The sequence below is a fragment of the Coenobita brevimanus genome, chromosome 102 (genome assembly GCF_032717465.1).
Source record: "Coenobita brevimanus isolate Jiangsu-jjx chromosome 102, ASM3271746v2, whole genome shotgun sequence".
Classification (NCBI taxonomy): domain Eukaryota; kingdom Metazoa; phylum Arthropoda; class Malacostraca; order Decapoda; family Coenobitidae; genus Coenobita; species Coenobita brevimanus.
This window is the reverse complement of record NC_137055.1, coordinates 13,182,048-13,254,136: the sequence shown is the minus strand read 5'-3', so window position 1 is coordinate 13,254,136 and position 72,089 is coordinate 13,182,048. Positions and strand designations below refer to the sequence as shown.

Here is a 72,089-nt window from a genome sequence, read left to right as displayed (position 1 = left end):
TGAAGACAAATAATTCCATACTCATAACCAAGTAGTGCCAGGCACAACAAACCTCGCCCGACATCAGTTATTTTGTTTTCAACCGTTTTCAAGTTACAACCCTCTGACAAGCCGTGAACTTTCGTTTGACCTTTCAAGGCCGCTCAAGGTTGAAAGTCATGGTGCCAAATGAAAGCCCATGTGGGAATTCCTATCTGTTGATAATAGTAAATATCCATCTTCAACAAGTTTCGAGTTGTAGCCCCCTGAATAACCGTGACCTTGAGTTTGACCTTTCATTGTCACCTAAGGTCAAAGGCCATGGTACCAATTAAAAGTCCATATGGGATGCTATAGGCTGACAATAGTAAATATCTATCTGCAACCAGTTTCGAGTTATAGCCCGCTGAATATCCGTGACCTTGAGTTTGATCGTTCAAGGTCACTCAAGGTCAAAGTTCTTGGTGCCAAATTAAAGCCCAAATGGGAGTTCTCGTATGCAGATAATAGTAAATATGTCTTCAACCGGTATCAAGTCATAGCCCTCTGAATATTCGTGACCCTAATTTTGACCTTTCAGTGTCACTACATTAAGTCCAAAATTAAATCACTTCTTTTTAGGACCAGTGCCCACATATGCTGAAATTTTTAAGTAGTTTCATTCAGCAGTTTTTCCATAAGTCTTAACACACAAACAAAGAAACAAAGAAACTCAATAAAAAATAATACCTCAAAGGACTCCGACCGGGCAGGCTAACAAGTTTAGAAGCAATACTTGTAAGCTGTGCTGATGCCAGGTATCTGCATTTACCTACTTACTAGGATGGGTCCTGATTGTCTTCAAAGATTTATAACATCGTCTGGTAGTAGCAAGAATGATACTTTGTAAATACTGTGGTGTTAAAAGAGTTAAACGGAGACAGTTTCTTAAATGTCAGGCCTCGGAATGATTCCTGGTGAAGACAGTCATTTAGCGTCAGAGTAAAACAGATTATCCCCCTCGGTTAAAGACGTTAACAGAGACTCCTCGTACTCCCTTTCGTAGGCCGAAGAACGTAGACTGAAGGTTCAGGAATAAAGACAAGCTTCTGGTATTAAAGAAGTTTGTGGAGATCGTTTCAAATTCATTTACTACCGGTACAACCGGTTTACCCATTACCTAAAGAAATGTTTTGACAATAGCGAAAATACATTAAAAAAAATAAAATAACGGAAGTTCTACTTTTGAAAGGATAAAATGTAGAATATTACTGCTACATAACTCACTACGACAGTTTTCTTTGATATCCAAGGGATTGTTCACAAGGAATTCGTCCCACCTTGTCAATCTGTCAGCGGAAAGTATTATTGTGCAGTTTTGCAGCGTCTGAGGGAGAACTTCCGCCGCAAACGTCCAGAACAGTGGAAGAACAAGGACTGGGTCCTGCATCATGACAACGCCTCCGCCCACGCATCAGTTGTTGTCCGGCAGTTCCTGGCTTCCACTAACATGGTAGTCATTCCTCACCCACTGTAATCGCCTGACCTTGCCCCCTGCTACTTTTTCCTGTATCCCAAGGTGAAATTATGACTGAAAAGGCGTTGATTTGACTCGACTGAGGAGATCCAGACAGAATCGCAGGAGGTGCTCAAGACCATCACGCCTGAAGCCTTCCAGGGATGCATAAACTTGTGGAAAAACGCTGGGACCACTGTATACATGCCCAAGGGGACTACTTCGAAGGCGACAGTGAGAACTAGGAGGTAAGGTAACTTATTTTCCTACAATATTCAAATTACCCGAACTTTTTGGTAGCACCTCGTATTTGTTCTGAGATAGAATAATAATTATTTATGTACTGGTGCAAAACATTTAAAGCCAATTATCTTCCATGCGCAGATATTGATTTCTAAGGAACCGACTCCTCACTTACAGTACCTCTCCCTTACCATGGAGTGTCTAAGCCCCAATAATCAATATCCTTTGCCACAGCGCCAGAAAAGTAGAATTGTAAAAGCATATGGACACAGCATTACCTACACTGAAACAGGGTTGTTCTCACCCTCGGGAACATGAAAGGGAGCAAAAACTGCTACAACTTGGCCAACTGTTAGAGCAGGTCCGTGATTCAAGGAAATGACCTTCTCACATTACCTGCCTAAAACAGCTGAGTTCCAACTTCTCAATAGTCAAAGGAAGAGGACAGGCAAAAAAACATCGCAAATAAACCTACTTGTAGCGAGCAAGCAAATTCTCTTACAGCAACCTTGCTCTTGCTCTGATTGATCTGAAGACTATCAGACCCCCCAATGCATAACGATCAGCCTGATTGTGACGGCCAGCCTGGCCCTAATAATCATTCTCAATGCAAATACAGCACTCACCATCATGAAACAGGAGATCAGTTGTGGTGAGAGGGTGGCGTGAAATTCTGTAGCATGTGGCAAAATGAAAAGATGAATTAACACACACACACAATCATATATATATATATATATATATATATATATATATATATATATATATATATATATATATATATATAAAACCTCTACAGCTCTTGAACTTCCTCCTATACAGAATTAAATCGTCTTAAGTTAGCAAGAGCACAGTGATAATTACGTCATCAGTATGAAGTTTATCAGAGTGAGAAAATAATATACCTGTATTAAGTAATATAATAAAAAGAAATGTGGATACAGTAAAACAATAGGTTAAATGAGAATACATAAAATTATACAAAAGAATTCGAAACAATAGGCTGCAGGAATTACAGCCAAAAATGTGAGCAATATTTCTGGGAGAGTTTAATGACAGTAAGGGGAACAGGAAATCTCAGTGCAATTAGGCAGGATTTCAAGCAATTGAAAATTATGAAATGGACGATATATAAACATAACCCAAACAAACATAACGTAAAACTTAAAAAAAAAAAAAGAGCCAGGAGGCAGCAAAGGAACAGAAGAAAACAACAGTGAGCTATTTTAAGCGAGGTAAAACAAATAGAAAACAAGGAAAAGGAAAAATAGAACACTTGGGTGATGATGGAGACTACAGTATAATGGACAGAGGTAAATGAGGGGAAAAGAAGGTTCAGTGTAAATGTCCATTGACTGCACTTGGGTCATGGATGCAGAAATGTAATGGCTACCAAGTCACAATTTTTCCTTGCAGCAATCTGTTTCACAACCAGGTCCCTAAGTGTACTGCAGGGTGAACAGCGATAGAGAGAAAACATACTTCATACAAGACGGTGACCGGTTCAGGAATCGACCTTTACTCATTCCAGTTGTGCGCTGACTGTAGTAACCAGTACACCACCGGCCTCCCTGGGGAAAGATATGAGAAACAAAAAATAAATAAATATATAAAGTGCACCCAGAGAGGCCTGGCGCCCACCAATTGGTCTAAGTTCCATATATTTGACTTGGCCTTGTGACCTTAACTTTCGACAGATTACTCTCAAATTTTAGTCAGCTCATTCTTGCCTAACCTTTAACAGTTCCACCAAGTTGGACTTAAATCAGAACAAAACCGTTTCTTTTTCTTTTTTTCTTTTTTTTTGCCCAGTGACCTTGACCATTGACTTTTCCCCCTGATTTTGGTGCTTGATCGATTATTCTCAAGTTCATTTATCTTTATCTTTGTTTTAACCTGAGACTTTCCACAAAGTTTACTCTATGTCTGATAAAAACTAAGTTGACCTTGCCATTTGACCTTGATCTTTGACCAGTTGTCATAAAAATGAATAAATAATAATTAAATAGATACATTATTTACACATAAAGAATAAAATAAACACAAACAAAACAGATCACCAGCCAACGTAGTAAATAGTGCACTAGTTAATGAAAGCTGTTTGGTTTGCCACTCAGTGTAGAATCACGTGAAGGCAACATTATAATCATACGACTGGATGACGGGCGCCAACACTTACCACGAAAGAATAAATGAAAGAAATGAAAAGAAAGAAAGAAAGAAAGAAATAAAGAGAAGTGAAGAGAATATTCCAGGCTTCTCAGAATTCAAGTACAACTCTGGAATGAAATGCCAGCTAAAAGATCTCCATGGAAGCTGAGAATATGTAAATTTACAGGAAGAACTGTGAATAATTCCATGGAAGTCATGTGCACAGTAAAGAAAACAACGATCCAAGAACATGTAGGAGGAAATTAAAGTAACCCTAATTAAAGGAGAAATAGAAAATAAAACACGTCAAGGTAGAGATGACTGAAAGAAAATATCAGAATAGGAAATATGACCAAATCAAAGTAGAGATAATTGAAGGATTATCAGGATAGAAAGTAAGAGCCAATCAAGGTACAAATAACTGAAAGAGAACATCAAAACAGAAACTAAGATCCAGTCACTGAAGACAATCAAAAGAGAGTATTAAATAACAGAAACTAGAAATGTAATTAATAATCCTGAAATAATATTAAGTGCACAGTAATAAGCCATGAAAAGTCATGTAAACATAATATAAGAACGCTATTATGAAATAAGTTTATAGACAATTTTCCTCCTTTGTGTGCAAACAAAAATGCAAATGCTAAACACCAGGAATCCACTTTTTGAGGAAATATTTTTGGTGGTGGGGGTTCTGTGCGTTCCAGCCATTCACCCGTTACAAAGCGGACAAAATTCTACCTTGTTTTAGGACGGATTCTTCTTTTATGGTTATTATATATCCAGCAGCACAGGGAGGACACTCACCATCCACTTACTCAATGTTGTGCTGCCAGTGGGTGACTGCAGTGAATGACAAGACAAATGGTTTCCTGATATCCAAGAAATTATTTACTGTGTTGGGCGGTAACCATATAACCTAATGGTGCCTGGTGGTGTTACGGCTTAAGGTACTCCACCTGAACTGAGCCAGAAATTATTTATGTTCGAGGGTTGGTTGTTGTTTAGTGCTGACATAATGCTCCTTAAGGGCGAGTGAGGCTGATCACACTCGCCTTTAATGTCGAGACTCATTAACCTAGCTTCGGGCTCCTACGCTCCTGATGGATGGACGAAGTACAGTTGGGGACCTGATTGTACGGTCGAGTTCTATGAAAGGATTGGGCCTTAACAAACACTCAGTGACTGTTTAAATAATCGTCGTGGAGTCTACAACGATATCCATACAGGTGTTGTTACAGCAAATCCATGCAAATCAATACAGGCGTTATGATGCTACTGAAAATTTGGTTTTGAAAATAGAACCATTATCATCATCATCATCATCCAAAACCGTTTTCATCCACCTATCAATTGGGTGAATTAGGATCCAGGATAAGGAGAGGCAGGATCTAGAAACGAGAACAGAGAAGGTACAAAAGTAGGAGAACTGTCAACTGCATGCCTAACAAAATGGGCCACTCAGTCATTCACACATCGTTAAAGCACCAGGAATCCTGGCGTCATCTCACAGACCAAATATAGAAAGTATTATAAGCCTTCTGAATCATCATTAATGGTGGATGAAGCCAAGAAGGAAATTAATATGACTAACAGATACTAATATGTAAGCGAAGTTTGACGACCTATAAAGAATTACGTAATGATTATTATATATTACAAGGAAAACCATTTTCATGTGATTAGCTGCTTGGATTAATGATGCCTAGTAGTAGTAGTAGTAGTAGTAGTAGTAGTAGTAGTAGCAGTAGTAGTAGTAGCAGTAGTAGTAGTAGTAGTAGTAGTAGTAGTAGTAGTAGTAGTAGTAGTAGTAGTAGTAGTAGTGGGCTTATCTGAGTGTGAACCCTGTTGTCTGCAGGCTTCAGTTCTTTTCCTGCAATTACCATCCTCATTACTGGGGATAGGGTAATAACTGGGAGACATTAGAATAACAGGCAGTTGAGTTTCCTGGTTATATCAGTGCCACCACATGAAGGCGTCCCTGTCCATCACCTAGCGATGCCCATGACTCGTATTTGACCTACACTAAAATATATATAGAAAAACAAAAAATAATAGGACAAAGGAAAACCAGACTGAACCACAACTAAATGAAAAACAGGAAATCGAGAGCGAAATGTCCTGATGGAGGGATCAAATATGCGCCAATAAATCAAACTATGACAGCTATGATATGGAGCCCAAAACACTGTGTAATAACCACCTGAACAATGATAAATGGAAAATCATTAATATTTTTCCATGACCTGTTATTAAACCCAGAAATAGGAGTGACGGCTCAAAAACAGAATCTAGTACTGTAATTGGCGTGATGGAACAGAAACAGCCGTGTGTGTGTGTGTGTGTGTGTGTGTGTGTGTGTGTGTGTGTGTGTGTGTGTGTTCCTTCGTCCCACACACCTTCACTTGTCACCACTTTGGCACTAATACCCACCATTCATACCGAAATCATGCAAGTGCTGTCTCATTCAGGAGCGGTGTACTGGTCTGTTTTAAGGTAATTCAACCCACCATTCTGACCGTTGTCCCTGACTGGGTTCGAACTCGCGTCACTTCAAACAACAAACGACCTATCTACCCACTGAACATAAATTATAGCATGTATCACTACCATAGCGCGTGAGAGAGAGAGAGAGAGAGAGAGAGAGAGAGAGAGAGAGAGAGAGAGAGAGAGAGAGAGAGAGAGAGAGAGAGAGAGAGAGAGAGAGTAAAAAAAAAAAAAAATCCATAAAATAAAAGAGATGTGCCGTAATGGACAGCATACTGTACAAGGTTAAAAGGAAACGCAATGCAATAAAAACAAATTATCCAAGAATGAAAACGGAAAGAAAAGTGAAAATAATAGTGGGAAAACTAGCATAACCTTTCAAATGCATATGTACGGGGTCGCTTTTATGTAACGCTCCCCTTCCACTTAGCCTTGGATATTTCCCGTGTGTTGCGGGCACGGCTCAGTCAGTGTAATCTATGTGTATCCTGCATCATTTACTAATTTCCTCCTCCAGTTGGTATACCCACGCCACATAAGCAGACTGAGCCGTCCCCGCAACACAGAAGATGTCACCAGGTCAGCTTCAAGTGCAGCGCTACTTACGGACCACCCTGTACGTGCCAAGGACATCAGTAACACTTCGAATTATAGTAATCGTGTCTGTTTTCTTCTTGCTACCTCCAGGCAATTTTACTGAGCTTAGGAGTGGTTTACGTCCGAGGAATACGTGGGGCTCATTGCTCACATAACGCCACTCAGGGGCGAATGAGGCTGGTCATAGTCGCCTTAAGTGTCGGGACTGAATGGCCTAGCCCCGTGCTCCTACGCTCTTGATGAGGCAAGAAAGAATTGGATGATGGATGAATGCGTGGCCGATGATGGATGGACAGAGGAGTGGTGTGTCGCCGTCAAATATTAACATTAAATGGAATGGAAACGGTAAAAAGAATACAGTGTGGCATATTAACCAGGCTTGGAGTAATTGTAATTGTAATTTAATTGAAATATAATTAATTACACATTTTTAAGATAATGGTAATTGTAATTGTAATTCGTTATTTCTAATGATGTGTAATTATAATTGTAATTGTAATTGTGTTTTTAAGTAATATAGTAATTGTATTTGTAATTGTAATTGAGCATTTAGGAGAAGAACAATTATAATTACATCACACAAATACTTTGATAAACGTATTTAGTATGATATACTGAACAGAGAGAGAGAGAGAGAGAGAAGGGTGGATTTGCTCTGAAGTAAACATGTTAAACGAGACAGTAGTACTGTCTCGTGTAACATGTTTACTTGTGTAACAAGTAATTGAAATATAATTGAACACAAACTAGGTTGTAATTGTAATTGCAATTGTAATTTGGAAGTATTAAAACTGAGTAATTGTAATTGTAATTGTATTTGTCATTTTTTTCCTTCCCTGTAATTGTATTTGTAACTGTAATGTAATAATGGACAAGTAAGTCTAATTGTAATTGTAATTGACTGAAAGCATATGTAATTACTCCAAGCCTGATATTAACCCCTTCAGCCATGTATTATTATTATTATTTTTTTTTACTCTCGCTATCTCCTGATGATTTTATTCAATTTAGGAAGGATCTGTAGTATCCATATTGTTAAATAACGCTGTCTCCAACCCACCAGTTCGAAAAGTTTCTCGTAAGTGTGATAAAATGGTCTGAGGAAAGCGAGATTAAAATGAAGAACACGTCCTCGGATCGGAGGGGTTAAGAACAACTACTGAGCCAGAAAATACATACTGGTGGCTTGGCGGGAAAATATATCAAATTTGTGCTCGTCTTTCAGAGGGCCATAATACAAGTAGCACTGGTACCTTCTTATCACCTATTTCTTCTCTATTTATTTTGCACGTTATCCTTCAATATCCTCTTTTATGTCACTGATGCAAGCTGTGTCGACATTAAAATGATATTAATAGCATAGTGGAGAAGGACAAGGCGCATTATGCGAAATAAATCATTTTGCAGGAGGTGTTACGAAGCCTTCTATGACACTTAGGGAGCGAGCCAGAGACTTAATCAATTCAACACGAAGACGTATTTGTTCAAGCGAGTGAGGAAAGCAAGCAGGCATGATCGCTATGCTCTTGTTACACTAACGTGGCCAAAAGTTACCATCTCCTCATCTCCAATACTGATTTCTCACAAGAGTGTGTGTTATTTCGGAAAGTATTAACGCCAAAGCGGATTTTTGCACATCAGTGAAAAGCTTATGGAAAAATAGTAAGTGATATTTAAGTGACTTCACAAAATTCGCGGCTATATCTCTGAAGAAAATGCAAAGTTCAACATCAACGCATTTATCTCGAAAACTGTTGAGCTACTGCGGATCTACGCACATCACTGGACAGCTTATGAAAGTAGTAGGTGCAATTTAAGTGCCCTTTTACTAATTTCGCCACCATAATGTCGCAAAAACAAAAGAAAGGCCAAATTCAACAACAAAACTGAGTTATTCCAGAAACCCTTCAAGTTACCAAACCGACGCACATTGAGGATAAGCAGTTAGTTTTACTGAAGTTGCTTTTCTCAAAATTCGCCACTCAAAATTCCTTGAAGAAACAAACAAGGACTGGCCAGTTCGTAATAAAACTGGGTTACCTAGGAAATTATCAAAGCTATAGGAGCTTGAGGCGAAATGTTGGAACAGCTAAGGAAAAGTAGTGGTTGTTTCTAGAGTGGCTTCTCACAAAATTTGCCACCATATTGTTAGGAATAAAAAAAAATGCAAATACCAATACGATCACCAAAGCCAGTTATCCCGGGAATCATCAAAGCTACAGCCGTTCTGCGCATGTTACTGAAAATTACAATTACAACATGGCTCAATCGGTAGAGAGGTGGCCTGCAGTCCTAACGGACCCAGGTTCGAATCCCGGCTGGGGCAGGGAACAGTTTAAGGATTTGAATTTCACTAAATCAGGCTTTACTGATCCACCAGAAGACCCGCCGACATGTCGTAAAAATACCCCCGCTAATACCAATACACCAGTCCTGTATGAGACAGCCCTAGCATGTATTCAATATGGACGGTGGGTGTTAGCGCCGAAGTGGTGACATGTAGAAGTGTATGGTATGTTGGAGGACTGCTGGGCCTTGATTGCAGGCTGTGAAGCCTATGCCCAGAGTCGGACACATTAAAAAAAAAAAAAAAAAAAAAAAAGCTTACATGGTATAACACGTTCCATTCTGTCAAGCGAAGAGGCCAAGAATTTCATTTGTACAGATTTCCTTTGTTTCTGCCATCAGATGATTCTACTCAGTGTAGGAGAGAACCATGGTAACAACGAGATTTGCACCTTGAGTCGGATGACGTATTATCTTGTTTGTTTTAGCTCTTCACAAACGAGTCTAATCAGCTTATTAATAAAGTTTTCGAACTTTGCGGATTAGATACAATTTAATTAATCCCTGGAGCACGAAAGGACTATCTTAAGCTGAAGAAACTTCCCTGTAAATAGCAAGAATACAGTAGAAAGGAAGTAGAGGTCAGAGGGGTGAATCTACTGTATATATATACAAAACAGCCGTGTTGTTTGTTTGTTTGGCCGTCAATCGCGCCCAAACCAATGGCCAGAGACCCCAGACCCGTATATATTCTGAATCAGGGTAACTCAAGGATGGTTTTAAGCAGGTCAAAATTCAGATCTGGGTCATCTGAGGTCACCGATAGAGTGTTCGCCTTTTTTTTGGCCCTTGCAACGCCGGCTGCCCCTGCAGCCCAATTTTTGGCATGGAGACTCACATGACATCCAGCTCTGACGCAGGCAATATGAGGTTGACCTCCGAGGTATTTTGAGGTCACTGGTCGAAGGTCATTTGAGGTCACTGGTAATGCATTCTCGAACGACTGGACCCTGCTGGGCAATTTTTGGCATGGAGCCTCTTCAGACAATAGATGGATGTCTCACGTCTGGGGTGAGTGAGTATAGGGCTCGTTGGGTTGGGTACTTTGAGCAGCTGTATATATATAAATCTTCTAGTGAACAGCTTCCATTAGCTGGTGTACAACCACTGTCTGCTTTCCCACCAAATTATGATATATTGTCTTCTCAAGTGGAAATCAAGAAGTATGTGGATAGACTGAAACTTGGCAGAGCTGCGGGTGTTTGTGGCATCCCAATAGAAATTAACAAAGCTGGGGGTGAAACCTTGATCAGGACATTACATGCAGTCATAGAAACCATTTGGCAGACTGGTATCATTCCTCCTTCCTGGACAAGGGGTTTTGTAACCCCAATCAGAAGGAGGAGGAAACTAGCCTGACTGTAATAACTACCATGGTTTTACAATGTTCAGTGTGCCATGCAAAGCTCCTGCCCATATTCTCCCGAGACATATCCGGAAATAAGTGCTTAAAATTCAGGGACCTGAGAAATCCAGACTCACACCCAGCAAGGTTACAGCTGACCGTATCCTAGCTCTTCGAGTTTTCATGAAATGCCACCTTGAGTATTGATAAGGTCTGTTTGCAGCTTATGAGAATTTCAAGAAGGCGTTTGACTGAGTAAATTAGGAAGTAGTACGGGAACTCCTGTGACTCCGTGGGGTCCCTGTTGAGATAATCCAACTGAATGCTGGCCTGTATTCAAACAATGAGAGTACTGTTAAATGCGGAGGAGTAATATCTGACTTCTTGCCAGCAAGTGCTGGTGTAGGACAGGGATGTGTCCTTACTTCCAAGCTTTTCAACACGTGCATGGACTGGGCCCGGCTGTCAGCTGAAGTGGCTGTGGAGTATCAGTTGGTAATTTTAGGGTTAGTGACCTTGACTCTGTTGATGATGCAATTATCCTAGCAGAGTTACTGGAGATATTATTAGCGCTCTGAGATATTCTTTGGCGACAACCAAGGCCCAGGCATTTGGTGGCTTGGATGAAACGGTTCAGTCTGTCCAAGCATGTGGTGAGAATGTGGAAGTCTTGGAAAGATTCACTTATCTTGGTACTGGAGGGTAATAACAGCGGTAGATCAGATGATGATATTTCTTGTTGCAAGTGTCTAGCCTACGAGGTACTGAATTCACTCAACTCGGATATTTGGCGTTCTCTCTATTTGTGTATGACTTAATTTCGCATATTCAAGGCATTGTTCCTCCCTGTCTTACTCTACGGTTGTGAGACATGGACACTAAAGAGTGAATTGAGTTGGCAAACTGACTCCTTTGATACCAAGGCCTTCGCAGGATCATGGAGTATCGCTGGTGTACAACTGGATGCCTAACGAGTGACTTCTCCATGAGGCTGAATCGAGGCCTATTATCCAAATAATACATCAGCAACAACTTCAGTTATATGGACACGTGGTCCGTTGTCCTAAGGTTGATCCTACTTACAGGAAAATCTCTGAGAGAGTTAACCCGGGATGAAGGAGACCAAGGGGAAGGCCACAATACTCATGGCTGGCGCAGGTCCATCGCTCCTGTCGAGGGATAGTTAGAGGGGGAAGAGTAGCTGCCTGAAGGGATACAAGAAGGGATTTACTTAGGTGGAGTAGGAGGGTGAGTGAGGCTGTGCGCCCCGCAGCGTTTGCCCCCCACATGATGAAGATAATGATGAAGGTAGTTTGCGTCATGGTTAAAGGACAAAGTTAAATATTCGGCTCGCAGACCAATTGTTAATTGTGGGTTTTACACACTCTTAGTGCTCCTTGCTTAAGTATGAATCCAATAGTTAATAAAAAATGATACATATCAAGGTAGAGCTCCTCTCCAAGCTTTATCAGGCATCGTTAACGGATCCGTTCAAGTTAAAATAATATTTTTCAGTGCAAACCATTTCCACAAAAATAGAAAATATTTGCAGATTCATTTGCATCATACGTACAAGTTGCTTTAAAAATAGAATTCACTTAAATCATGAAATATATTTTAAAGACTTCATGTCTCTCTCTCTCTCTCTCTCTCACACACACACACACACACACACACAGACACACACACACACACACACAGACACACACACACACACACACACACACACACACACACGCACGCACACAAGTATGCAGGACGTTATGGCCAATGTCTTCCTTTTAACGTTCCCCTTTCATATCAGTGTTGAATGTACTGTATATACTGTAATGAGAGAGAGAGAGAGAGAGAGAGAGAGAGAGAGAGAGATTGTTTTAGTGTGCGTGTGTCTGTCCGCGGGGGTGCGTGTGCTTACTAGATCCGGCTAAAAAGAACGTTAGGTCTTTCAATGGCAGGAAGGTTAGTATCTTTCTCCACAGCCAGACAGCTTGTACCGCTTGAGTGTGAGTGAGTCGTGCTTGTATCACGTAGGCAGGCCAGGCGGCGTATTTACAAAGGAATTCATCGACTTTCTACGATATTCAAATGTCATTAGCAGCTAACTGATGATATGAATAACTTCGTTTCGAGTATGTTTTGCTTTGAAATTTCTTGGTTTTGGTTGTGAGGTGTTTGTAAGCTGTGTGTGTGAAGGCAGTAGCCAGGAAGAAACACTCATGCCCAAATGAAGTTCTAGGATTTCTAATTTCATAGAGGCAAACATAGAGTTAAGGGAATAAAGGGACGTTGTGGCATTCATGTGAATTTGATTGTAAGTGTTAAGAGACGGTTTAGCGCATGTGGACAAGATGGAGAATGGGACTGACTATGACAGTGTACACGAGTGAGGTAGAAGGGGAAAGAGGAGTAGTGGGAGAGGAGGATGGAACGACCATGGATGAGATGGGGGGAAAGGAGTAGAAAGAGATGGGATTATTAGAGTGAAGTGCGAAGAGCGAGGGAGGGTAGTCGCATGGGAGTGAACAGGGCGAAGTGGAGGCAATTTGTCTGTGCCCATCCCTTACGGGATTAAAGTGTCTAGCATTAGAGGTATAAGCCTTATCATTCATTTGAGTTTGATTGTGAAGTGACTGGTAGCTGTGTAAATATAGACAAAAGCATAAACAAGTAATATTATGGACAACTTATGACCGAATGTGTTTATAAAGGTCAACCCAGGAGCTGTGTGAGGGATGCACGTCAAGCAGAGAGGAGCTGGCTACTCGAACCCAACCCTGGAGCACCTGGAGTGGTTAAGACGCCCTTGTGCCTCCACCAGAGAGCACTGCAGGCCTCAGTGGCACCTGGACACACTGACACACAGGCGAGGGGCCACACCTGTCAACACACAACGCCTACAGGTTCATCAGATGTGAGATACAAACCACACACCGCACCGACACAGGACTCTCATATGAGGCGTGACCTATGAATTACCTTGCTGTACATGATCGGAAACTGTAAATGGTAATGACTGGGTACCCATTAAGTATTGTCACAATTCACGACTTTTAGATTGCTTTTGATACATCATATTAAAAAAAAAAAAAGAATATTCTATTATTATTCATCGGAGAGTGATGCCTACAGTAAAGCTGTTAGGTATATTTGAAAAACGAACCCCTCCCCCCTAGAATTATTCCTTCTGTATTTAAAGAGGTACAAAACTACCTGTAATACTTTCACACACACACACACACACACACACACACACACACACACACACACACACACAAAATCTCTCTCTCTCTCTCTCTCTCTCTCTCTCTCTCTCTCCACCGTTAAGTATCAGATAAAATGTGTTCCTTCTGCCAAGCTATTATAAACGGGGACTGCGAGCCAGCAGTTCATCCCTCCGTGTAAACCATGTCATGGTCACTGCTCCTCTGAACTGTCTGCTTGCATTCCTCCACCTCTACGACGGGCGCGTAGCACCCGTCTGGCAGCAAATTCTCATCCCTTTTCTGTCCAACTCTCTAATGCAAGAGTTAACCGTTACTCGCAGTCTTTCATTTATGCAACAGGTCAGCTCTGGAACTGTCTCTCTCTGTCTGTATTTCCTGCTGCCTATGATCTCCAGTCTTTCAAACGTAGTGTGTCCAGGCATCTCAAAATGATCGGATCTTGAATTTGGCTCTCTGTTGTATTTTGTTTTTCTCTTGGAGGGAACTGTTACTGCGGGCTCATGGCCTTTGGTTCCTTCTTCCTCGCATAAAAAAAAAAAAAAGGTCCACCATCCCCGTCGCGGTAGAGCAGCGTAGCATGGCGAAGGTCAGATCTGGGCAAGAGGTGCTAAGAATGTCTTGGTATGACGTTCAGGCCGCCTTTGGTAACAGTACCTTGGATCGTAGAACGTCTTGACTTTTGTTATTGTGGGGAAAACTTGGCTTTTTTCTTCCTGAAGGACTGAGAGATGGGAGACTGGACGGTCAGAGAAGGCATTCATTGAACCGTCTGGTGGTTTCATACTGTGCTACTAAGGCAATCAAGAAAAGAAGGTATATCGCTGTGTGTTTTGGTCAATAAACACCTATGCACTAATACTGAAAAATATATTGGTGAAAATAAGAAATAACAGTCCTCAGCTATAGAATTATCCAGAAATAAAAGAGGCAGTTAATCTAGGCATACGGTCACTCAACATCCTATGAAGGTGAGGCAAGAGAACGCATTAATGAAATAAAGAGGACAGGCTGATCCGAATTAAATAATACATGTGTCTAGATGTGAAAAAGTGAAAGAAGAATCATTCGGAAACAAGGTGATTAGACAAAATTGTCAATACCAAGAATGAATGTATCCAGAAATTAAGATTACAGAAAAGTGCAGTCTTTAAGAAATGACGGAAATCTGAACAAAATTTTCGCTCTGACAAACAGGAAAAGAGCAGTAACAAACGGAAGAAATCAAGTGACCAATATAGAAAAGGCATAGTCTATGCAATAATAAGATCAGGTTCAAGATATGGTTAATGACAGAGACATACTGGATACAAGATTCACAGTATTACATAAAAAAATGTAAAGAAAGTCATGTAGAAGAGGGAAATAGGTGACAAACACCTACTCACCATTGATGTTACTAAGAACGCGGTGACTTTGCATTTATGAAATCAGGAAGAAAGTTTACAAAATACTCAAGAGTCAAAGCAGTACCCAGGTAATGAAAAATGCATGTTCATTCATGAAAACAGCAGCTTCAAAGACTAAAAAACACCGTTCAGTGACTCTCTTCTCTGTTGTGGCACGAACTTAATAAAAAATGAACACTTAATTGAGGAAAGAATTATCGTTTTGTTCACCTGATGAGCTTGACAGTGTTAGGGATAATAAATAACCTTAGTAATGCCATAAGAAATGTTACACGAAAATTTCATCTTAAATCTAGAGGAGTGTAGCTAATAACAACTAAATAATTAAACACACACACACACACACACACACACAGAAAGAGAGAGAGAGAGAGAGAGAGAGAGAGAGAGAGAGAGAGAGAGAGAGAGAGAGAGAGAGAGAGAGAAACGCGTATGAGCACAAAAATATTAAAAATCTGTCAACATTCGAAATGTGTACATCAGAGCAAGTAAGGAAATTCCGTTTCCAGTTGGAGTAATTTAGTGACCCATAAAAATCGCCTGAATACATATTTATTGTCAGGTGCAGCTGGAAAAGTCTGCAATCCCTGCAACTGCAGATGTGTCTTAGATAAGAGAATCAGGTTCTAGTTATGCTAAAAAAAAAAAAGAAAAGAAGAAAGAAACGTTATTTTGCCAAAATAATACTTTACTCTTATGCCATTACATACTGTACATTTCATTTCGTGTACTTAATCTATGAGACGAACAGATGAAATGATTAACGTTAGACATTAACAAGTATTAATAATAAAAAATATTAACAAATGTGATAAGAGGGAGCCCCATCATCCACTCACAGATGCTGCCTTCTGGTTACTATGCACTGAGTGACAAGCCAAATAGTTTCCTGTTAACCAGGAAACCATTTACTGCTTTGTGCTGTAAACATAAAACTAAATGACGCCTGGTGATGTAGTGGGTTAAGGTGTCATAGCCGAATGGAGCCTGTAAGGATGTCCATCAGAGAAGTGGTTAGGGTTTATTGCTCACATAATGCCATTCAGGGACGAGTGAGGCTGATCTCCATCGCCTTAACTGTCGGGACTGAACGGCCTAGCCCAGGGCCCAAGCGCTTCTGTTGGGGTAAAAGAAGAGTGGGTGATGAATGAATGGTTAATATACATTTTAAAAAATTAAAACAGAGGTTATACCACCTCTCTTGCCAATCTCACAGGTAGGCGGAATATCAATAAGCAGATCGACGCTCTTGCATAAAATTAGCTTTAAAATATGCGATTGATAGCAACGTATTATTGCTCGTGTACGCTTCTTAACATACTTTACCCTAGATTTTCGTCCTTTCCACGTAGCTGGGTAGCAGAAAAACACTGCTAAGGGTTTACACCTTTTCCAATTATCACCTCCTTGTTACTAGCACCATATTCTAGAGTTAATCTGTTGTTACAACTTAGCATTCGAGACGGAGACAAGGTATTATAAGGGCAAGTTAGGGTAAAGGGAGTACTGACCTTGCTTTTCCTATAAATATTTATGAGAATATGATTGCAGAGTTTATGTCTTCAGTTTTAAAGATGAATCAATGAGATAATTTTAGTAGGAGGAGGCGAATTACTATATATTTTGTGATAAAATGGGATGAATTCCTAAAAAAATCACTTTGTTATAGCAAGAATAACAGAGAAGTGTCTGATCGTAGTGAAAGAATTAAGGTATGACTTTTCGTCACTCAAATTTATCTCTTTTTCTCACAATTTCTGTACAAAGTTTCGGTGTTCCTGGTGCAAGGGAAATGAGTGAGGAAGGAGTACCGAGTTATGAGGAAGAATGTGGGGCCGGTGGAATGCGCTTAATGAAACGCTTTTAGCAGCCTGGATATCTCTTTCTCATATACTGGCCACATATGAAGTACGAGAGAGAGAGAGAGAGAGAGAGAGAGAGAGAGAGAGAGAGAGAGAGAGAGAGAGAGAGAGAGAGAGAGAGAGAGTCCAGAATACACTGAATAGCATATGTCTTATTTTTTAATCTGTCGCCGGTCAGACGCGTTAATCCAGGTAGGCGTGGCCATGAATGAATCGCCTCCATGTCATTCTGTCCTCCGCCATCAACCTGCCCTCTCTGCAGCTCATAATCCCCTCACTCACATACCTCTCCATCACATTCTCTCTCTCTCTCTCTCTCTCTCTCTCTCTTTACAGCATCGTGAATTGTTCAGTGGAAGAACTCTCCCCATATCATAAACTGTGCTGATGGCTGGGATACAACACTTTCCGTCTAACTTGGACTCACTTCATAATACAATGGTTTCGGTCTGACTTGCACCTTTTTATTATGCAACAGTTTCGCCTGACTTGGACCCTTATCATTACACAACAGTTTAAATAATACTTGTAGTCTCTTGATTTTACAAAAGTTTCAGCCTTACTTGTAGCCTGCTTATTATTCAACAGCTTCAGCCTTACTTGTAGTCTCATTATTATACAACAGTTTCAGCGTTACTTGTAGTCTCATTATTATACAACAGTTTCAGCCTTACTTGTAGTCTCATTATTATACAACAGTTTCAGCCTTACTTGTAGTCTCATTATTATACAACAGCTTCAGCCTTACTTGTAGTCTCATTATTATACAACAGTTTCAGCCTTACTTGTAGTCTCATTATTATACAACAGTTTCAGCCTTACTTGTAGTCTCATTATTATACAACAGCTTCAGCTTTACTTGTAGTCTCATTATTATACAACAGTTTCAGCCTTACTTGTAGTCTCATTATTATACAACAGTTTCAGCCTTACTTGTAGTCTCATTATTATACAACAGTTTCAGCCTTACTTGTAGTCTCATTATTATACAACAGTTTCAGCCTTACTTGTAGCCTGCTTATTATTCAACAGCTTCAGCCTTACTTGTAGTCTCTTTATTATACAACAGTTTCAGCCTTACTTGTAGTCTCTTTATTATACAACAGCTTCAGCCTTACTTGTAGTCTCTTTATTATACAACAGTTTCAGCCTTATTTTTAATCTCTATTTTAAAGCAGTTTTGGCCTGACTAGGACTCTGTTCAAACTAAACCAGTTCCTGCCCTGCTTGGAGCCTCTTTAGGTCCACTTTGGACTAAAACTACTGTATCCTTGCAATAAACAATGTAAGTAAGTAAGGAGAAAGGAAATACCAACAACGAGCAGCCCTGTGAGATGGGGACGTGTTTTCGGGGTTTTACTGGGCTTGCTGTTGATAGGTCTCCCATTTTCTAAGTTCCATTTTCCTGCGCTATGGATCCTACCTCACCCCATCCGCAGGTGAGGGGGAAAAATGGGGGGATGATGATGATGATAATGATGATGATGATGATGATATAAATTTTTCACAATTACTAAACCCTCTCTTGCAGTCACTAAATAAATAGATACATAAGTAGTCTCTCAGATGGTCACAGAAATTTTAAATATAATTATAATGCTAGCTCTTTCCAAACGAATTTATTCAGTATGACAATTACCTTTCGTGTAGCATGAGATACAGTCTCCACCAACACTTAAATAACATCAGAACTCTTAGCTAGTACAGTATAGTCTTACGCCAAACAGACGGCTTCATTCAGCCCAAGAGTTGCCTATAGTAGTACAATATAATGGTTGATTATTTTAGGGGAAGACGTCCTTTGTAGTTTATTCTTGCTCCCTTCAGACGATTTCTTCAGCTGCGAAAGACCTCTGACCAGAAGGGGTTTACTGTACTGAAGGCTTAACCTCACTCTTGCATTTCTTGAAAATCTCACCTGAGCAAAGTATTATCGCTAACAATGCTGGAGTTAAATACAGTGTGCACCGTAGGCTTCACTGAAGTAATATCATCAACAGCAACAACAACAAAATCATCACTCAGTCCCATTTAGCCCCATATAAACAGGGACGTAGGGACCGGGGACTGTTACTTAGTCCCTACGTCTAAGGGAACGGTGACCAACCTCACTTGCCCCTGAGTAGCTTAACGCTAACAAGATATCCCAACCACCCCTCAGGTAGACCCCATGCTGGCTCAATCTCGCCGGAGCACCTTGACCCACTAAACCACCAGGAGTCATTTGGTTATGAGGTTACCAGTCAGCGGAGAAAATTTCCTAGTATACAGGAAACCATTTTGCCTGTCATTCAGTGTATTCAGTGTAGAGTCACCAGGAGAGAGAGAGAGAGAGAGAGAGAGAGAGAGAGAGAGAGAGAGAGAGAGAGAATTATTATGTTCAACTGAGTCTTTTCAGTCCAATGGGTGTAGGTAGTAATATCACTGTTTTATAATAGCCTACTTGGTCCCGCCGATCTTGGTTATTATATACCAGACGTATAAAGATCTTCCTCGCCCTAAAAGTACTGTCATGTCTTAGAGAAATGATAAAGGTCACGGCTTCCCCCCCCCCCTCTCTCTCTCTCTCTCTTCAGGCATGTCAGGGTGAGGTACATCTCTCTCCAGTCATATCCGTGAACTGCATATCCCGTCAGGCCAGAGTGGAGTTGAACTCACTGCACTCATGTCAGAATGAGTTTGCCTCTTTCTCCAGTCGTGTCCGAGTAAGATGCAGCTCTCTCTCTAGTCACGTCAGAAAGAGCAAAGTCTTGAGTGAGCTTCATATCCAGTTATGCCAACTACATCCCAAGTCATATCAGAATGTGGTGCCCCTCCTTCCAGTCATGTCAAAATGAGATGTCAACAGCCATGTCAGAGTAAGGCGTTTCTGGTCATGTCAAATGTGGTGCCTCCATTTACGTCAGAGTTAAGTGCATCGTCAGTCGTGTCAGAGTGAGGTGCATGTCTTTCCAGTGATATCAGAGTGGGTTTCGTCTCTTACGAATATTGTCAGAGTGAAGTGCATCGTCAGTCATGTCAGAGTGAGCAGCATGTTTCTGCAGTCATGTCAGAGTGAGTCACCCTAGCCACCAGCTCGGCCACCTGGTACAGCTTTAACCGTGTCCAAGCAATTACATGCGGGACAAAAAGTTACATTCTGGCTAAATTTTTGCAACATGAGCATAATATCATTTTCACAAGTTGACCTAAAGGCTAAAGGGAGACGCGGAGGCAGTAAGTAAACGCACACATGACTCAGGCGCTGACACCTTCACTACGATAGGTTGTACTTTAAACTGAATAAAACGATGTGGCGGAAGCAAGAATATAATGGAGGATCCAAGGAATGGTTGGGGTTTATTGCTCAAGTAATGCCACTCAGGGATGAGTGAGGCTGGTCATTCTCATCTTAAATGCCAGGACCAACTTCCCTAGCCCCGAGCTCCTACGCTTCTCATGGGGCAACATAGGATTGGATGATGGATGGATGGATTTCGGCGAGAATTATATATCAAAATCAATCATGGCCAATTTTGACAGCAGAATCGAATGCGGAGAGTGTCGCATAATCAGGAAATCAGTTGATCGTGTTGTCACATGTTTCGCGTCATCACATCACGCTGTGTACACTCTGCCACCCACACCACATACAGTAAGCTAATGTCCACTGAACTGTTTACTTCACCACAAGTACTCATGTTTCATCAAGGAAGCCAATACGCTGTGTTTATATCATGAAAAGTTCATATCAACTCAGTATCAGTCAAAATACTTCGGGAGCAACATTGCTTAATCTTGACTTATCTTGACGAAGGTTCAACTTCGACATGGCTTTCGGTGCTCGCGTAAATGGGTATCAGCACGATAGTCAATATGCGACACCAAGAGTAGTCAAAACATCTATACTTTTATCATCGCAAAACCCGCCTTATGAGTAATCGTACTAAATGCGTTAAAGGAGATTGCATTATCTCCCTCATTCCCATTTGTCTTCACTAATCTGCGTAAAATCGTCCGGCAGTAACAAGACTGCAAGAAAATTACAGTAATGAACAACTTAACTGAGTCTGCAGTATTATTTACACATATACGTTGCCCCTAAGTTTAATCAAACCATTATAACGTGGCAGAAGTGAAAAAGGGCTTCGTGTTGAGTTGGTCACTGGAGATTAATTAACCTCTTCACCGCCACATATGGTTGCAGGAGAGGGACACCGACCCTTGGTGGCACTGATATAACCGAGGGGAATTTACTGCTCTGATATACAAACATCCCTCATCTCCCCTCACTGTCACCGAAAAGAAGGAGGCTGGGCTGCCGGAGAAAGGCAGCTCTTGCCTCCAGCCCACTGGGTTCACGTTACAATTGAACCTGGGCTACTACTACTACTACAACTACTGCTGCTACTACTACTACTACTATTACTACTACTACTACTACTACTACTACCACCACCACTACTACTACTGCAGCCATCTATCTCTCGAACTCTAAATAAAGTCTGGCTGCAGCAAAAATAAGTATAAAGTAACCTGCTCGTCCTCACGGGATATTAGAGACTAACTCCTTCAGTTACATGGGAGTAAAACAAAATAAAATCATATATGGATTGGAAGAATTAGGTCATTGTAGTCGATGGGCTAATGGACAATGTAATTAACCCATTTACTATCATGCATGGTTCCTGGAAAAGGATGCCTTCACGTGATGGCACCGATGTACCTATTTGGCTCTACTGCCTGATTATGCAAATATTCCTCCCTCCCTATTCCCACAAAAGGAGGATGGCGGACTGCAGGAGGACGACAGCTTCAGCCTGCAGCTCACTGGGTTCACATTTCAGATGAACCTGTGGCTACAACTACCTCTAATACTACTACCGTATATCTTTCCTATGCTGCATAGAATCGTCTGGTGTTAGCAAGAGTACATTAAGTGATATGACTGTACTGAATGGACAAATGGAGACTGCACTCAAGTCCTACATTACGAGGGGCTATCCTAAGCGAAGTAAAGTCATCTGACGGCAAAAAATGTCTACCTAACTATCATATATTTATCTATCTTACTCCCGCAAGGGGTGGCCACAAACAAATCTCCTCCATGTCGCCCTGTCCTCTGCAATTTGACTGCCCTCCCTGCAACTCACATCTCCCTCTTTCATATATCTCTGCGCACCATCCCTTCACCTCATCTTTGGTCTCCCCCTTCAGTTCTCCCCCCTTCTCTCATTTATCTTTCTACTCTGTCCCTCTTTCTTATCCTTGGCCTCCCCCTCCTTCCCGTCCCCTCCACTTAACTCACATGTACTCTTCTAGTCAGCCTCTTATTCTCCATCCTCTCCACATGTCCAAAACACAAAAAGGGCAATAAAATGAAACCTTAATGATATGACTTCACAACATTAATTGAACCAGTGGTAATTATATCTACCCTTTCTCAACCATGCGTCCTTCCTAAGCTGGATGAAGCTGCCAGAGAATAACATGACTGAAAAAATACAAGCGTCATTGATGAAGAGCTAATGGGATTTATTGCTAAATCTAAAATTATGCAGGGCGGGAAAACCCACAATATTTTCTGTTGCCTTTTAAACACACACACACACACACACACACACACACACACACACACACACACACACATCTTTCTACCTCGCCGTGATTAACGTTATATAAAGTGAAATGCAGTCTAATCATTTCTTGGTGTCGCAGGTGTTTTTAAGCCAACATCATACATTAAGGGCTTATTTACACCTTCGATCACTGAGTTGTTATTGTACGACCAAAAGATTCATGGTATTTAAGTATTTTACAGTGGCACTGACGAGTTCTTGAAGTAGTCTCAGGCCCATTCTCGTTGGTTAAGGCAGCTCCCCAGCACCTCTTCCTTACCCGGTTACCTTTGCATATGACGCTATCTATCTATCTATCTATTGCCAGACGCCTCAATCCCGTTTGGGGTGGCCACAAACAAATCGCCTCCAAGTCGCCCTGTCCCCCTCCATTTCACTGCCCTGCTCCCAACTCACATCCCCCTCTCTCATATACCTCTCCACCCCATCCCTCCATCTCATCCTCGGCCTCCCCCTGCCTCTTCCCCCCTCCACCTCACTCACATACAGTCTCTTCGTCAGTCTTTCACCCTCCATCCTCTCCACATGGCCAAACCACCTCAGTGTGTTCCTCATAACGCTTCCTGTCACATCCACATCCACACCACAACGCTCCTTTATATCCTCATTCGTAAGCCTGTCTCTCCATGTGACTCACAGGCTCCTCTTAAATAACTCATTTCCACTGCTCTCACTCTTGACTTGTGTCCTTCCAACAATGTCCAAGCTTCACTTCCGTACGTTAGAGTTGGTATCACAATATTGTCATGTAGTAACTTTTTCACTTCCATGCTCACTTCCCTGTTTCTTATCACTACTTTCAAAGAACCAGCAACCTTTCTTCCCTGCTGTACCCTTTCACGCACTTCACCCTCCAAACATCCATCCTTACTCATCACACTACCCAAGTTCTTAAACGTACTCACATTTTCCAATTCCTCACCATCCAACCTCGCTGTACATTCACTGACTTCACTTCTCTCAAAGACCATCACTTTACTCTTCCCTACATTCACCTTTAGATTCCGTTTCTTACACACCCTCCAAAACTCATCCACCAAGCCTTGCAGCTCCCCTTCGTCTTCACTCGACAACACAGTATCATCTGCAAACAGCAGTACAGGGAGTTTCCAAACACTATCCTCTCTCACCAGGGCCACTCCAACATCCACTACCCTACCTTGTACCTCTTTTATTACCCCATCCATGCAAAGATTGAACAACCATGGAGACATGACACATCCCTGTTTCAACCCAACTTTCAAAGAGAAAAATTCACTTAGTTCACCATCCACACGCACTGCAGCCTTCGCACCATCGTACATACTCTTCACAGCATTCAACAACTTCCCATCTACTCCATATATTCTTAACACTTTCCACAATCCTTGTCTATCCACCCTGTCATATGCTTTCTCCAAATCCATGAAAGCCGCATACAACTTCTTTCCCTTCTCTAGAAACTTTTCCACTAAAGATCTAAGAATGAATATCTGATCTACACAACCTCTTCCATTCCTAAAGCCTCCCTGTTCTTCTCCAACTAATTTCTCTGTTCTTTCTCTAACTCTGTCAATAAATATCCTACCATACACTTTTCCTATTATACTAAGAAGACAAATGCCCCTATGTTTACAACACACTTCTTTTTCCCCTTTTCCTTTGTACAAGGGAATAATTATACATGACTTCCAATCCTCCGGGACTCTACCTTCCTCCCAGGCCAATCTGCACATCTTCCACATCCATTCTACTACTATCTCTCCCCCATGCTTCAGCATTTCACCACACACTCCATCAATTCCTGGGGCTTTCCCCGATTTAACTTTCTTCATTGCTTCCACAACTTCTATCCTACTGATTTCTTCCTGTCTTCTCACCTCCCCTCTTCTCCCAGCCATTCCCCAGCCACTTATACTCGCATTACTTCCATCCTGTATGTTCAACAATTCCTTAAAGTGTTCTCTCCATCTGCTCACTCTTTTCCCTTCTCCACTAGTAATCTACCATTTTTATCTTTCTCTCCCCTGCTAACTTCACTTCCACCCTGTCTTACTCTTTTCACCTCTTTCCAGAACATTTTCTTACAGTCCCTCCACTTTACACTCAAATTCCTTCCAAATTCCTTATCCACTCTCTTCATACTCTCTCTTACTAATCTTTTCACCTCTCTCTTTCTTTCCACATATAACTCTCTCTTCCGCTTCTCAACTTCTTCCACGCTCCTATTTCTCACCCATTCATTGTATGCTTTCTTCTCTTGTGCCACAGCCTGTCTCACCTCTTCAGTCCACCACGCTGTTCCTTGCACCCCCCTCCGTCTTCTCTTCCTTCCACACACCACATCACATGCTGCACATATATCTTCTGTAAATATCCTACACACACCTTCCACGTCTCCCATCTGCTCCAATTCATATTTGCCCAATCGTTCCTCCACTTCTCTCTTATACTCTAATATTTATTTAATGGCCACATTTGCCGTTTATTTAGATATTAAAGACAGAGATGAAAATAAATGAGAAAAGAATGGTGAAATATGCAAAATAAATCGCTAAAGAGAAGATGCTAATGAGCTTCCATAGTCGAGGGGAATATGGGCCACAGTACAAGACATAAAGACAAAAAGGTACAGTTCTAGGCAACATAACCCCCATGTCAAACAACACAAAGCAAACATCGACTCTGGACTTACTCTTATTCTTCCAAACCTTATAGTCAAACTTGTCAAGCCCTCATAACGAGAACGTATTTTTCTTGTATTAATTTATTAAACTTAGCAAAGACTTTTCGAATTGATGTTGTTACATGTAACATAAAATAACTACTTTTAAGGAGCTGAATAAATCCATGAAATAAAGTCGTCTGAATGTAGCACAACAACATACAAATTACTTATAGTAAGGGTTACGTACGTCACAGGATTGTTGTGTATGGACATTATGTATTTTTAATAATTATTACTGTGTACATTAAAGTATACATTATGATTCTTAGCTGCCAAGACTTTGTTAATCCACCGACAGTATAAAAGACAGTGATGGAGTAAAACTGTTCTCATCTACAATGGACGAGGCTTTTACCAACTGCACGGCAAGTGCAAAGACTGAGAATATTTAGAAGATGGGGATGGAGATGGAGATGGAAGAGATGGAGTTGAAGATGAAGATGTAGTAGATGAAGTAGTAAAGGAAGAGTGAGAAGAATTAGAAACAGAAGAAGAAAGTCTCAGATTAATGTGTATCTACCGCACGAAAGCCAATAAAGTTAAGTCAGTTTTTATTGTCACAATTCTTTCTTGTATTATGACCAACAACGATCAGTGTGATATCCAAGTCCCTATTTATACCGCTGAGTGGACAGGTACAAAGGTGAAATACACTTTGTCCAGCAGTCTTACCGGGCCGAGAACCGAAGTCTAGCTTCTAGTTGCTCTGGACGTGCTGACCATTAGAACACTGGCTATCCTGTATAACCAAATCCAGATACGAGAGAGAGAGAGAGAGAGAGAGAGAGAGAGAGAGAGAGAGAGAGAGAGAGAGAGAGAGAGAGAGGATTATGGGTTCAATTTGTTTTTTAGATCAACTGCTTTTCCCTGGAATTAATTAACTTTTCACTTACTTCTGTCTTTAGATTATCTTAATTAGGTCAGGATACCCCGCAAAGCATTAGTGTTCATTAAAGAATAGCTATTTTTACCATTAGGCTCATAATTATGTGGTTTATAATTAATTTTGGATGAAAAAATACATAATTAATCTCTTAAATACACACCGAGGGAAAAGAACTAAGATGCCACAATATTCTACCTAAAGAGAAACAAGAACCACACCAGTCATAGAAGAACTGCATATATGTTACCACCCTTCATTCTGTAAGAGTAACATTGCAGGAATAAAGCTGCAATATTGCTTGATTATTGTGGTGGTGTGGCAGGTAGTGGTGGTGATGGTAGTTGTGATAGTGGTGGCAGCGTTTACATATTGGAGTGGAGGATTATGGCTTATGGTATGGAAAATGGAGATATAATGTGGAAATGTTAGTGGTGGTGGTGGTAGTGGCAGTGGTGTTAGGGTGCTAGTCACGGTGTTGTTGTTGATGTTGGTGGTGCTGATGGTAGTTGTGTTGGAGTGGTAGTCTAGGTGTTGTTGTTAGTGGTTGTGGTTGTTGTGGCGCGGAAACTGAGGTAGTGGTGTTGGTGGTAGTGGTGTTCGGGTGGTAGTCCTGGTGTTGTTGGTAGTGGTTATTGTTGTTGTGGCGTGGAAATTAAGGTAGTGGTGTTGGTAATGGTAGACTAATAGTGGTGGTGGTTCTGGTGGTAATGGACGCAGTGGTGTTGGTTGTTGTATTGGTGGCAGTAACCAGGGTGGTGATGGTGGTGTGGGTAATGGTGCTGGTGATGGTGGTAATGGTGGTATGGGTACTGGTGCTGGTGATGGTGGTAATGGTGGTGTGGGTAATGGTGCTGGTGATGGTGGTAATGGTGGTGTGGGTAGTGGTGCTGGTGATGGTGGTATGGGTAATGGTGCTGGTGATGGTGGTAATGGTGGTGTGGGTAGTGGTGCTGGTGATGGTGGTATGGGTAATGGTGCTGGTGATGGTGGTAATGGTGGTGTGGGTAGTGGTGCTGGTGATGGTGGTGTGGGTAATGGTGCTGGTGATGGTGGTGTGGGTAATGGTGCTGGTGATGGTGGTAATGGTGGTGTGGGTAGTGGTGCTGGTGATGGTGGTAATGGTGCTGGTGATGGTGGTAATGGTGGTATGGGTAATGGTGCTGGTGATGGTGGTGATGGTGGTGTGGGTAATGGTGCTGGTGATGGTGGTAATGGTGGTGTGGGTAGTTGTGCTGGTGATGGTGGTATGGGTACTGGTGCTGGTGATGGTGGTGGTGGTGCTGGTGATGGTGGTAATGGTGGTGCTGGTGATGGTGGTAATGGTGGTATGGGTACTGGTGCTGGTGATGGTGGTATGGGTACTGGTGCTGGTGATGGTGGTAATGGTGGTGTGGGTAGTGGTGGTGCTGGTGTTGGTGAAAGTTGTAGTGGTGTGAGTAGTGGCTGTAGTGGTGTTAGTGAAGGTGGCGTTGGTAGTGGTATTAGTGATGTTCATTGTAGTGGTAATGGTGTGGTGGCGGTGGTCATGATGGTGTTGGGAGTGGTATAAGTATCTGTGGTGGTGGTGGTATGGGTGTTGGTGCCAGGAACTATGATGTACTAATCTTATGGTGAGGCAGGGATTATAATTATAAAGGCGAAAATGATAACCATTAATAACATCATTAGAATTCGTACTTCGTATTAAGTGACTTGCGTTGAAGTACTAGTGCAAATTGACGAACTAAATATGTAGCCATTCCTATACACTGTTTATCAGTTCTGACTTCATCTCCTTGAATTCTAAGACGGATTTTTAGTTCATTCTTGCTACTACAAAGCGACTTTACAAACTTTTGAAGATTTTTTTTTTTTCAGTAGGAGAGTTACTTATATCTTTCATAACCCCATGACTACAAGCCGTCTCTCAAGCTGAAATTGCAAACACAAATACAAATGGCATCATCGGACTGCAAATGTTAATTCTAAGCTCTCCATGTTCATAATCAGGCATAATGTGTACTGCAGCTTGGGAAAGACGAGCAGGAAGGGTTAGCTATAGCCTTCATTAATCCCTTCAGTACACGATGTCTTCTTTACGCTGAATAATGTCATCTGGAAGTGCAAAGCAAGAGAGAGAGAGAGAGAGAGAGAGAGAGAGAGAGGTCGTCCTGGCACTGATGGCGTTAATACTGAGTTTCCTGTGTTCATAGATGGCATACAATACCTGTGTGTACTGCAACCAAATCAAGCCAAGTACACGGCTTCGGCAGCTAACAGGAGCGCCGGCAGCTGCAATAACAGTAACGAGGAGCATACCGCCTTTCCTACCTCATCCACACACGAGACTGCTTATACTCTAACTTGACCTGAAATTGCCATCTCTCCATCTTGAATATTGGCATATGGCAAAAGATAAACAACTAGAATATGGTCTTACGGAAAGGGTGTAAAACCTTAGCCCTCTCATTTTCTTGCAATGATGTATATGAAATTAACTGAAAAAGAGCGAATACTCAAGGTAAAAGAACTATAATGCATTTGTAAGGACTCCATATTATAATTACAAATCATAATAGATAGATAGATAGATAGACAGATAGACAGCCAGATAGAAGCAGCAAGTTAGATGATGAGAAGGTATTGTGTCTGCGAGAATCGAGCAATGCTAAACATGCTTACACACTCTGACTCAAGGAATGCTTTATAGGAACACGACAGCGCCTCGTGACCATACACACACTTACACACATACTCACACACAGGTTTCTAGAACAAACCAACAACAGTGTAACACACGTGACATGACCCCTGCTACACCAGAATTTAGGAAGCAGAGCTCAGAAGGAGACAAGCTATAGAGCCGACAGGTAGTAGGGAGGAGGAACCTAGCAACATGGGCGAGAGGGAGGAAGAGAGAGAGAGAGAGAGAGAGAGAGAGAGAGACAGGGAGGTTAGCTCGCGGGACTATATACTTCACTCGTGTGTGAGAGACTTTGTCAATATTTCCAAGACAAATAAAAATAGTCCCATACTCATCTTTACCTCTCCTGTCATTGCATGACAAACGGGAACGAAGATTATCTACTTACAAAACTACTTAAGTATAACAACCGCTCGTCCACGAGTATAGTATATGTATAACATAAACTACAAAACATCACTACAAGTTTTTACAAAGATTATTGTAAGATATGGTGGCAGCCCTAAGCCTGTATTTTGTCGTTCAAGGATGCTACCTAGCACTTCTTTCTAAGCCATTTGTCTTGTATACTACACATCATTATATTCTGTCATGGTATATTACCCCATTAAATGCCATCTAAGATGGCATGAAATTTAATATACTGTATAGTAAAACTAATTCCATAGCGCTGTTTTAGCAGACCACAGCATATTTTATTCAGTTAATGACGGACATTTGCTTGCTTGTTCTTGCCACCAGCAAACAATTTTGTTCGGTTTAGTTATGTTGTGAGTCTGTATTGTAAAGGGTATAACCAATTTTCATAATGTACTTACAAATGATGAAGTTTTCTTTGTTTTGCCTATTATTTCCGCCGGCATATAATTACAAATGATATCCATTCACACCTTGTTCCAGGTAAGTAAGGTGGTAGTGAAGGGATTTATTCGGATAGACAGATATAGATATAAACATACTGATAGCTAGACTGAGATAAAGAGATTATGTATATAAATAGATAGATAGACAGATAGATAGATAGATAGATTAAGAGGAAACAGTTATTGTGGGCTCGTGGTCTTTGGTTCCTTGTTTCTCACATTAAAAAAAAAAAAAGGTAGACAGATAGCTACTGTATATATTTATTTATACCCTCGAGATCGAGAAGTCTTCCCTACATCGGCGTGGCCTTCTTGCCCTGGACGCATGAATCAAATTCCAAAAGGCATTTGGAGTTTTTGTTTTCGATCAATTAATGCCAGCAGGGGCGTCAGCTTGTCTCCCACGCTGAAGTGTTCCAGAAGTCGGTAGCCTGACCATGGACCCGTAGACCTCAAAGGGGTAATATGGTACTGGCTGTTGGCGTTGAAGCAGTTCATTAGGGTAACACGTGTGTGTGTGTGTGTGTGTGTGTGTGTGTGTGTGTGTGTGTGTGTGTGTGTGTGCACGTACATACTAACATGCAAATAGATGACTTGGTTACGTGTGATTCATAGATATGCCGATATCCTCAAAGAAAGGGAAAGACGAAATGTCCCGAGCTCTTTCACTCCTGAAGACGTGGTTACACGAAATGTCTCGTTACCTAACCTCACTAAAACCTAACCACGACAAATGTAACAAATTGTAACTTCATACTGAAAAATAAGATAACCAAAGTAGATGCAACCAAATCTAAGCCAGCCATACCTTAACTTGTGAAGCCAAATGTAACCAGATCTAAGCTAACCACACTAAAACCTAACGTAACCACGCCAAATGTAACGAAAATCAAAGCTAACCATACTCATACCTAACGTAACCACGCCAAATGTAATCAGATAAGCTAACCATACTAAAACCTAACACTGTCTATCTATCTATACACCTAGGCTGCTTCCCCCAAGGAAAGGGAGGTAGCCGAGACAGGACGACACACTCCTCATTTACTCATCCATTCAAACACATTCATACGCATCTTAGCCCCAAAGGGGAGAACGAACAGATCCTCACCGCACCACACCGCACAAGGGTCAACTGCGCAATGCAATCAGTGACATCCGCAGCAGGGCCCGACAGCAGAGCTGGGCCACATCATAACAGACCCATCCCCTTACCCGCACCTGACCTGACTAGCTGATCAGACCAAATGCGGGAAATATCCCCTCAGGGCTGCGTCATCATTTATTCATTCACAATTTCTCTCCATTTATTTCTGTCACGCACAGCCACTCTTCCTTGCTCAACAGACATCCCTCTTGCATCCAACGCTCTCTTCACACTGTCCATCCATCCTATTCGTGGTCTTCCTCTCAGCCATACACCTCTCACATCAGATCTAGTTATCTTTTTCACCAATCGCTCATTATCCATTCTCTCCATTTGCCCAAACCATCGCAACACCCTCCGCTCAACTCTACCAGCACAACTACTCCAAATATAATCAAATCTACTTTAACAAACCTAACGAAAGCTCATTTAACCAGTTCCCACAAAACACATAATCTAACTTGCTTGTCAATTTAATCAAGCCAAATCAACCATATTCTAACACCTAACCCGTCCTAACCTAACCTAACCAAGCCTAATCCAGCTTAGCATAACACAGGCCAAAGGGATGTAAGTAAAGCGACTAACCATGACGGTGAAGGTGCCCAGCATGACCAAGTAGCCCCAGCCTCCGTCAGGAGCATCAGCCTCGTCATTAAGGCTCAGCAGCGTCTCTGGCCCACTGTCTTCTTCTTCAAGTATTCTTGTGAGTGGTTTGTTTCCCTCACACACTGGGCACCTGCCTCACAGTTCTGTTGTGTAAACTTCTTGTCTTGTTCTAAACTAGCTTTGCGTAAAGAACCTGTAGACTCTTTCTTCACTTCTTCCTCGTTGAAGCAATTGGTGTTATGATTATGGGTGAAACAGTCCACTTGATCAGTTACATCTTTCTCACCGTGTCTACGCTGACAGGCACTGTTGTTCCTTCCTTGTTCTGATGGATATGCTTCACAACTGACAGAGAATTCTTCACTTACACTACCTACATTCTTATATCGTGTTCCCACAACAGGTTTCTGGTACATTTCAGTCGACCCGTAAGTTGTCCGCCTCGTCGTGAAAGGGTGCCTAGTGGATGCAAATTCGCCTTTCCTCTGTACTGCTGTGGAGTGAGGGTCCTCTTACACGGGGTTGCCAAGAGACAATGCGGCCAAACCGTGGCACACAGCCCTCGAATACTGCATCAATGCTTCATAAGTAGGCCAGACATTAAAATCTATCCTTGATCTCCTTATTGATCTTAGAAGTACACTGCAGCTTATGAACAAGATCGTTTGGTCCCCCTAGGTCTGTGTAAGCCTTCAGTGTATCAGTAGTGTTTAAAATCCCGACTTAGAATATGAATGATGCTTTAGTTTGAAAGTATGGCATACTGTATACTTTGATGATGGGAAGCATTTACTTATTTAAATATAATGTAATACAAGTTATGCTTCAAAGTCACAAAAATGATATACAGTAATCTTTATTCCACAGACGATTCAATATAGACATTAAGTGCCAGAGTTTTCCACCCATTTATAAAATGTAAACTGCAGTGTGTATCAGGCACTTGGCATATATTTTATTTTGCAGACAAAAAAAAAAAAAAACATGTCAGGAGAGGAGACCATCCATCTTAAGGAAACAATCATATTGAGTTAATTATTGGCGATGCGGTGTGATATTTCAGAAGTAACCCAAAGCGAGGCAAGCTGCGGCAGCATCTTCGTAGTCGGCTGCATGCTCTTCAAACGAACGGTAGGAGTAGCCCAATTGGGCGGGAAAACCTGGTGCTGGCAACACTGCTTTCACAATGAGTTACGTTCCCATGCTACCCCGTCAAGGAGTGAGCTAACATTTATGGAGAGAGAGAGAGAGAGAGAACTTTTCATTTCAAGATGCCTTCATATAATGCGTTTAATAGACTGAAGATCGTAGTCAGAAAGAAATACAGACAGAGGAAGACAGTTCCAGAGTTGACTTGTTGCATACATAAAGGACTGGCAGTAAATAAATAAGTAAAAAGATAATTAAAATTACGATGAACTCCAATCGTACCCATGTTTTCTTTTTGCAGGGAGTTTAAGGAAGGAAGTGTGCAGAATCCAAGTCTCCAGTTAATCCTACAAAGAGAATGAAATCTTAGTTACGAGAGCACAAACGACCGTCCTTATAACACGGAAGGGAACATGCAGAACCTTCTCATCCTTCTAGTTCCTCCTCCAGCGAAGAAATCCCATGTTACGACAGCAAATCCATCTTATATATGTTTGAAAATCCCAGCCAGTTTGTTCTATTGGCTTATGTATATTGAAGGGAAAGAAGATGTAGGCTGCCTTGATGGGTTTGGAGAAATTATATAAGAGGTTAGACAGACAAGGAATGTGGAAGGAGTAATAGGGAATGTGGAAAGAGTAATAGATACAGTAGTGAATGTGAAAGGATTAATAATGAATGTGGAAGGAATAACACATAGTGAATATGCAAGGAGTGATAGACATTGAATGTGGAAGGAGTAATAGACAGGGAATGTGGAGGGAGTAATAAGGAATGTGGAGGGAGTAATAAAGAGATAGGGAATGTGGAAGGAGTAATAGATAGTGAATGTGGAAGGAGTAAATGGGAATGTGGATGTGGTAATAGGCAATGAATGTGGAAGGAGTAACAGAAAGGAAATGTGGAAGGAGAGACATAAAGTAACAGGAAAAAAAGGGAGAAGTACGAGGAAAGAAGGACAGACACAGAATGATAAATGTGAAGGGAGACGTAGGCAGCACTACATCAAGTGAGTGGATGATGGTCCCCACCACCTACAACCATAACATTAAATAGGTTGAGAGATTTTTAGTTATTAATGCAAGTCTATATTACACAGTTTTGAAAGATGCCAAACGAGAAGGGATGTGAAAAGAATGGACGTGTTTAATTTGTGGCAAATATTTGGGTTAGTTTAGCCAGCACGAAAATGTTAAATTCAGAGTCACGAAATGAGGTATGTGGGACAGTGTAGGGTGTTACGTCAGACTCTCTCTCTCTCTCTCTCTCCAGTGATATTTGCTGTTGCTAGCGGCGTAATTCATTCAGCTGGTTTGACATTTTATCTGAGCGAGAGAGAAAAAATCAGTTGGGCGCCACATTCAACTTTATTTGGGCGCTGAGTTTAAATGGAGTAATGGGCGCCGATTTTTTTTCTTTTCATGCAACAAAAATGGAACCAAAGGCCAGGAGCCCGCAAACCGTTCCTTCCAAGAGAAAACAAAAACAATACACCAGAGAGCCGAATTCAAGATTCGTTCATTTCGAGGTGCCTGGACGCACTGAGTTTGAAAGACTGGAGATCACAGGAAGTAGGAAATACAGACAGAGGGAGACAGTTCCAGAGTTGACCTGTTGCATAAATGAAGGACTTGGAGTAACGGTTAATTCTTGCATCAGAGAGTTGGGCAGAAAAGGGATGAGAGTTTGTTGTTAGATGGGTCCTAGGCCCCCCGCCCCTGTGGTGGTGGAGGGATGCAAGCAGGCAGTTCAGAGAAACAGTGACTGTTGAGGTAGCAATAGAAAAACAGATAAAGAGGCAACAGTGCGGCAAAGAGACAGAGGTTGAAGGAAGCCAGTAGGAGGAGGAGAGTTAATGAGACGAAAAGCCTTTGACTCCACCCTATTGAGAAGAGCTGTGTGTGGGGAGCCTCCCCACACATGAGAGTTGTACTCTAAACAGGGGTGAATAAAACTCGTGTATAATATCAACAACTGTGCAGGGGTAAAGAAGGCACGGAGTCGGCTTAGCATACCTAATCTCTTGGAAGCTGATTTTACAGGACATGTAATATGATCTTTCGAAGATAAGTGCTAAGAGAATGAAACCCCAAGTATGATTATGGATGATGGAAGGAATATATTGGATATTAGTAAACATTAGTGGGTACTCCTGTGGAAGATTTTGTTGGGTTAATAGGTGTAAGAACTGAGTCTTTGATGCATTATAAATAACAAGATTATTTTTGCCCAATCAGAGATAAGGGCCACGTCAGACATTAGGTGTGCCGTATCCTCATCCTTTGTTTGTTGAAGTAACTGCTGAAATGGACGTTGCGGGAACCGACAGGAAAGGTGAAGGGTGGAATCATCAGCGTACGAGTGGACAGGGTAAGATGTACAAATTAGAATGTCATTGATGAATAAAAGGAAGAGAGTTGGTGATAGGACAGAGCCCTTAGGAACACCACTGTTGATAGATCTAGGAGGAGAACGGTGGTCGTCTGCAGGATCAGCTATAGAACGACCAGAAAGGAAGCTAAATATGCAGACATAGAAAGAAGGGTAGACCGTAAGAGGACAGTTTGGAAATTAAAGATTTATGCCAGATTCGATCGAAAACCATTGAGATGTCAAGTGCAATGGCAATCTTTTCGCCAAAGTCCCGAAAGGAGGATGACCAGGAGTCTGAACGGTAGGTGAGAAGACAGCCAGTGGAACGTCCTTGACAAAACACATACTGACGATCAGAAGAAGGTTGTGATAGGAAAGATTCTTTAAAATTTTTCTGTTACGAATATACTCGAAAACTTTTGAAACACAGGATGTTAAAGCAATTGGGCGATAGCTAGAGGGTTGGGAATGGTCACCCTTCATCGGGAGTGCCTGAATAAGAGCAAGCTTCCAGCAAGAAGGATGGTGGTGGTGCTCACTGACGGTTTATTGTTACTCTATTGATAGATATTATCCGAAAGGAGATATTTGTACTTTTTCAGTTATATTATAGTATTATTGATAGCTACATGCTACCGCTTTATATGAAGGGGTATTTAGGATTCCTTCAGCACTGCCATCACCACCAGACGCCAGACAGAACTAAACATTAGCGGCAGAGAGAGTGAGGCGGGCGTAGTTCACGATGTAAAGAGTGACCGAAGAAAAACATGAGTGATACAAATATTGCTGGACACTGTTTAGTGACAGGGGTCGGCCTACCATCACCTTTGTCTCTGAGTCACTTAACTTACTGTATCCAACTGAAAACTGGTCCAAATTAGAGTCCCCACGGCAGCTCCAGCAATATTATCTGTGCCTGACAAGATGCTAGTCAATATTACCTAAGAATACCATAATTTAAGAACATTTTTAGGCCCTGTTCAGTCTCCTTTTTGTCCCCTTCTAGTTCCTTTTTGTGCACCATGTCCATGCCAGCCCGGTACCCGTCAGGCCGCTCCTAAATATCATACTGTAGGATTTGACCTCCTATATGACTCATGTTCAGAGCCTCCAGATTATTAGATAGATATAGACAGATAGATAGATAAAGATAAAGACATAGATAAATATAGACAGACATATGAATAGATATAGAAAGATAAACAATATAGACAGATATTTATATATTAAGGTATATATTATTATCATCATCATCATCCGGACCTCCTTTCCCACCCTAGGGCAGGATGAGGAGTAGCAATGTCCAGACAGCCCAAATTTGCCCATTCCAGTGGGCAGTGCTTCCATTCACTCATCATTTAAGCCCCCGGAATCCTGGCTCTATCGGATATGCCAAAAACATTCACCGCGTTTTGTAGCTTCACATAAATGTATCTGATATATATATATATATATATATATATATATATATATATATATATATATATATATATATATATATATATATATATATATATATATATATATATATATACAGACAGAGAGAGAGGTAGATACATAGATACATATAGTTACAGATATATGTATATATAACCTGGTATATATATATATATATATAGAGAGAGAGAGAGGGAGAGAGAGAGAAGCCTCTGTGGTACAGTGGTAAAGTGTGCTTTTTTTTTGTACACTGAAGGACGAGGGTTCGCGCCCCGCCAGGGAAATAAACTTTGGGAGCTTTCTTCAGGCCACGTACTGCATTGGCGGACACAAGGGGTGCTGTGGTTGAGCCAGTGTCACATGCCATAAAGTATGCTTGCACTGAGTCAGAGTGCGTGGGCCGATTACACTTGGTTCACAGACTACACACACTTCCAAAGCCACTCCAACACTACAGTTACACTTACAAGCACTTCTCACCCTACATATAATCTGTACTAGACAACCTAAGCCACTTGGTAGAGATACATTGGCTGTATTGTCCCCACTTCGGTCGGGATAGGCCGGTCCTGCAGTGGACACACAAACGGCTGATGAGATTATATATATATATATATATATATATATATATATATATATATGTATATATATATATATATATATATATATATATATATATATATATATATATATATCGCTGAAAGATACATGTAAGAAGACAGCTAACTGAGCAGAAAGAAATGCGAATATTTCAGCTTGAAGCAGTGTGGTGACAGATGCCTGACTACTCTCAGTGTCTTTGCAGACTAGGGGACAGTTGTATGTAGCCCCCGCACTCTCTGTCAAAGGCGAAAGTTTGCCGATAATCCTCTGCTAGTACTGTGTTGTCCCTTGCATTCTTCCTCCAGCGTCAGAGTATGAATCTTACTCATAAACTTTAGTTTACATTCCATTTTGTTCACTGTCAGAATGGAAGTGGCAACAAAGAAATGGCAATACAACAGATAGTCAATCAGAAGGTGGTCGTAGTATATTCTGGTAATGCATAGTGTGGGTTTGATGGATGTAGACAGCCTTAACTTATGCCAGCTGACTCCATATAGTTGGTGAAAGTGTGGTCCGTATTCTTACTGGCACAGGAGGCATCACTGCACCTCTTCTTTAGTGATTTGTTTTGCACGTTATACCCCAACATATTCTTGTGTGGTATTTAGGCTGCTGTTAGTCCAAACTTGTAAAGGTAGGAGATCAATCTACGCCCCTGGTAGAGTCTTCACTGTAGAAAAATTAACCATCTTTTAGACTCAAACCGTGGTGCGCAGAACTCTTGCGCTGCCACCTTAGCGTTCTATCAACCATACCACAAGGCGTCTACATGAACAGTGTACAAGAGGATACTGAGCTGTAATGTCCAAAATACAATCGCTATGAACTCCTGTATGGCATTCATATCACTTTAGTATTGACATAATTTCCATAAAACTAAACAAAGAAGATGTTTCGGTATAATGTGCAGAACCAAATCGGTGAAGACATGGTGTAAGCAACTCCTCAAAGCCACATGAATACGACTCCATGACTCAGGCAGCCTCTCGGTGCTCACTACGGGCGTCATGAGCAACAGCAGCTGACATGAACAGCCACAGGATGAAGCACAGAAACTGAATGGCAGCCAGAAGTATGAGAGTCGCCATGTAGGAGCCGGTGGCATCAGTCACCGCACCTGCCATGAGGGAGATATGAGTTACACACAAACTGACTGGTACCAAGTTACACAGTGCCAGCGAAGACAGACAGTTTAGAGGGTGGCCCATATGTAACGCTCCTCCTTCTAGCCCGTCAGCCGATTTCTTGTGTTCCATGGACAGCTCAGTCAGCGTTCTCAGTGTCTACCCTGCATCATTTATTCATTTCCTGCTCCCACTGCCACTCCCACCTCCACACCAGCAGACTGAGCCATACCTACAACACAATACACCGTCAGGCGAGTTTCTAGTGGAGCGTTAATAACGAATCACCATGTATGTATAAACTGATAAAAAAGGATAAACTTATGATTTGATCAAGGTGGTTTCTTAGCACCTTCTCCTCTGTTGTTTATTCTGGATGTTATGCATAAACATTCTCCTGTAATTTGCTTATACGTTAATATCAACAGGGTGTGCTTCTGAGCACCTCCTCCTTGACAGTTTATGCTTGCTATTAATGTTGACCACACACACACACACACACACACACACACACACACACGTGTGTGTGTGTGTGTGTGTGTGTGTGTGTGTGTGTGTGTGTGTTTACTATTAATTATTGTTTCTTGGGTTTTTTCTTGTATGCTGCTTGTACTATCTAGGTGGGCTGCATCAACAGCATACAAGAAGATACTGAGGTGTAGTGTACAGGAGACACTGCTACAGGTGGTGTTACACAGTGCCCAATCCCACTTCCAGTAACTTCCTAAAATACTTTGAATTGTCACACAGGTACAGATGCCAAAGACTCACCAAAGAGGGAGCTATTCAGAAGGAACCAGATGCTAGTGAAGGCGCCCGCCACACTAAAGTAGTCGACGAAGAGGCGCTGCCCTAAGTAGTGGATGGCGATGAGAATGGCTAGTGTGTTGCAGCTGCCAGCGGACATACCCCACAAGGCAAGGGCCAGGTTTATCCGGGTTAAATCCCACACCACACTGAAGGCTGGAACGACAGCACACATAAATCAGAGACGGAAAACATTATATCTTAGGGAATCAAGGAATCAGACTCCTGTACATAGCCACGATGGGAGCTTTTTCTGTTGCAGGAGGATGTAGGTTAGCTGAGTATACTTTAGGTTAGGTCAGGATTAGGTTTGGTTGTTAGATTGAGGGTTAGGTTAGGTTTGGTTAGTATGGAATGAAAGAAAACATATATGATTATCAAGACATGGGGAAACTTAACATGTAGACAAGGTCCCATGCTGATATAGAATTTTCTTTCCAAAACCTGTCCAGAAAAAAATGCTGAAGCTCAGCACATTTTTCATGCCACCCTCTATGTGACGTGATTTACCGTCTTCAACAATAAGAGTTCAGCAACTTTTCTTTCTTTTCTCTCCGTTAGTTCTTGATTCCAAAGCAAGACACTGATGACACTGATCTGGGGCCAAATATAAGCTTGTGTTGTTTGCGACAAATTCAACAGACTGCTTTTCAGATTTCATAGAGAGATAATCACGAAAGGTGGCACGACTTTTGTTCTCAATACTTTCTAATGGTGAGAGGGAGGGAGGGGAGCAGAATATAGGACAATGATGCATATTTTTCTTGGTCTCAGTCATGTTCTACGTATTCTTGAAACAAGTGCTCTGCTTATACACTATATGGCATTTCAGAAAGGTAAATACACGTAATTCCTTAAGTAAAAAGGTTACACTATATAACCCTATGTATAAATTGTATCCATGCTGAATGTATGTAATTAAAAAGTTGTCACTCCTTAACACTGTAGGCCAACATTAATCATCTCCAAAAAATACAAATGTCACACTCCCTGCACGGCCTTATCAGTTTCTACCCTGTAGTTTGTGTGTGTGTGTGTGTGTGTGTGTGTGTGTGTGTGTGTGTGTGTGTGTGTGTGTGTGTTCGTAAATGGGGGTTTGTTTGTGTATGTATGTATGCGTGCTTGTATGTGTTTACCTATGTGTGCATATACATAATCAGACTCAAGTCATACATATTTGGCAGCAACGGTAACTGTACATAATTTTGTTACCGATAATGTTCAGAATGGTTACAGACTACTAGAAAATTCCACAACCGACTGCGAAAGGGCTCCAAAGCACAGACAGACTATGACGAATACATGTGGGAAAAATTTTAACCATCTGAGACACTCGCTCGTAAAGATGGGGTTTTCATTGTATTTCACCTGTTGTAAGTTTTCTTGAGACGGAACTGGGAAGATAATTATTTCTGACCATACACAGGCGGCAGTATATCCCCACTTAGGAACGCCTCTGTACCTTCACCTCCTTTTAAATTTACCTTACAAGTAGCAAGTAAAGTTTTTCGTTCGGCTCGGTTATATAAGTACGGGCAGCTGAAGAGTCACACTATTGTGACCATGAAATAGGATACAAAAACCCACACTGGCAGACAAAAAAAGATTTATTTCCAAGCAGTTTCGGCGACAGCTGTCGCCCTCCTCAGTGGATCTACAGACCAAGAGTGGTACATACAAATTCTGAGAAGCTGTTACTGAAGGACGGTATACTCAACGTGAAAAGAGAAATTGATGAAGCATATTACCATCTACGACGTACCTTGAGTTTCCTCAAGCAACAACTGCCAAGTGATATATTTCAAGCAATATGTGAAACAGCTGATAAGAAACGTAACAGAGAAACTAATTTAACACGTATCCAATTGCAAGAAAAATTTTGTCATTTGTGTAACTAAAGCCCGTGGAGCATCTGTATGTTACCAGATTCCATCTTAAATCTTTCTACGCATGTACTGAGTCGCGTCGAGGAGCAAGTGTTAAATTTAGGTTTGTCCTTTGCTTGAAACCAGGAAATGATGTAGCACTTGATTTTGTTTCTTCTACCCTTAACATCAAACTGGATATCTCGTGCCTTACTGGTTTAATAACTAGCAGTTTCATAGGAAATTTCGACTCTAATGACTCCATACCACGACGTTTTCTTTTGGCCCTTGAAAGTTTCAAGAAAAAGGATTCTATTCTTATTATAAAAGCGGACAAAAGTAACTGTATGGTCATTTTAGACAAAGCTGATTATGTGGAAAAGATGAACCACCAGTTGAGTGATGTCACTTATTACGAAAAACTTGTGTCATCCCCTCTCAAGAGGTTATCCACAGTCTTTAATAAGAAAGTCAAAAGCCTTTTAAAGAATGTGCCAAACACTGATGCAGGAAAGTTCATTCAAATTAATCCAAATTTTCCTAACATTTATGGATTACCAAAGACCTATAAACAACAGATTCCCCTCCGCTCTATCATCTCACAGTATGGCTCATTCACTTACAAACTTTCAAAAGTTCTAGTGAACAAATTAGCACCATTGGTTGGCACATTCTCTAAATCTCATCTCCAAAACTCTACTGTTTTTATTAATAAGATTAAGTTCCTCAGTTTCTCCAATGGCAGATTGGTTAGTTTTGATGTAGATTCACTTTTACTAAAGTCCCTATTGAAGATGTATTTAGTTTCTTGGAAGAAAAATCACCTAATTGTAACATCGATCTCGGCATGCACATGATGTCTTTGTCCAACTTACTAGGCTGGGTGTGCAGTGTAATGCATTTTCTTTTGGTGATCAGTTTTTCATGCAAAAGTTTGGTATGGGTATGGGCTCGCCCCTCTCATCCATTCTTAGTAACCTGTACATGGAATGTTTCGAATCCAATCTTCTTACCACAATATCTCCTCAAAATTTAACTTGGTATAGGTATGTTGATCATGTGTTTTCATTTTGGCCAGACATATACGCTAACTTTGACGATTATCTTACAAAATTTAATGCATTGGTTCCCTCAATTATATTTAAAGTTGAATGGGAAAATAATGGTTCCTTTCCAGCTTTAGATGTATTTGTTCACAGGGATGAACTTGGGACACTCAGCTCTTCTGTATACAGGAAACCAACCCAGTGCAGTTTGTATACACATTTTTAATCATATAACCACAGTTCCACTAAAATGTCATTTATTTCTCAGTGTTCCTTACGGCACTCAGAATTAGTAGTCCCCAACATCTGGATACGGAAAACGTTAAGATATGGTAAATATTTTTAGATCAAAAATATCCCAGTTGGTTTATAAGGGAAGCGTATTTTAAAGCCAGAAAAGCCTTTTTTGTACCTAGACCAACATTACAAAGTCAACATAATAAGCAATACATCACAGTTCCGTATGTGTCATAGCTTGGTGAAGTCTGTGAGTCATGATTTGGATGTAAACATTGTATTTAGATATACTTCCACCTTAAGATCAATGTTAGTAAAAAATAAACCCATTAGTAACGAAACTGCAGGGGTAAACAAATTCCCTGTAGAGACTGTGATTTGGTATATATTGGTGAAACTGGAAGGGATCTGGACACTCGCACTAAGGAACATATAAGATAGGCAACATAAATAACGCAGTGTACGTTCACTCTTCAGAAAACGACCATAGAATCGACCGGAATTCTTGCAAAATATTGTACAAATGTAATTATAGGAAACGTAGGACAATGGAAGCTGTATGTATAGAGAGGTACAATAATTTTAATCATAGTGAAGGAATGTACTGTATAAATTAGATCCAGTGATGAGAGGATTGGTGCCTAAACGGCCATTTCAAGACACAGTCACGTTAGTGCTAAGACACACAAAGACAGTGTTACAACATCCCACAACACCCTAAGGAAGCGCAACATTATTGTAATGACACACTACGATCATCCCTCAGTTAAATAATAATGGTCGCTTTGACTCCACGTCATGCCAAGGCATCGCCACGATACGCTACGACACGCTACGGAACCATTAAGTCACCCCTAAGGTTATCAGGACATATGACGATACACAAAGATGGCCAGAATCTTCGGTGCAAGGCTATATATAGGAGGGTGGAGTATAGGCAGGAGTCAGTGTGTCGTAGCAGGTCTTCGGTGCAAGGCTATATATAGGAGGGTGGAGTATAGGCAGGAGTCAGTGTGTCGTAGCAGGTCTTCGGGATCCGATCTCCAAGTTATTGCTATGACATGTCAAGTCACGCCTAGCAACAAGCTACAAGCTAAGACACACAAAGACACGACATGTCACATTCTCCTCCTTGTTGGCGCCCACACCAACAATTTTTGAACCTTCCAAAAAATTGTCATAGCACCATGAACTGCGAAGAATGACCCAGTTCTCAATATCAGCGCTACATCATCACTAAGTCATGCCTTGTTACTCATGATGACATGCGGTGACACACAAAGACATGAAGATCGTGGCGTGGCGTGGGAAAGTTCCGGACATGGACATAGGCTTTACTGCATGTTCCCACTTCAGCCCGCATCCCCAGGGATTTTTTTTTTTTTTTATAAATAACAACGGAGGAAGGAAAAACAAATGGGTAAAAAAAAATAATCCATACACCAGATTACTGGTGTCCTCTGTTCATAAAATATCTGTAACAGTTAGACTTGAACAGTTGTGGGTTGAAATTTGGAGGAAAACTACTCTGGGGAAGCGAGTTCCAGAGAGATGCAGTTCGGGGAATGAAAGAATTCTGATAGGCAGAAGTTCTGCAATATGGCTGAGTGACATTCCAGTCATGAGCGCTACCAGATGCCCGTGTAGCACGAGGGAAGGCATGGAGAGGTGGCACCATGGACGCAACTTCGTCTGAGCATTTGCCAAAAAAATATCTGTAAAATAATGCAAGGGAGGCAACATTCCTTCTTACTTGCAGGGGAGGTAGTTTATATGTAATGGCAGGGTTGTTAATGATTCTAACACCTTTATTCTGAATTTTGTCTAGTTGTCTTAATGCAACCTCTCCACAACCATTCCACAAGGGTGAGCAATATTTAAGCTGAGAGCGCACATGACTCTTATAAATTATAGCCAACTGCTCATCGGCGAAGAAGTTACGGACTCTGTACAATAATCCAAGTTTCTTTGAGGCGGTTTTAGCAAGTGATCTGACATGAGAGGTCCAGCTGAGGGCACTGTTAAGTAAGACACCAAGAATTTCAATACTTTTGGAGATGAGAATATTAGTAGCACTGAAGGTAATGTACGAATCTGGCAATATCTGTCTATTAGTAAACTGTATATATTTAGTTTTACTAGCATTAAAAGAGACAAGGTTGTTTTGTCCCCATTCACTGATTGTAGATAGATCTTGATTTATGGAGATGGCTGTACTGGGTTGAGAGGTAGAGATATTAGACTTTGTAAATGGATGTCTGAGTGTGAATGAACTATGTAGTGTTGAGTCATCTGCATATGAGTGAATGGGATTGTGAGTGACAGATAAGAGATCATTAATATGAACCAGAAATAGGGTTGGCGCCAGAACTGATCCCTGCGGCACGCCGGCGTTAATTGAGTGGAAATTCGAATTTACATCATCTACTTTTACTCTTGTTTTCCTGTCACTAAGATAAGAAGAAATCAAAGGAACAAAAGACGTTAGTCCATAGCAAGGGAGTTTGGACAGCAGGAAACGGTGCCATACTCTGTCGAAAGCTTTAGAGATATCAAGAGCTACTGCATGAGTTTCACCAAAAAGATCAATTGATTGATGGATGGTATGAGTTAAGAGACTGAGTATGTCAATGGTGGATCTTTCTTGGCGAAAACCGTATTGTCTATCACTAATTAAGTTGTTGGATTCAAGATGTTTAACAATATGCTTATTAATTAAAGTTTCAAATACCTTACCAAGAGAAGATGTGACAGCTATTGGTCTGTAATTGGAGGGGTCAGACGAACTCCCTTTCTTCGGAACTGGGTGGATATTGGCTTCTTTCCATGAATTTGGGAATAAAGAAGTACGTATGCATAGTCTGAATAATTTAGCTAGGACAGAGGCAAGTTCAGGGGAACACTTTTTCAAAACAATTGGCGGAATTCCATCTGGGCCTGGAACTTTGTTGGTAGGTAAATTGTCTAGGATGGATTTTACGTATCTTGTCTGTATTTTAAGTGGGGCAATTTCGGGAGAGTCAAGTTCCAGCACTGAGGCATTCTGGCTGGTATCATCTATGGTAGAATTTCTGGCAAAGGTACTAGCAAAGATATCTGCTTTCCCACGTGGGTCATTTGTAATATTGCCATCTGAAGATTTTAGTGGGGGAATGGAAGATGACTTGTTAAAGTTATTATTGAAAGAATTAAGAGTTGACCAGAATATTCTATTGTCATTAGGGTTGTTAAGTAGTTTTGATGCTTGCTTTTAAAGAAAGTTTGATTTAGATAGATTTAATACAGCTTTTGCATGATTTCTAGCAATTTTAAATTGGGAGAGTGATTCAGATGTTTTTGATTTTAAGTAAGAGTTATATGCTAATGACTTTTGGGCTGTTGCTCTGGCACAATTGCCATCAAACCATTTTGGAGAGTTTGATCTTTTAGTGAATTGTTGACTTGGTATGAATGAATCCATACCAGCTAGTATTAAGTCGCAAATGTGGGACTGGGTAGAATTGGGATCACTAGAGAAGAAAGACTGCCATGGAACATCAGCAAGATAATTTCTAAATCCATCCCAGTCTGCCCTGTCAAACTGCCATTGGGTCACCCTGACAGGTTCAGAATGGGGAGGTGTAAGAGGGTTAACTAATGAGGCTTTGATGAGATTGTGGTCAGAGGATCCAAGTGGTGACAGTACCTCTATCCTGTATTGATCTGGATTATTTGTCAAGAATAAATCCAAGAGATGGGCATTATGGTCAGGATTATCAGGTATTCTGGTTGGTTGCTTTACCAACTGGGTGAGATTAAACGATTCCGCAAACAGCTCGCACTCTAGACCAGCGTGGTCAGTCCGGGCAGAATTAAATAACCATTCAACACTGTGTATGTTAAAATCACCCAAAATGGTAATTTCATTGCCAAGGGCAAGGTCAAGGTTACTCAACTGAGTGGATATGGAATCAAATGCACTGGGTTCCGAAGAAGCATTGGGGGAACGATAAACTACACAGATATATTTGGTAATGTTTTGGCAATTTAATTTACATAATGAGTAATCAAAACTGGATGAAGTGAAGTTAAAAACAGTGTCAACTGCATATTGGGATTTGATATAACAACAGGTGCCGCCCTTGTTACGAAAGTTTGTAAGGAGATGATAACCGGGAAGACAAAATGGAGATATATCGGTAGAGGGTGAGATTTATGGTTCAGTGAGGAAAAGGGCCAAAGGAGATATGGACTGAAGAAAAAAATGAACTGAGTTTAAATTTGTAGTAAGGCCGCAGATGTTGGTAAAGAATAAGGCCGCACCGTCACCTCTTCGACGACGAGCATTCCCGGAAATAGCAACAGTCGCTGCCGGCACAGTCGCTTGATGGCGACCGGGAGGACCCTGTGCCTCCAGCCCTACCCTGCCAGTGGTGGCAATCCGAGGTACCACCTCATTTGACAGTAAGATTGCAGCGGCCATTACTAAAGATGTGAATAGAAGGTGTGATATGTTATGTGCATGTAGTGTGGTGTAGACAGTTGAAGGTAGAGGTATTATGAGAGCATGCTGGCCTACTCTCTGTGTAAATGAATGCACTGAAAATGTTCAGAAAAGGGAGATGGTCAGGATCAAGTCCTGAGGGCTGGTGAAACGGGAGCTCCAGCTCTCCCTATCACCAGCTTGCCATCAACCTCGGGAGTACTGCCCTGTTCGACTGGTGCTACAGTCTATTGCCCATAGACTTATTCCTACCTTGGACCTATTCTTACCATGGACTTATTGTCCCACTATCCACCCACCCACCTACTCTACCAAACTCGCGTACCTACCCACCCGTGCTGCCCACTCACTTCCACCCATGCTGCCCCCACCCCTTGCCCCACTATACCCATCCGATCAAATTTGCCCACCAAGCCATGGCCACCGATCTAACCAGCCGACTCTGCCCACCCACCTACCCACCCAACCTTGCCCACTCACCTACCCACCTACCAACCCAACCCTTCCCACCTACTTACCCACTCAACCCTGCTCACCCATGTACCCACCCACCTAACCCCACTTGTCCATCTACCCACCCACCCTTGCCCACCCACCTACCCACCCAACCCTGCCCACTCGCTTACCCATCCAACTTTGCCAACCCACCTACCACCCAGCCCTGCCCAGCCACCTACCCACCTAACCCTGCCCACCCACCTACCCTTCCAACCCTGCCATCCTATCTACCCATCCAGTTCTGCCCACCCACCTACCCTCTCAACCCTGTCCACCCACCTCATTCTCCTGCCCACCCCACCCATCCACCCGCGCACCAAACCCATCTGCCCACCACCCCACCACCCGGCCACCAAGATTCGCCATGTTGACTTTATATAATGACAAGTGCTTGCCTGAAAAAAATTGCGGGGCTACTTCTTTTTTTTTTAAGGAAGAAGGAACCAAAGGCCAGGAGCCTGCAAATTGTTCTCTCCAAGAAAAAACAAATATAAGATAACAGAGTAATAACCTTTCCATCACAAAAGTTTACAAAAGCCATTATCGTTGTTTCCATATCGTTACTGAACCCACAATTGTCACTTCTGACCAAAAAGTCAAATAAAGATATTTTGCATATTTTTGCGTGTCGAGATTTCCAACCATTTTGCACCTTCTCGTCGTGCGTGATTGTCACTTTTTTTTTTTTTACACTCCCTGGACTTACTCTGGTTTATTGCAAAAAGAATCAGGTCCATATCTATTACCGTTCTCGTGAAAGATACGAATAGACGCGCAAACACTATAGTGTGTCGCGATTTCCGACCATTTTGCGCCATCTCGTCGTGCACGATCGCCAGAAAACTTTAACTGTATTTTTCCGACACTCCCTGGACTTACCCGACATAATGCAATAAGTATCAGGTCGATATTTATTACCATTTTCGTAAAGTAAAAAACATGAAGAAATGCACAGACATACACATGTATACACAGCTTGACTTTATTATGTAGATTTTTAAGTTGCAGTAATACTGTAGTTGAAAAAGGAATTTAAAATCTTTTCAATACAGCAGGTCCTCCACGTTCGAGGGAGTTAGGGGACACAGAACCCCGTGAAAGTGGAATTTCCGTGAATGTTTGGCACGCCTCCCTCAAAACGCCTCTACAGCCGCAAATCACCCCTTGTGAGCAACTGTGCACATACTGTACCTAATGAACCATATCTGGGACCTGAGAGCAGCATAAAATATCACAAATAGTAACAGACCAACTGTATAAAAAAGTTTAATAGCAAATAAGTTTTGACTGGATATGGCTGTACAGTACTAAGTTAGAGTAGATATGTACATGGTGACTTCCACAGACTCCCGCATGTGAGTGCATCTCGCGAACATCCACGTGAGTGTGGTGAAGTCATCAGCTACATATTTACCCCCCCAACTTCTTACAACCATACCTATTCATTTATCCATTAACACACCAATGTCCCTGAAGTTTCCACGGAAAGACAGTTTGCAAATGTTCAAAGCCCATGAAAGTTGGATCCGCGAATGTGTCGGGCCTTCTGTAATTAGTCACCATGCCCCAACATGCTGACTTGATACTTTTGGCCACTGTAGCTACTTTAAACCACACCGATAACTTACCTGTAAAAAAAAAATGTTAGATACATTCGAAGCCCTTTAAACAGTTCACCTTCAGACAAATAGAGACACCCAGGCACACTTTAGAAATATATAAATGATGATGTGATACTGTCGAATATACTGTATAACTTATGTATAACCTGGACTGAGTGTACTCTAATTTTCATACCTAGAATGGAGAGGCCCAGGCCAGCGATGCTGGCCATGTAGAAGACTCGTTTGTTGAACCAGGAACAGTCTGTGAGGGAGGCCGCCACCATCTGACTCACCACGTTGATCATGTGGGCCAGGGACATGCACCACGATGCTTCAGCCTGTGTATAGCCTCGAAATTTCATTACAATAGGTATTAATGGAGAAATCTGAAGACAACCACTAGACGTCAGTGCAGAAATGACAGCCAGAACCAAAACTCGCTTAGATTTGAGTGCCTTGAAATTCTTCTTTAAAGTGTGAGTTGCTTTTTTCAATGTTTCTCTCAGTGTAATGGTGGAGGTATCTCGGCACCTCAACCTTGTCACAGCCTGAGATGACCTTGCACTGTGCCACTCCACGGGGTGAAACACTGTCGCAGCCACACAAGTGTTTAGCGAGATGGCTCCTATAATGATAATGGCACCCTTTTGGCCAAAAAGGTCCTGAAGGAAGGTGATGAGTAGTGGACCCACTATCCCTCCCATGCCAGCACCACAGTGGAACACAGCAAAAGCTCTGCCACGCAGCCGCATGAAGTAGAGTGATAAGATGAGAGAACATGACGCAGAAGAAACTCCACATCCAAGTCCTGAAACAAACCAGTAACATCAGTTTTCCTAAATATACATGAAGAAAACAGTTGAAAGGATATTATATCTTATGGAGCACAGTTATACTAATCCACAATGTCTTTGTTCTGAGTAATAATACACTTACCAATACATATAGAATATGCAAAAAGGAGAGCATAATCAGATGAAGCAATGGCTGATAAAACCATTCCTAGACCACACAGCACTCCGCCTGTGAAGGTTATCTTGCGGTATCCCATCAAGTCAATGAACGAAGGCACGAGTGTGGAAGAAAGGTACCCAAGGACTATGGAGAGATTGAAGATCCAGGTGGTGAGTAGTGAGGACGTGCCCAGCTTGAGCAGAAAATCCGAGAACAGAATACCGAAGCATGCTCTGAGGGTGCCAATGATGCTCTGTTTGGTAAAGAAGCATTATTTAGAAAATACAAACCATGAAGAGTGTGACTGAACAAGGAGGTGTCTGAAGCTGAAAGGGGAGATAGGTCTGGGTAAGATCAGAAACGGATATTGTTCTTTTTGTCGGGACTATTCATGTTGTAAGGTAATACATAGACTGAGTTTGTTACGGAAATTTTACCCTGAGGTTTATGCTTTAGTTGAGAATCCTTTGAGTGACAGTGAGTCTTAAGCTAAACTGTTTGAATGTCACTTTCTGATATGGAGACCGTCTTATGCTGCATCTGACAGTGTGTGTGTGGGAGAAAGTGCACCAGATACTAGTTTCGAGACTATGGGCAGGCAATAAATAAATCTGTTCATGACACCACTGTAGGTTCATTATGTTGTGATGAAAACATAGGTTCATACTGATGGCACTTCTGTCCAGGAATGTGATGATATGTTGTGAATATTATAAGACTTGTCATGTGTGTTAGCATGTAGGCAAGAGTTGTCAACCTGTTCCTGTTGCACTTTTGATACTACGTCCTCCGTGTTAAGCTCCATTTGCTAGTGTTCGCGTATATAGCTGGACCATTGTTAAAGACATCTTCAAGTCTATCAGTGTATTCTAACCATGTTTGATATGTCATCTAGATGTTCATCTGAAAAAAAATTCAACCAAACCAGTTGTTTTACTTGGTTAGATTCTACATATGCTTTGCATATATATATATATATATATATATATATATATATATATATATATATATATATATATATATATATATATATATATATATAAGGCGTTGCCCCTAACCTTGGTTTTGGAGCGTGTAGCACTTTATGATCGGATGCCCTTCCTTATGACTACCAGTGACCCTTGGGTTTACTCCAAACTCTTGTAAACCCTTCGGTCAGAGCGCTCTGACCCACTCAGCCACGACTGCTACAACCAGCTAGGTGACAGGAAAGCACTACCTCTCCCACTAGGACAGCTTACCCGTGTGTGGCACGAACTCACGACTCTGCAGTCACGAGTCAGACACTGTACCACTTAACCACCTTGCACCCAAAGTGGGTAAGTCGATTTTAAACTTCTCCATCTATTTGTAAATCTGATACTAATACGTCTTCTCCCGGTGGCTTTTATAATGCCGCAGTATTTACATAATTTACCTTAATTTTTGTAAACATGGTGGGAAAAATCAAGGTACTCGTAAAATTTTACCTGGACGTGTGTTGCCTTGCACCGAGAATTCAAAATTTCACATATCTAGGCCATCTGATGAACTTTGTAAGGTCCCGTTTTTAAATTATTCTGTGCAAATAAATATAATATTTCATTTGCGCAAGCTTATCGTCAAACGGTTTTTGCAACTATTATAATAATAATATTTTAAAATAGATCGTTAATAATGAATGCACTCTGACAACCAATCAGCTCCCAGCTTTCAAAAACTTATGCGTCGCCTCTTTGCGGAACAGACTGAATAAGCTATAGTCAATCTTCCATTCTCCATCCTCGCCACACGACCAAACCATCACAGAGTATCTCTTAAAGCATTCAGTAACACCCACTTTAACATAAAGGCACTTCACTTCTTCATTTATTTGTCTCTCCATGTAACTCCACATATGCCTCTCAAATAACTCATCCCTCACGCAGATATTTATCCTGCTATTTCAAACCAACGGTAACTAGGAATTGTCTACATTGGATAACTCGCTACTTATCTATTTATGAAGATAGTTTTTCAGCTTATAATTATCTGCCACTATTAGCCTAGACGTAGAAAAAGGAAGTATAGATGGAAGAACTGTTTGATAGGCAGCTATGTAAGTATATATATATATATATATATATATATATATATATATATATATATATATATATATACAGAGAGAGAGAGAGAGAGAGAGAGAGAGAGAGAGAGAGAGAGAGAGAGAGAGAGAGAATAAAACACTTGGGAATGGAGGAAGCGGATTACGCAAGTCGGGTAAAGGAAGGTTTGGTGAGTGGCAATAGGATTGTGTGTGTGTGTGTGTGTGTGTGTGTGTGTGTGTGTGTGTGTGTGTGTGTGTGTGTGTGTGTGTGTGTGTGTATACTAACATGCAAATAGATGACTTGGTTACGTGTGATTGATAGATATGCCGATATCCTCAAAGAAAGGGAAAGACGAAAATGTCCCGAGCTCTTTCACTCCTGAAGATGTGGTTACACGACATGTCTCGTTACCTAACCTCACTAAAACTTAACCACTTCAAGTGTAACTAATTCTAACTTCACCATGCTAAATCCTAAAGTAACCAGATTAGATGCAACCAAATCTAAGGTAACCTAAAAACTAACTTAACCACGCCAAATGTAACCAGATCTAAGCTAACCATACTAAAACCTTACATAACCACACCAAATGTAATTAGATCTAAGGTAACCATAGTAAATCCTAACAAAACCACGCCAAATGTAACCAGATCTAAGCTACCCATACTAAAACATTACGTAACCACGCCAAATGTGATCAAATCTAAACTATCCACACTAACACCTAACGTATCCACACTAATTGTAATCAATTCTAAGTTACACCATACTAAAACCTAATGTATCCACGCCAAATGTAACCAGATGTAAGCTAACCATACTAAAACCTAACTTAACCACGTCAAATGTAACCAGATTTAAACTAACCATAATAGACCCTAACGTAACCATGTCAAATGTAACCAGATGTAAGCTAACCATACTAAAACCTAACGTAACCACGTCAAATGTAATCAGATCTAAGCTTCCCATATTAAAACCTAAAGTAACCACGCCAAATGTAATCAGATCTAAGCTACCCATACCAAAACATAACATAATCACGCCAAATGTAACCAGATCTAAGCTAACCATACTAAAATCTAACGTAACCACGCCAAATGAAACCAGATCTAAGCTAACCACACTCAAACCTAACGTAACCTTTCGAAAAGTAATCGAATCTTCTTCTTTTTTTTTTAATAATAAAATAGAGGAAGGAAAAAGAAATGAATAAAAAAAATTATCCATACACCATATTACAGGTGTCTTCCATTCATAAAATATCTGTAACAGTTGGACTTGAAGAGCTGTAGGTTGAAGTTCGTAGGAAAACAGCTTTGGGGAAGCGAGTTCCAGCAGATGCAGTTCGGGGAATAAAAGAATTCTGATAGGCCGAAGTTCTGCAATATGGGTGAGTGACGTTCCAGTCATGAGTGCTACCAGATGCCTGTGTAGCAAGAGGGAAGGCATGGAGAGGTGGCACAATTGACGCAACTTCGTCTGAGCATTTGCCATAAAAATATCTGTAAAAAAAGTAGGGGAGGTAGTTTATTTATAATACCAGGGATATTAATAATTCCAACAGCTTTGTTCTGAATTTTGTCTAGTTGTCTTAATGCAACCTCTCCACATCCATTCCACAAGGGTGAGCAATATTAAACTGAGAGCACACATGACCCTTATAAATTATAGCTAAATGGTTGTCAGTGAAGAAGTTACGGACTCTGTACAAGAATCCAAAGAATCAAGTTTATTTCAGGCAGTTTAAGCACGTGACCTGAAATGAGAGGTCCAGCTGAGGGCGTTGTTAAGTGAAACGCCGAGAATTTCTATACTTTTGGGGATGGGAATATTAGTAGCACTGAAGGAAATATACGAATCTGGCAATATCTATCCATAAGTAAATTGCATATATTTGGTTTTCCTAGGATTAAATGTGACAAAGTTGTTTTGTCCCGATTCATTGATCGTGGATAAGTCTTGATTTATGGAGATGGCTGTACTAAGTTGAGAGTTAGAGATATTATAATTTGTAAATAGGTGTCTGAATGTGAATGATCTATGAAGTGTTGAGTCATCTGCATATGAATGGATGGAATTGTGGGTGACAGATAAGAGATCATTAATATGAACCAGGAAGAGGTTTGGCGCCAGAACTGATCCCTGAGGCACGCTGGTGATAATTTAGTGGAAATTGGAATATACATCATCTATTTTTATTTTTCTGTCGCTGAGATATGAGGAAAGCAGAGGAACAAAAGACGTTAGTCCATAGCAAAGGAGTTAGGGCAACAGGGAATAGTGCCATACTCTGTTGAAAGCTGTAGAAATATCAAGGGCTAATGCATGAGTTTCTTCATGTAGGTCATTTGATTGATGGATGGTATGAATCATGAGATTGAGTATGTCAATGGTGGCTCTTTCGTGGTGAAAACCATATTGTCTATCACGTATTAAGTTGTTGAATTCAAGAAGTTTAACTATGTGCTTATAAATTATAATTTCAAATACTTTACCAAGAGAAGATGTGACAACTATTGGTCTGTAATCAGATGGGTCAGAGGAACTTCCTTTCTTTGGAATTGGCTCGATATTGGCTTCTTTCCATGAATTAGGGAATGAAGAAGTACATATGCATAGTCTGAATAATTTACCTAGAACAGAGACAAGTTCTGTGGAACAGTACTCAAAACAATTGGAGGAGTTCCATCGGGGCCTTGGCTTGGTAAATTGTCTAGGATGGATTTTTTGTATCTTGTCTATATTTTAAGTGGAACAATTTCGGGCGAGTTCTTGTACTGGGACGTGCTGACTGACTTCCTCTATGGTAGAATTACTGGCAAATATACTGGCAAAGATATCTGGTTTCATAAGCAGGTCATTTGTACTGTTTCCATCTAAAGCTTTTACTAGGGGAATGGATGATGACTTGTTAAAATTATTATCGAAAAAAATGAGTTGACCAGAATATTATATTGTCATTAGGGTTATTAAGTAGTTTTGATGCTTCATTTTGAAGAAAGTTCGATTTAGCGAGATTTATTACAGCTTTTGCATGGTTTCTAGCAATTTTAAACTAACAGTGATTTAGATGCTTTTTAAGTAAGAGTAATATGCTTATGACTTTTGGACTGTTGCTCTGGCACATTTGCTATCAAACCATTTTGGAGAGTTCGATATTTTAGTGAACTGTACAGTAGACTTCTTATGATTTTTTTTAATGCAAGGAAGAAGGAACCAAAGGCCATGGGCCTGCTATTATTGTTCCTTCCAAGAGAAAAACAAAATACAAGAGAGAGCCAATTTCAAGATCCGATCATTTCGAGATGCCTGGACACACTGCGTTTGGAAGACTGGAGATCATAGGAAGCAGGAAATACAGAGGGAGACAGTTCCAGAGTTAACCAGTTGCATAAATGAAGGACTGGGAGTAACGGTTAACTCTTGCATTAGAGAGTTGGACAGAAAGAGGATGAGAGTTTTCTGCTAGACGGGTGCTACGCGCCCGTCACAGAGGTGGAGGAATGCAAGCAGACAGTTCAGAGGAGCAATGGCCATTGAAGTAGCGATAGAAAAGAGATAAAGATGGAACAGTGCAGCGAAGAGACAGCTTGAAGTGAGTCAGTAAGAGGAGAGTTAATGAAATGAAAAGCCCTTGACTCCACCCTATTGAGAAGAGCTGTATGTGGGGAGCCTTCACACACATGAGAGTTGCACTCCACACAGGGGTGGATAAAACCCCTGTATAGAGTCAACAATTGTGCAGGGGTAAAGAAGGTGCGGAGTCGGCTTAGCACACCTAATCTCTAGGAAGCAGATTTTACAAGAGATGTAATATGATCTTTCCAAGATATGTCCCGAGTAAATGAAACCCCAAGCATGTTCAAGGATGATGGACGATTAAGCTGAATATTATTAATCGTTAGTGGGTATACCTGTGGAAGATTTTGTCGGGTTGATAGGTGTAGACTGCAGCACCAGTCGAGCAGGGCAGTAGTCCCGAGGTAGATGGAAAGCTGATGACAGGGAGTGCTGGAGCTCCCGTTTCATCAGCCCTCAGGACTAGTTCCTGACCAATCCCCTTTGCTGAACTTTTTCAGTGTCTCAGTTACACAGAGAGTAGGCCAGCATGCTCTCCAACACAAATTTTCTCTAACTATCTACACCAAACTACATGCACGGTACGCACTACACTTCATTTTCCAAATTAAAGAAAAATGGCATTTCATCACCCAGCCTCGGAGTCCCCAAGGGGGGGGACCATAAATGCCCCCACCTTCCGCCCCTCTCCCAGTGATGACTCGAGGTGCCTGGAATCACTGTCTGACTCTCTTCTTTTTCATTTCTGCAACATTCGCGGCCTTTCCTCTAACTTTCGCCCTGTTGAGCACCACCTCTCCTCCTCTAAACCTCACCTTCTTCTAACTGAGACTCAGCTGTCTGAGGGAACTGACAGCAAACCCATTTCTGTATCCTCCTACTTTCACTATACTCATTTCAAAGCCAAAGGTGGCTGTTGTGTATATATATACACAACGACTTATCTTGCTCTCGAGTTCCTGACCTCAATTCTTCTGAATTCTCTACACTCTGGCTTTGGCTTTCCTGTCATTCTCTGACTAAATATATCTGTGCTGTTTACTTATCCCCTAATTCTACTGACTATCAAAAATTCTTCGACTATCTTACTTTTACAATGAAACACATTCTATCCAATTCTCCTTTCTCTGAAATCTCCTTTCTAGGAGATTTCAATGTTCACCACCACCTTTGGCTTTCCTCTCCTTTCACTGAGCCACCTGGTGAACAAGTCTACAAGACATGTAGAGAAGTGTATCGTATGAAGGAGGACTACTGGGCCTTGAGAGCAGGCTGTGAAGCCTATGCCCAGAGTCGGACACATAAAAAAAAAAAAAAAAATCTTTTCTATCCTTAATGACCTAGAGCAGCTTGTACAGCACCCTACTCGTATCTCAGACCGCCTTGGAGAGAGCTCCAACATACTTGACCTCTTCCTTACAACTAATCCTTCTTCTTATACTGTTAATCTTTTCTCTCCGTTGCACTCCTCTGATCACAACCTTATCACCTTAACCTGTCCTATCACTCCAGTAAGGCCTGTGGACCCTCCAGGGAAACATCATCTGTGGCATTTTGGAGCCGCGGATTGGGAGGCGCTCAGGCGGTACTTCTTTGATTTTCCATGGAATGATTATTGCTTCCATGGCCGGGAGCCATCTGAGTGTGCCTTGCGCATTATGGAGGTTATTCTCTCGGGCATGGAAACATACATTCCTTTCTCATATCCTTTGACTATTGCAAGAAAGCCTTAGTTTAATCACGCTTGTTCTAATGCTGTCCGCAACAAGGAGAGGGCCTACAAAAGGTACTGGGGCCAACCCACCCTTGAATCACATCATCTTTACATTTCTGCCCGGATTCGTGCTAAGTCTGTTCTTCGCTCTGCTAAAAATAATTTCATCTGTACTAAATGCTCTCAACTCTCCAATTTGAATTCTTCCCACTCCTTCTGGCACCTTGCCAAAAACCTTTCTAACAACTTTACCTCATCATCCTTCCCTCCTCTTTTCTACTCTGATGGTTTGTAGCTATTTCTTCTACTGATAAAGCAGATCTCTTCGCTCAGACTTTTTCCTCCAATTCCACCTTAGACAATTCCGGTGCTGTTCCTCCATTACTTCCTGCCTCTGACTTCCTCATGGCTGACATTAAAATTTCTTCAGTTGATGTATTTTCTGGCATCACTGGCCTCAATACTAACACGGCATATGGGCCTGATGGAGTCCCTCCTGTTGTTCTCAAGAACTGTGCTTCTGCGCTTACACCCTGCCTAGGGAAACTACTTCACCTTTGTCTGTCAACTTGTACCTTTCCTTCTTGCTGGAAGTTTGCTCTCATTCAGCCAATCCCAAAGAAGGGTGACCATTCCCAACCCTCCAACTATCGGCCAATTGTTTTAACGTCCTGTATTTCAAAAGTTTTTGAGACAATTCTCGATAGAAAAATTTTAAGGCATCTTTCCTATCACAACCTTCTTCCTGATCGTCAGTACGGGTTCCGTCAGGGACGCTCCACTGGCGATCTTCTCACCTACCTTTCAGACTCCTGGTCATCCTCCTTTCGGGACTTTGGCGAATGGTTTGCCATTGCACTTGACATCTCAAAGGCTTTCGATCGAGTCTGGCATAAATCTTTAATTTCCAAACTGCCCTCCTACGGTTTCTATCCTTCTATCTGTGCCTTCATTCCTAGCTTCCTTTCTGGTCGTTCTATAGCCGCTGTTGTAGACGGCCATCGTTCTTCTCCTAGATCTATCAACAGTGGTGTTCCTCAGGGCTCTGTCCTATCACCAACTCTCTTCTTTTTATTCATCAATGACCTTCTAAGCTGTACATCTAACCCTATCCACTCATACGCTGATGACTCCACCTTTCACATTTCCATTCGGTTCCCGCAATGCCCATCTCAGCAGTTACTTCAACAAACAAGGGATGAGGCTATGGCACACCTAATGTCTGACTTGGCTCGTATCTCTGACTGGGGTAAAAATAATCTGGTTGTTTTTAATGCATCTAAGACTCAGTTCTTACACTGATCTACCCGTCAAAAATCTTCCACAGGTATACCCACTAATGTTTAATGATATTCAGTTTAATCCTGCATCATCCTTGAACATGCTTGGGGTTTCATTTACTAGGGACTTATCTTGGAAAGATCATAATATATCTCTTGTAAAATCTGCTTCCAAGAGATTGGGTATGCTAAGCTGACTCCATTCTTTCTTTGCCCCTGCACAATTGTTGACTCTATACAGGGGCTTTATCCGCCCCTGTGTGGAGTACAACTCTCATGTATGGGGAGGCTCCCCACATACAGCTCTTCTCAATAGGGTGGAGTCAAAGGCTTTTCGTCTCATTAACTCTCCTCCTCTTACTGACTCCCTTCAACCTCTGTCTCTTCGCCGCACTGTTGCATCTTTATCTCTTTTCTATCGCTACTTTAATGGTCACTGCTCCTCTGAAATGTCTGCATGCATTCCTCCACCTCTACGACAGGCACCCGTCTAGCAGCAAACTCTCATCCCTTTTCTGTCCAGCTCTCTGATGCAAGAGTTAACCGTTACTCACAGTCCTTCATTTATGCAACGGGTCAACTCTAGAACTGTCTCCCTCTGTCTGTATTTCCTGCTGCCTATGATCTCCAGTCTTTAAAACACAGTGTGTCCAGGCATCTCGAAATGAATGGATCTTGAATTTGGCTCTCTCTTGTATTTCGTTTTTCTCTTGGAGGGAACTGTTATTGCGGGCTCATGGCTTTTGGTTCCTTCTTCCTCGCAAAAAAAAAAAAAAAAAAAAAAAAAAGTCTTTGATGCATTAAAAATTACCAGATTATTTTTACCCCAGTCAGAGATACAAGCGAAGTCAGACATTAGATGTGCCATAACCTCATCCCTTGTTCGTTGAAGTAAATACTGAGATGGAGGTTGCGGGAACCAAATGGAATGGTGAAGGGTGGAGTCAACAGCGTATGAGTGGCTAGGGTTAGATTTACAGCTTAGGTCAATGATGAATAAAAGGAAGGGAGTTGGTGATAGGACAGAGCCCTGGGAATAAATCCATACCAGCTAGTATTAAGTCACAAATGTGGGACTGGGTAGTACTGGCATCTCTAGAGAAGCAAGACTGCCATGGAATGTCAGCAAGATAATTTCTAAATTCATCCCAGTTTGCCCTAACAAAGTGCCCTCAGGTCACCCTGACATGTTCAGAACGGGGAGGTTTTGGGGGGCTAACTAATGTGGCTTTGATAAGACTCTGGTCAGAGGATGCAAGTGATGACAGTACCTCTGTCCTGTATTGATCCAGATTATATGTCAGGAATAGATCCAAGAGATGGGCATTATGGTCAGGATTATCTGGTATTCTGGTTGGTTGATTTACCAGCTGCGTGAGATTAAATGATTCTGCAGACAGCTCGCACTCTAGACCAGCATCGTCAGTCCTGGCAGAATGCAATAACCATTCAACACTATGCACGTTAAAATCACTCAAAATGGTAATTTCGGTGCTAAGGGCAAGGTTACTGTTACTAAACTGTATGGATATGGAGTCAAATAGACTGGGTTCTGAAGAAGCATTAGGAGAGCGATAGACTGCACAGATAAATTTGGTGATATTTAGGCAATTTAGCTTAAACAATGAGTAATCAAAACTGGATGAAGTGAAGTTTAAAATAGTATCAACTGCATCTTGAGATTTGATATAACAACATCTAAACTAGCCACATTAAAACCTAAAGTAACCACGTCAAATGTAACCAAATCTAAGTTAAACAAACTTAACGAAATCTCATTTAACCAGTTCCCACAAGACACATATAATCCTACTTGCCTGTCAACTTGATCTGGTCACATAAACCATAACCTAACACCTAACCTATCCTAACCTAATCTAACCGAGCCTAATCCAGCCTAGCATAGCACAGGCCAAAGGGATGTAGGTGAAGCCACTAAACATGACGGTGAAGGTGCCCAGCATAACCAAGTAGCCCCAGCCTCCGTCAGGAGCATCAGTCTCGTCATTAAGGCTTGGCTGCGTCTCTGGCCCACTGTCTTGCCCTCCAGGTTTTCTTGTAGGTAGTTTGTTTGTTTCCCTCACACACTGGACACCTGCCTCACTGTTCTGTTGCGTACACTTATTGTCTTGTAAACTAGCTTGGCATAAAGAACCTGTAGACTCTTTCTTCAGGTCTTCCTCACTGAAGTAATTGGTGTTATTATTATGGTTGAAACAGTCCACTTTATCAGTTGCGTCCTTCTCACCGTGTCTGCCCTGACAGACACTGTTGTTCCTTCCTTGTTCTGATGGATATACTTCACTGCTGACTGAAAATATTTCATTGCTTATATAACCTACATTCTTATACCGTGTTCCCACAATAGGAATCTGGTACACTTCAGTCGACCCGTAATTTGTTCGCCTCATCGTGCGAGGGTGCCTAGTGAGTGCAGACTTGCCTTTCCTCTGTACTGCTGTGGAGTGAGGGTCCTCTTACACAGAGTTGCCAAGACACAATGCGGCCAAACCGTGGCACACAGCCCTCGAATACTGCATAAATGCTTCATAAGTAGGCCGAACATTAAAATCTATCCTTGATCTCCTTACTGACCTTTGAAGTACACTGCAGCTTATGAACAGGATCCTTTGGTCCCCCTAGGCCTGTGTAAACCTATGAAAACTTCAGTGTATCAGTAGTGTTAAAAATGCAGACTTTGAATATGAGTGATGGTTTAACTTGAAATTATGGCATAAATTTTAATGATGGGCAGCAATTTACTTATTTATATATAATGTAATACAAGTCATGCTTCAATCAAAGTCACAAAAATGATATAAAATAATCTTTATTCCACAGACGCTTCAATATAGTCATTAAGTGCCAGAGTTTTCCATGTTTTTTAAAAACGTAAACTGCTGTATCTATCAGGCTCTTGGCATACATTATACTTTGCAGGTAGGGCACATACATACATAAATGCATACAGCTTTATTAGACAGTTTTCCATATCTCCTTCACACACTTTTATTTTCTTTCTTTTTTCCATTTTAGCTAAAGGCTGTTTTCCAGGCTGTACGGTCTCATACATTCTCCAAATCCTGACTTCCCCTCTCAGCCCTTCATCCCATGTCTTCCTTGTCTGGGATAAAAACAAATAAATAAGTAAAAGATGAACATCCTATCGTATGCATGAGTTCTTTTTGCAGGAAGATTAAGGAAGGAAGTGTGCAGAATCCAAGTCTCCAGTTAATCCTACAAAGAGAATGAAATCTTAGTTACGAGAGCACAAACGACCGTCCTTATAACACGGAAGGGAACATGCAGAACCTTCTCATCCTTTTAATTCCTCCTCCAGCGAAGAAACCCCAAGTTACGACAGCAATCCATCTTATATATGTTTGAAAATCCCCGCCAGTTTGTTCTATTGGTTTCTGTATAGTGAAGAAGGGAAAGAAGATGTAGGCTGGCTTCATGGGTTTGGAAAAATTATATAAGAAATAGGGAAGGAGTAATAGACAAGGGATGTGGAAGGAGTAATAAAGAGATAGGGAATGTGGAAGGAGTAATTGATAGTGAATGTGGAAGGAGTAATGGGGAATGTGGAAGTGGTAATAGACAATGAATGTGGAAGGAGTAATAGATAGACAGGGAATGTGGAAGGAGAAACATAAAGTAACAGGAAAGAAAGGGAGAACTAGGAAGAGAGAAGGGCAGACACAGAATGATAAATGTGAAGGGAGAAGTAGGCAGCACTACTTGAAGTGCGTGAATGATGGTCGCCACCACCTGCAACCATAACATAAAATAGGTTGAGAGATTTGTAAATATTAATTCAAGTCTCCATTACACAGATTTGAGAGATGCCAAACGAAAAGGGATGTGAAAAGAATGGACATGATTAATTTGTGGCAAATATTTGGGTTAGTTTAGCCAGCACGAAAATGTTAAATTCCGAGTCACGAAACGAGGTATGTGGGACAGTGCAGGGTGTTCTGTCAGGCAGAGCTCTCTCTCTCTCTCTCTCCAGTGATCTTTGTTGTTGTTAGCGGCGTAGTTCATTTAGGTGCTTTGACGTTTCATCTGAACGAGAAAGAAAAAAAATCAGTTGGGCGCCACATTCAACTTCATTTGGGCGCTGAGTTTAAACAGAGTAATGGGCGCCGATTTTTTTTATTTTTTTTAATCAAGGAAGATGGAACCAAAGACCAGGAGCCCGCAAACCGTTCCTTCCAAGAGAAAACAAAAACAATACACCAGAGAGCCGAATTCAAGATTCATTCATTGCAAGATGCCTGGACACATTGTGTTTGAAAGACTGGAGATTATAGGAAGCAGACAGTACAGACAGAGGGAGACAATTCCAGAGTTGACCTGTTGATAAATGAAGGAGTGGGAGAAACGGTTAACTCTTGCAATAGAGAGTTCGACAGAAAACAGAAAATGGATGAGTTTGTTGCTAGACGGATGCTACGTGCATGTTGTAGAAGTGGATGGATGCAAGGAGACAGTTCAGAGGATCCGTAACAACTGAAGTAGCGATAAAAAAGAGATAAAGATGCAACAATTTGTTAAAGAGACAGATGTTGAAGGGAGTCAGTAAGAGGATAAAAGTTAATGAGACGAAAAGTTTTTGACTCCACCCTATTGAGAAGAGCTATATATGGGGAGCCTTCCCACAAGTGAGAGTTGTCCTCTACACAGGGGCGAATAAAATGTGTGCAAAGTCAACAACTGTGTAGGAGTAAAGAAGGTACGGAGGAGTCGGCTTAGCACACCTAATCCCTTGGAAGCAGATTTTACATGAGATGTAATATGATCCTTCCAAGATAAGTCCTCAGAGAATGAAACTCGATTTTATTAAATATTAGTGGGTACTCCTGTGGAAGATTTTGTCGGGTTGATAGATGTAAAAACTAAGTCTTTGATGCATTAAAAGCAACAAGATTATTTTTACCCCACTCAGAGATACGAGGCAAGTCAGACATTAGGTGTGCCATAGCCTCATCCCTTGTTTGTTGATGTAACGCTGTGGGAACCGAATGGAAAGGTGAAAGGTGGAATCATCAGCGTATGAGTGCATAGGGTTAGATGTACAGCTTGGGTCATAGATGAATAAAAGAAAGAGAGTTGGTTAATTGGACAGAGCCCTGAGGAACACCACTTTTGATAGATCTACTAGAAGAATAGTGGCCGTTTACAACTGCAGCTATAGAACGACCAGAAAGGAAGCTAGAGATGCAGGGACGGAAAAAAGGATAGAAACCGTAAGAGGGCAATTTGGAAATTAAAGATTTATGCCAGACACGATTGAAAGCCCTTGTTATGTCAAGTACAATGACAAACCTTTTTCCAAAGTCCAAGAAGGAGGATGGCCAGGAGTCTGAAAGGTAGGTAAGAAGATCGCCAGTAGAGCGTCCTTGATGGAACCCATACTGACGATCAGAAAGAAGGTTGTGATAGGAAAGATTCTCCAAAATTTTATTGTTAATAGACTCGATAACTTTTGAGACACTATATGTTAAAGCAGTTGGCCGATAGTTGGAGGGTTCGGAATGGTCACCCTTCTTTGGGACTGGCTGAATGACAGCAAGGTTCTAGCAAGAAGAATGATGGTCGTGCTTGCTGACGGTTTATTATTAAACTATTTATAGGTAGTATTAGAAAGAGAATATTTGTACATATTTAGTTTTATATATTATTATTTACAGCTACATACTGCAGCTCTATATGAAAGAGTATGCAGGATTCTCTAAGCACCCCCATCACCACCAGACGCCAGACAAAACTAAACATTACCAGCAGGAGTGAGACAGGCGTAGTTCATGATGTAAAGAGTGCTCGCAGAAAAGAGTGATGACAATTATTGCGGGACGCTGTTAAATGACAGGGGTCGGCCTCCCATCACCTTTGCCTCTGAGTCACTTAACATACTGTATCCAACTGAAAACTGGTCCAAACTAGGGTCGCCAGGGAAGCTCCACCAATCTTCTCCGTGTCTGATAAGATGCAAGACGATATTACTTGATCATACCTTAATTTAAGAACATCTTTTTGCCATGTTCAGGCTTCTTTTTGTCCCCTTTTAGTTCCTTTTTGTGCAACATGTCCCAGCCAGCCCGGTACCCGTCAGCTAGACCACTCCTAATCTGTATTACTGTAAGATTTGATCTCCTTCGTTACTCGTGTTCAGAGCTTTCACAATATTCCATAGGTATAGATGTAGATAGATATGGATATAGATAGATAGATAGACAGATATAGATATTGACAGATAGGTAGGTAGAGTGAGAGAGAGAGACATAGACATACAGATATAGACAAATAGAGATATTTATATATTTTGGGATACATATTGCTACATATCTATCTATCTATCTATCTATCTATATCCCATTGGATCCCAGGGGTGCTGGGCGAGGCATTGCACTGGGAGGGCAGTAAGCGTACCGCCCTCCGCCTATCGGCTCATAGTCGCGAAGCTCATAGGTCCCTACCCTGGGGTTCCCTACTTTATAAAGACTTGATAAATCCCAGTTCTGTCCAGTACTCTGGACACTGGGCTCCAATGGGATATATATATATATATATATATATATATATATATATATATATATATATATATATATAGTTGAAAGATACGAATAAGAAAAGCATCTAAACAGAAACAAATGCGAATATTTCAGCTTGATGCAGTGTGGTAACAGATACCTCACTTCTCTCAGTGTCTTTGTGGACTAAGAGACGGGTGTATGTAGCCCCCTCACTCTCTGTCAAAAGTGAAAGTTCGCTGATAATCCTCTGCCAGTCTTGTGTTGTCCCTTGCACTCTTCCTCCAACGTCAGAGTATCCTTCTTTCTCATAAACTTTAGTTTATACTCCATTTTGTTCACAGTCAGAATGGAAGTGGAAACAAATTGATGGCAATACAATAGACAGTCAAAAAGAAGCTAATCGTAGTATATTCTCGTATGGTGAAGCGTGGGTTTGATGGTTGTGGACAGCTTTAACTTGTGCCAGCTGGTTCCATATACTTGGTGGTAGTGTGGTCCGTATTCTTACTGCCACAGAAGCCATCATTGCACCTCCTCTTTAGTGATTTATTTTACACTTTACATCCCAACATTTTCTTGTGTGGTATTTAGGCTGCTATTAGTCCAAAACATGTAAAGGTAGGAGATTGATCTACGCCCCTACTAATGACTTCATGGTAGAAAAATCTCTGCCCATCTCTTGGGCTCGAACCATGGCGCGCTGAACTCTTGGGCTACCACCTTAGCGTTATGCCAACCATACCACCAGGCGTCCACATGAGCAAGATACAAGATAGTGAGCTATAATGCCAAAAACACAGTCGCTAAGAAACAGTTGCAACGGAATCTTGTAAGTTGCATAATACAACTCTACATCTTGACATTCTCCTGTATGGCATTCATATCACTTTAGTATTGACATAATTTCCATCAAAAATAAGCAAAGAGGATGTTGAGGTATAATGTGCAGAACCAAATCGCTAAAAACATGGTGTAAGTAACTCCTCAAAGCCACATGAATACGACTCTATGACTCAAGCAGCCTCTCGGTGCTCACTACGGGCGTCATGACCAATAGCAGCCGGCAAGAAAAGCCTATGGATGATGCATACAAACTGAATAGCAGCCATTAGTAAGAGACTCGCCGTGTAGGAGCCGGTAGCATCAGTCACCGCACCTACCGTGAGGGAGACATGGGTTACACACATTTTGAATGGTACCAAGTAGTATCAGCGAAGACAGACAGCTTAGAGGGTGGCCCATATGAAACGCTCCTCCTTCTAGCTCGTCAGACGATTTCTTGTGTTCCATGAACGGCTCAGTCAGCGTTATCAATGTTTACCCTGCATCATACATTCATTTCCTGCTCCCACTGCCACTCCCACGTCCACACCAGCAGACTGAGCCGTATCCCCAATACAATACACCGCCAGGCAAGTTTCTAGTGAAGCTCTACTAACGGATCACCATGTATTTATAAACTGACGAAAGAGGATAAACTTATGATTTGATAATGGCGGTTTCTTAGCACCTTCTCCTCTGTTGTTTATTATGGATATTATGCCTGAACATTCTCTTGCACTTTGCTTATACGTTAATATCAACATGGAGCGCTTCTGAGCACCTCCTCCTTGACAGTTAACTCCTGCTACTAATGTATGACCACACACACACACACACACACACTATGTATTTATAATACATAGTGTGTGTATTATATATATATATATATATATATATATATATATATATATATATATATATATATATATATATATATATATATATATATATATATATATATATATATATATATATATATATATATATATATATATATATATATATATATATATATATATATATATATATATATATATATATATATATATATATATATATATATATATATATATATATATATATATATATATATATATATATATATATATACATATATACATGTGTGTGTGTGTGTGTGTGTGTGTGTGTGTGTGTGTGTAATTTATTGCAGCGGTTCTCAAACTTTTTAGTGGGTGACCCTATTTGGAATATTTCAAGACTTCGCGAACCACAGGGTAAAAAAATGAGAGAGAGAGAGAGAGAGAGAGTAACCGGTATATAGCCTATCGTAGTTATTATGAAAATGCTAATAGTGTGATAAGGATAATTACAATTTCAATTAAGTAAACAAAATACATTGAAAGCATTAGGCCTATTCCATGTCCCTGCGACCCATCAAAATTCCTCTCGTGACCCACTTTTGGATCGCGACCCATAGTTTGAGAATCACTGCTCTATCGGATACATTTACAGAATATGGTGATGTTTTTGACGTATCAAGTAGAGCCAGGATTCCGGAGACTTGAATTACGATTGGATGGAAGCGTGACCCATTGGAATGGGCATACCTGGGCTGTCAGGATGTTCCTACTCCTCATCCTGCAGAAGAGTGGGAATGGAGGTCCGGATGATGATGATCATATATATAGATAGATAGATAGAGACAGAGATATAGATATAGATATGTTTGTATGTATATACATATTACATATCTATCTATCTATATATATATTACATATCTATCTATCTATCTATCTAACTATATACATATATGTATATATACTGTAAATATATATATATATATATATATATATATATATATATATATATATATATATATATATATACATACATAGAAAGATATAGATATATATAGATCTAGATATATATAGATCTATCTATCTCTCTCTATATATATGTGTGTGTGTGTGCGTGTGTGTGTGTGTGTGTGTGTGTGCATAGCTCTCTCTCTCTCTCTCTCTCTCTCTCTCTCTCTATATATATATATATATATATATATATATATATATATCATCATCATCATCAGCCGTTGAGGTCCACTGCAGGACCGGCCTATCGCTACCGAAGCAGGTATGATACAGCCAGTGTATCTCTACCCGGTGGCTTAGGCTGTCTGGTAGAGACTGAATGTAGGGTGAGAATGCTTGTGAGTGTGAGAGTAGTGTTGTGGCGGCTTTAGATGTGTTTAGTCTTTGAACCAAGTGTAATCGGCCCGCCTTAAGCCGATTGGGTGCAAGCATACTAGTATGGGACACTGGTTCAACCACAGCACCCCTTGTGTCCGCCAAAGTAGCAAGTGGCTTGGTGAACGCTTCCCAAAGGTTTTACAACTCTGGCGGAAGCGAACCCGCGCTCACCAGAATGCGAAACGCACACTCTACTACTGAACAACAGAGGCTCCATATATATATATATATATATATATATATATATATATATATATATATATATGTGTGTGTGTGTGTGTGTGTGTGTGTGTGTGTGAACACTTCAAGTGAGAATACTAAAAATCACTACTGTCCCGCAAAATTCCAGGTTCAAAACAAAAGACTTAGGTAAAATTACAAGTTAAAATTTAATGCACAAACTAACAACTAAACATTCAGGACTCATAAGGATAATGTAATGGCAAAAACAGGTTAAATATATGGTTAACTGCAATAGCCTCTATTAACATGAAATTAGCAAGAGTAAATTTATCTAAGTCTGCCCTGATAAAATGAGAAAACCGGATAATGCTCAGTTAATGCAAGATATATTATTACAGATGCAAAATACTATTAATAATGGCTGACATTAAAACTCTACATGAATCACAAAAACCTTACCAGGCCTACGAACCAACACCCTAGGCCATACAATACAAGAAAAATGGTAACAACACTTATCCTCAAATTATACAGCAGCTAGATTGTTGGAGACTTCCTGAGCACTCACAAAAATAATAATACACTATACAGGGGAGGACAGAGATGTGAACAAAATGAGTAGATCTAAGTGGCAATTAATGCAGAGACTGAGCTCATTATATACAGGCCGGCAAAGCTTGATACAACTTGTAAGAAGGATGTGCAAATGAAGCCATAGGGGACAAAGAGTTGACAATCCTGCTCTGAACAACAGAAAGAACGACTTACCCTACTATAAGGGGGAGAAGGGGGGAGTGAGGTAGAACACGCAAGCCTGGTCAATATGGAAGCCACGAGGTGAATCGTGATCAAACATGTAGCATACTGTACGTTAGAATTATACAAAGGATGATGAAATCATAGGCTATGTAACACCTCCCCACAAAGAAAAAGAAAATTTACAAAGGAAATTTCTTATTACTCTAAAACAATCTGTCTAAAGTCTAGATAAGTAATCTGCAATAACATTTTCTTTCCCCTTGACATGTTGTATGTTTAATGAATACTCCTGAAGAAGTAGACTCCATCTTGTCAATCTCTGATTTTTATCTTTAAACTTACTAAGGAATTTCAGTGGGTTATGATCGGTATAAATGACTATGGGGTCAAAACCAGAACACAAATAAAATGAAAAATGATGTAAACCCAAAATCAAGGCCAAAAGCTCTTTCTCAATAGTGCAGTAGTTCTTTTGAAGTGGAGTGAACTTCTTACTGTAGTAAGATACAGGGTGTTCAATACCCTGATCATCCTCTTGCAGCAAAACAGCCCCAGCTCCTGTATCACTTGCGTCAATAACCATCTTAAAAGGCTTAGCAAAATTTGGAGTAGCGAGCACTGGCTGACTTAATAGGATAGCTTTAAGTTTACTGAAAGAGGATTCGCAGTTATTGGTCCAGACAAATTTAACTCCCTTTTTCAGTAGGTCTGTAAGTGGCGATACAAGAAATGAAAAGTTAAGAACAAATCTCCTGTAGTAACCTACCACTCCCAAAAATCTTTGTAGCTCTTTCCTACTTTTAGGTCTGGGAAGATCACTTATAACCTGAACCTTAGCTCCTGGTGGCGCAACATGTCCATCACCAATTACGTACTCAGGGTACTGAACTTCAGCTTGACCAAACTCACACTTTGATAAATTAGCTACAAGATTAGCCTGAACCAAACGCTCAAGAAATTTACTGACATGGCATAGGTGATCTTTCCAGTTGTCAATGATGATTAATACATCATCAATATAAACAACACACCCTGCCAAACCCTCTGTTACAACATTCATGAGCTTCTAAAAAGTGGCTGGTGCATTCTTCATACCATATGGCATTACAGAACATGCAAAAGTCTTTCCTCGTGTTACAAAACATGAGATCTCCCTAGCACGTTCAGTCATAGGTACTTGCCAGTATACCTTTAACAAATCAAACTTACTTATGTACCTAGCCTTTCCGATCTTGTCTATGCAATTTTCCATGCAAGGGAGAGGGTAAGTGTCTGTTTTGGTTATCTGATTAACACGTCTGTAGTCGATGCAAAGCTGCTGTGACCCACCTGGCTTAAGGACTAGAGTCACAGGAGAACTCCACTCGCTCTGACAGGGCTCAATCATCTTGTGGTCCAACAGGTAGCCAAGCTCCTTCTGGATGAGAGGAACTTTCACTGGGTTCACATGGTAAGGAGGCAGTTTAATTGGCTTTGTGTCTCCAACACCGACATTATGCATCAACACAGTGGTTCTTCCTGCAGTGGCACGGAACACTTGCGGGTACTCCTGCAATAATGCCGAAAACTCCTGCCTTTCCTCGGGAGCTAGATGAGAAAGCTTAGTCTGGAGATCATTCATGATATCAGGATTCTTCCCCAAAATATCACTCAGGCTCATACTGCATGGGAGAGCTTCACTTGCAGACTCGGGTGGAACAGCTACAGTGCAGACTGGGTTATTTTCGTCCCACCTGTGATATAACTTTAGCATGTTGATGTGACAAAGTTGCTTGTTCTTTCTATGATCTGGTGTGGCGCTGACATAGTCGACATCACTGAGTTTCTTCTACACGAAATAAGGACCACTAAACTTGGCTTGAAGAGGTTGCCCATGCACCGGTAGCAGAATCAAAACCTGATCTCCTGGCTGAAAGTGGCGTAACCTAGACTTGTTATCATACCAAGTCTTTATCTTCTCCTGACCAGCTCCTAAATTCTCTCTCGCCAGCTGTAAAGCAGTGGACAGCCGTTCTTTGAACTTCATCACATACTCCATCAGGTTGACGTCATCTTCCTCCGACAGCCAGCATTCCTTGAGTAGTTTAAGGGGTCCTCTTACTTCATGGCCAAATAGTAGTTCAAAGGGTGAGAAGCCCAGTGATTCATTTGGAGATTCTCTTGCGGCAAATACAACGAATGGAAGACCTTTATCCCAGTCTTTCTGATGTTCCAAACAGTATTTCCTGAGCATCGATTTGAGTGTCTGATGATATCTCTCCAATGCTCCTTGGGTCTGGGGATGGTAAGCTGAAGACGTGATCTGGGTGATGCCCAACTCTTTTAGAGACTGCTTGAAAACATTTGACATGAAATTACTTCCCCGGTCTGACTGTACCTCCTTGGGCAGACCAAACTTGGTGAAGAACCCCAGCCTTTCCTTAACCACGTTCTTTGCTGAGATATTTCTAAGTGGAATGGCTTCAGGATAATAAGTAGCCATATCAATCAGGGTCAACACATAAGAAAATCCTGAAGAAGTCTTAGGAAGAGGGCCCACAATATCCACCAACACACGGGTGAAAGGCACCTCAAAAGGAGGAATGGGAACTAGAGGTGCAACCTTTTCGGTCTGATTACACTTCTCCACAACTTGACAGGTGTGACAAGACTTACAATACCAGAAAACATCCCTGAAGATACCTGGCCAGTAGAAGTGTTTCAAAATGCGTGCTACAGTCTTCCTCACTCCAAGGTGTCCTGCCAAACTGGAATCATGAGCCACTCTAATGATATCCTGCCTACAAACACGAGGGATGACAACTTGATGTACAACCTCCCATTCACAGTCGGCTGATGCTGTTGGGGGTCTCCACTTTCTCATAAGTACTCCTGACTTTATATAATAATAAATAGAAGCACCAGCTGACTCTTCCTCACTGCAAGCAGAGTTAGCTAGTCCTTTCAACTCAGGGTCAGCAACCTGCAACTCAACCAACTCTTGACGAGACAAATTATCAACACTACGGGGTACTGCCTCATCTGGTGGGTGGTCCAAATTAGCAAGAAAAGTGTAAGCTAGGATAACATCATCATCGTCATTATCCTCTAAGTCACCAGTAACCTT

General features: G+C 41.2%; 1 protein-coding gene across 1 annotated transcript; it reads right to left on the bottom strand.

The window, feature by feature from the left end:
* Nucleotides 1–38,190: 38,190 nt before the first annotated feature.
* Nucleotides 38,191–60,887, bottom strand: LOC145415386 (monocarboxylate transporter 13-like). Its single transcript, XM_080284670.1, has 5 exons — nucleotides 60,390–60,887; nucleotides 49,817–50,087; nucleotides 49,074–49,688; nucleotides 39,112–39,303; nucleotides 38,191–38,333 (listed from the first exon to the last, which is right to left on the bottom strand). Exons 1-5 carry the CDS (start codon nucleotides 60,885–60,887, stop codon nucleotides 38,191–38,193), a joined length of 1,719 nt encoding a protein of 572 aa, XP_080140796.1.
* Nucleotides 60,888–72,089: the final 11,202 nt, after the last annotated feature.

Bases quoted from the DNA above. Each gene is read 5' to 3' on its own strand.
- LOC145415386 (XM_080284670.1), bottom strand. From the start codon at position 60,887: ATGAGGCGAACAAATTACGGGTCGACTGAAGTGTACCAGATTCCTATT. The intron at 50,088-60,389 runs GCCTGTGCTATG...TTTACCAAACAG, and splicing joins GCTTCACCTACATCCCTTTG to AGCATCATTGGCACCCTCAG. The intron at 39,304-49,073 runs GTATGAAAATTA...CTGTCGTTCCAG, and splicing joins CCTGGGCCTCTCCATTCTAG to CCTTCAGTGTGGTGTGGGAT.